This window comes from Sturnus vulgaris, chromosome 1 (genome assembly GCF_052056855.1).
Source record: "Sturnus vulgaris isolate bStuVul1 chromosome 1, bStuVul1.hap1, whole genome shotgun sequence".
Taxonomy (NCBI): domain Eukaryota; kingdom Metazoa; phylum Chordata; class Aves; order Passeriformes; family Sturnidae; genus Sturnus; species Sturnus vulgaris.
Window position 1 is genome coordinate 98,224,425 of NC_142243.1, and position 72,089 is coordinate 98,296,513.

A 72,089-nucleotide genomic window follows, 5' to 3' on the forward strand; every position below is an offset into this window, starting at 1 on the left:
GAGGTGGTTAGATTGTGTGGTTTCTGTGCAGTTTTTGTTTGGAAGAAAAGGAGTGAGTCTGCATGTAACAGGCTCCTGACAGTGAGCTGTATTTGCCTTGACAGATGTGTGCTGGGCAGAGCAATGCTCAGGGTGAAGTTGTCTGCTCTCTAATGGAAGGATCAGCCAGTAGGAAGGATTTGCAGGAGTTTTGTTTGCCGGGTTGGCCAGGGAGTTATTTCCAGCCTGGAAGCAGCAGTAGGCACTCCTTTAGGACAAGTTTCCTACTGGGGTCTCGTTTTTGTCCCCTCTGTTTCTTATTAAGGACTTCACATCCGGGCCCCTCAGGGCACATGTTGCATATGAACCCTTCAGCCCAGGGCTGTGTGCAAGCCTGGTTGCTCCTTGTGCAGGGTGGTCATCTTTCTGCAGAGGGTGAGCCCTTCTTGTCCTCCCCTGCACAGGCAAGCTGGTCACTCTGCTGGCCAGGGAGGTGGCTTTTGTGGACTATTAAGGAAGGACTATTTATACAGTGCTGTTCTATTCGTGTGTAGCTGGGAGAGGAGAAGGGGTCATGAAGAAGAACTGGGGTGATCTGACCACCCACAGCCATTTCTCTTTTCCTCCCAGTGAACGAGAGCCTGATGATCACCTTTTTTTTTTTTTTTTTAAAAAAAAGGGAAAAAGAGTGATGGCTTCATTATGTTCAGGCGATTTTTGTAGCCCTTGTCTCTAGTTCAGGATGTGAACCAGAACAATAGGTGTTTTGGAACCTGAGGAGAAAACCAGCTGGATGACGTGGCTCAAAATGTAATTTTGTAGGGGCGCGCATCAATAAGGGGCCTCGGACGCCGTGCGGATATTACGCAGGCAGCCTTAATCCGCTCGTATGGCATCCGGATTGACAAAACAGACCATGATGGCTCCAAAGGGTCAATAAAACATGCGCCATGAAGGACTTACACAATAGACAGTAATGGCTTCTTTGGAGCTGTTACGGTCTATTGGGTCAATAATAATCCACTTTTTAAAGAGTGCCAAAATATGAATTTACACAACAGGCTGTAATGGCTCCTGATCTATCAGATAAATGATATGAATTATCAGCATTAGAGCCCACACTGCAGTGCACGTTTACCTATTAGGGTGGATAGAATAAATATTATATGCTTCAAAATATACTTTCATATTCAAAGGTCTGCTTTCTTAAAAACATCTGTGGGGGGAAGAAAAGGGGAAAACCCAAACTCCAGTCATTAAACCTGTAAAATAAATAGCATAGATCAGGAAATTTAAACCTGAGACTCTCTCTAGAAGGTTATTGTAAGTTTTCACTCTATGTTATTTTAAATTAAATCTTGCATCAGCATCTGCCATGTATATTTAATTTTTTAGTTTTTTATTTTTCTGCTCAGGTTTGTCTGTGAGCATTTTCCCACACTGATAAACTTTTCTATGAAATTACATATTTTCTCCTGTATTAAGAGCTAGTTTGTTACCTGACTGATGGTTTGCAGGATCTAGACCCCACGTTATATAAACAGGCTTAGTCTGAATATATACATTCAAGACCAAAAATCTGTTTAAATAACATATGTTCTATTTGTGGCCACCTATCTGTTTCTATCAAGGAAGATAAAAGTCCTTGTCTACACCGTTTTAGTTGCACAATCAAGACAGAAACCCTCAACTGATGTTTGCCAGCAGGTGGTGACACACAGCAACAAGCTCCAATGGTAGCAACATTTCCCTGCAAAACTTGGAGAAAATCCAGGCTTCAGGAAAATGAAATATGCCTTCAGTTTGGGAAGAAATAATGATGAATGTCCATCAGCAACACATGCGATGATTTAGTCTTGTTGCATGGCAAGAAGAAGTATGTTCAGTCCACAGCAGGTCAAAAGTTTTCCTTGCTGTTTCTCTGCATTTCCTTCTTGTTATTATGAAACATTTGGCTTGGCTGTGAAATATACTTTTAATTAAAAGATAGGAAAATCATAGTAAGACAGCAGCAGCAGAGAGCTGCTACAAAGCCTGCTGTCTTAGCTCTCGTAATAAACATAACGCAAAGGATTGGTGCACGCAAAGTCTGAAGTGTTGTAGTGAGAATATGTATACAGTGACTTGTCCAAGTCCTTTCAAAGAGAAGTGTAAATAGTGTTTTCTGCTTGTGTGTGATTACCCCATGCTTTTTAAAACTTCATGTGTTTTCCTTCCTGGCCTCACACCCAGGTGAACTTGTTTGAAAAACCAGCTTCTTATACTGAACGCCACCACTGAGTTTGTAGTAGCTTAGTGGGCAAAAAACTCTTCGGTAATAGACAAGATTAAAAATTAGCACAGAATAGTGGCTGGATCTGTCACCTTTGGTTTCTATCGTCCTGTTCTTTCCAGTCATTTAGGATTCCTTGGATTTCATGCATACATTTTGTACATGTTACTCTATCTTAAACAACATGCCCTTGAAAAGAAATTGGGGTGCTCACAGCATTTGAAGTGCAATAATTTAACAGAGGAAAATACAAGTCTCATCCTGCATAGCAGGGAGCTGAGAACAGGAGAAAAATGTAAAAATACTGAGAATTTTCCTCCTTTGCAGTGTCTGTTTCCTGCAAGTATCTACCGTCTACAATATTGACTGGTTTATCAGGCAGCAGGTATCTCTATCGGTCTATCTTGGATTGTCATCCAACAGGAGATTAAACGCTGCCTGCCTCCTTCTTGTGATTTTCAGTCTTCACATCACAAAGTTTTCAATCAAATTTCAGCGGTGTACATTTAGCTTAGAGAACTCGTGGTACTTATCTTCCCAAAGCAGGTGATTTAGACCATGTTTACCTTGTATAGTTCCAAGATATCTTTCGGCAAACCTGTCCACATCTCAGGCCTTGAAATGATTCCTAAGTTAGGGTTTTGGGTTTTTTTTGCTTTTCTCTGTTTCTCTTTCTCCTTCCCTCCACAGGCAGGCTACAAGCCAAACAACACAATTACAGCACAGGTCCTGAAGAACAGACACGTGCCAATTTTTGGCAGAGTTATATCAATGTGGCAACTTTCTGTTATTAGATTTTTTTTAAGACAAAAGCAATGTGGTGCGTTACAACCCTGTTCTAAGAAGCTTCCTCCTTAGGAATCTCTTCAGTGCACTTATCACAGTGTGTTTTCACCCTACAAATCAGCTTGAGCCCAGGAGGATGTCAGCTGGGTGCTCATCTTGATTTGCATCAGATACCTGAGGAAGTTCTGGTCTGGGAAGTAACCTGTACAATAAACTGCAGCTCCATTTGTAAGGAATCCAGTGTGAGCAAGCTGACACTGAAAAAAAAGGGCTTCTCTGCCAATTAGCATATTTTATGCATAGGATTTTGATAAACAGACTAACTAGAATTTGAATAAGCATAAACTTGAGACTAAAAAATGCTGGAAAGGCAATTCAAAACAATCACAAATGCCAGACTGGATTTTTGTGGTTTGTTCTCCATTCAAAGGAGCTAGAATATAGTATAACTAAGAGTGATTCTGTTAAGGTGAAGGAATGAATATTGGAAATTATAGTTAGAGTCCTAATTGGTCTCTCACCACCAAATACCTTGAAAAACCTGGCATACAGCAGTCAGGGCAAGGTCTGGGAGCAAGATCTGGTCACTTAGAACTGCATAAAAAGACTGTAGGGGGATAAAATGGTCCACAGGCCAGTATAGACCATGTTTGTGCCTGCCAAAGCAATTGAGAGTGCAGGTATAGTTCCAGAGGGTCAGATGTTGCCTTTCAAGGGCTTTCTGCTAGGAGCGAGAGGAACATGTTCACATTTTTTGGTGTAGGGCTGCTCAGCTAGGTGCTCCCAGACACTCAGGCAGCACCATGAGCCGGGGGCTGGAATTTGGGATGGATGAATCTCCACAGCATGACACGGCCTGGCTCCATCTGAGCTCACCCTAGGGGTGGGATGAATAAATATGAGAAATTCAATTCTGGATATAGCCTTTACAAACAGGAAGGGAGTTTAATCCTGGACTCCTTCTTATTCTAGAAGACCCGAGAGGCTGTTACAGTAATTTGATGCCAGCTGGGAAGAGGCAAACACCTCCCAAGTCAGTGCTTTGGCCAACAGCCTGATGACAACAGAGGGTTCCCATCAGGCAAGAGAAATATTCCAGAGGGTGATACCCACTAGAGTTCATCTGCTTCATGCTGTCAGGGCAGCGTGAAAGAGAGTGAAGTGACAGGCGAGTTGGCCCAGCTGCTTCTTCATGAATATCTGAGATTCTTGCCTAGTGTAAGTGGAAACTATATGAACACATCAAAGAGGAAAAGACACTGAAAATTGAAAGGCAGTGCCTAGATGATTTTTAAAAGAGTGAATTTGGCTCAATATAATTCACTTCCTCCATATGCGAAATGGACTAGATTGAGATGGTAGGAGTGAAAGAAAATTGCTTTATTGTCGAATGTGGAAATTAATTTTTTTTAACCTTTTGCCTGCGTTTTTTGCTTCTTCTTTCCCTTTCCACAAGTACAAGCAAGCAAAAGTGCCTGGGTCAGGCTGCAGGGAGAGAATTACAGTACAGTCCCACTTAGGCATCAGCTTGGCTGAACTCTGCTCAGGGGTACCTTGTTGGCAGGGGTCCATGGGCGGGGTGAATGAGTGTTAAATGCTGATGTTTATGGTCTCATCATCTCAAAAGAGAGGAGACGTGTGAGCTGATACACAAGATGTAGATTGCCACCACTTTTAAAAGTACTTCCTTCTTGTCTGAAAGCTTCTTCTTACTGAACCAAAGTTCCTGCTGGCAGGATTGTAATCTCAGAGTTTGGGAAGTGGTGCAGATGGTTTTGGTTCCAAAAGCCCAAAATATACGACTGTGGCAAAACAAAACCGATTCCTTGTCACCCAGTGCTCTCACCTGTTAATGTTAGAGAAGCAGAGTCCAGGGCAGTTGAGATTCTTCCTCCATCAGATGAGATGGATAGGTTGTGCAAGACAGAGTTGGGGGAAGCAATGGGGCACTGGAAAAGGCTTGGGAGGGGAAATGAGAGAGCAGATTCTGTGAGTTGGGAAAAGTCTGCTGTGGACTGGCACAAAAGAAAAAGGTGACTGATATCAAGAGAGGAGTAATAGTGTATGATATGCATGAGAGGCAAATTTGGACATTTTTGAGTGTTTAATGTGCAGCCTTGACTTATTTTACTATTTGTGTATATGTATGAATGGAATGAAGAGAAAGTAAATTGTTAGGTAGGTTGATATTCTAGCACTATCATTGGCAGAGGAGTATTGGATATACGACCCCTTTAGTATACTTCGACCAGGAGATGAATATGATTTCTATTGTTAGGATGTATCTGAGAGCAAAAGGTTTTAGAAATCTGTGATTTGGGCCACTGGGTTTTTTTTCCTTTCCTTCTTATTCTCTGTGTTAAAGCAAAGAGGACGTTTCTCATATAAACGGCGATTTTTGTGGTTCCAAATTTAACACTCAATCATAGCATTATTACCAAAGTCCTTAAGCTCAAACCATGGAAATCCCAGAATTATTTCCATTTCAAGTCCCATCAAAATGCTAACAGCAAAGTTTTCCAGCACCCGCTGTAACTGAGCACACTGGGCAGCTGAGTGACACAGGGATTGCACTGATTCCTTGGAACTACAAACCCTCAGCTCAAATGCAAGCACCAAAGAGAAATGCTGAGAGAGGAAGAGAGGGACGGAAGGAAGGGCATGAGCCCTAATGTGCAGAGTCAGCAGTAAGGACCAACAGTTTGTAGCAGCTTTCCTAAATTTTGAATGAAATGAACATAAGTAGCAGGCTATGTTTTATTCGTGTTGAATCCTGCGCTCGAGTCTTCAGAAAATGCATTTGAAGGTGGCTGAGGTATTTCAGTTTGACAAATAAACTAAGCTGTGGTTACTTTCTCAGTATGTTTTGTGTCATGGTGCTAATTTCCCATTCACTTGATTGGGATGCAATGATTTCACGACAATGTCAGTGCAGGTCTATGGAAAAGACATTATGGTGTCAAAATGAAATGAAACAATGTTAATTTGTCTATGGAAACGGTGTTCCACTGCCAAATTGAAACATAACCCTCAGCTCAGCCACCTTGAGACTTGGCACTCCTGCAGCATCGAAGGACCCCGCCACACTGGGTGATTTTACAGCGGCGCACTGGGAAACTACAAATCTGGATTAAATATTAGTGGAGGTAAGACAATTTGTTTTGTTCTGTGGAACTACAACTGTATAGCATTTCCTAGTGTTACAAGGGCCTTCCACATGTGCTGCAGTATCTAAAGCCCAGGGAGAGGGTGGTAATTGAGGGGAGAAAAAGAACTTTGCAACATTTGCGCAGATTTCTTTTGACTTGCAGTGGCTCTCAGCATATCTCACTCCTAGCATTATATTAAAGGATCTTTTTTAGGCGAAAAATAATTTTACAGTGTTCAGAGCACCTAACCCACATCTGGGACACCAGAGCTCAAATTAAGCAGTACTCTAAATCCAGTCTGGGTTTTAATTCGACCAGGATGTTGCATTTCTGGTAAAACAAAAATTTGAACCTAAACCAGAATCCAAAGTGTAAGGAATACAATAGTGAAAAACAATAATAAGCAAGACGAAATCAAAAGATGGGCTGAGAGAGGAAAGAAGCAATATGTAAAGGGATATACAAAATATAAATAAATATTTTCTCTGTTGTTAAGGCTCTATGGAGTGATAGAATCTACTTATCAATCACAGTTTGTCTTTTGTTTTGTGTTCCTGGACAGTATGACCATCTTTGAAAAAAGGGTGATCTTTGATCTCCTGCCCTGGGGCGAGCACCAGCAGATGTTCTTTTGTTCTTTTCTCCATATTCAGTGTCCCTCACCTCCTAAAGCTGAAGTGTGCTCCCCAAAACTGACAGGTGTTTCTCTGTTTGATTGCAAAAAGATGGATTTAGGCTAAATGTGACCTGAAACCTTCAAAGTGGAAGGGCCTCCCAGCATGCTTGCGAACTGGTGGGAGGGAAGGCTGTTGTAACATCTGCACTTCTGAGAACATTAGCAAATCATACACAGATGTCAAGAAGAAATAGGCTTGGCCATTCTGTTAGGAGGGACTCTAGCACACTCTTTCATCCTGGGTGAATTTCTGGGGTGATTCTGTCTGCTGAGCTTCTCAGTGATTTTTTTTCCTTATTTGTGAGATGGGTGTAATGGCACTTCTCTGCCTTTCAGAGACATTAGGGAGAAGAAATAAATTATGGGTTTTGTGGTGTCTGAGCAGTACTATAAGACAGGCATGTGAGTACATATGGCATCATGAGCTGGGCTGAGAGGAAAGGCTAATCACATGAGCACTATATCTTAAGGAGGCCAATCCTTTCTTTACCTGTGCCTCAGCTGGCATAAAAATCTGACACTAGCTAATGAAAGCAATAAAGCTATCCAATCTTATTGATGGCTATGGAGATTTCTTGGACATGAGGAGCTCTGTGTTCTACTCTTGTATATTGATAAAGTTGTCTCTGGGCTGTGCACAGCATTTCTGGATGTTCAGTGAAGTCCCAGAGCTACACGCCCTCCTGAGACACCAATTAATGCTTCAATCTTACTATGTGAGTGGTGCACATTCCTTTTTTTGCATAAAGGTCCTTCTGCCTTTCATCATTCCTCAGGTAAGAAGCATGAATTTGTTGAATGTGGTGGATGTGTCATGCCAGTCCTTTCCTGGAAGATGCCAGATCCTCTCCTCCACTTTGAGAGGCAACTGAGCATGGGCATTAGTATTCCTACAAATATTTAATGCTCAGTTGTCTTGCATAGGCTTTCATGCACCAAACTCTGACTGGTATTGCTGCCCCAGGGCAGGATGGCATGAGAATCTTCCCTCGTCCTACATTCATTGGACCCCCTTCTCTCTCCAAGTGTTATCCATCAAATCACTGTTGAGAACTCCCTGTAACTTCTCCATGAGTTGAATGCTGCTCCAGTCACGATTTTTCATAGAGATTCCCAGGCTGTCTGAATTTCTAAGAGGAAGCTTTTGGCTCTTCAGGCACCATTTACACATTGTTTTGAAGTAGTTCATACTGCACTAGTTATAATTGTTAAGATGTAACACCCAGCTGCAATGTGCAATCCAACTTCAAATTTATTGGGAAGAACTTCAACATGAAATATTGCAGACCTCCCAGCTTGTTTCAAACAGCTAAGAAAAGTCATTGAAATATCCTACTATACAGGTTGGGATTAAAGTACAGGAATCATTTATGATAAATGAGGAAGGCAAATTCATCATATATTAAGCATGCTTTATTCAATGTGAGGCACACCCTCAAAATTATATTTTTTTGTTAAAGGACAGGAAGATTTCTTGCTTTCTAAGGTTTTCTCTCTCCCTCTCTCTCCCCCTCCCCACACATACATGCTTGGGCAAACACACGCACAAGCACAAGCCTTCTCTTTCTCTGGGTGTAAAGCATGATGGACATCTGGTTTCCAGGCTCAGTCTTCACCCCCAGAGACAAAGAACAACGTCATTGTTTGAATATGTTCTTTAGAGGTTGACATTTGGGGAATTTATCTGCTATCCTCCAACAAGTGAGACCATTCCAACATTTTTGTGCACTGTGTAAACCACAGATTAATTGCACAAATTATATGAATTATCCTAAAATTTTTGGGTAATGTTTGCCCTGTCAACACTGTAATTGAGACGACTGGGCACGTGGAAAACCTGCATGTGGCAAGCTTGACAATCCATGATGCAGATGCAGAGGCAATTTGCATCTACCTCTGCTTAGAATAAGTCCTGCAAGGACTGTATTCTGCAAGTAGAATAGGTAATGTGAGACTTTGATCAAAACAAAAAAGCAGTGGTCTTCCATAATACTATGTAATATGGAGGGTGTGTAGCTGTCTTCCAAATGCCAGGTTGACTTCCAAGTGTGTGTATGGTGGTGGGGGGAAATATTGAAGTCGTAGATTTTATTGTTTCAGCAAATAAAACTCTTTCTTGCTTGGGAAATCAGACACAGTAGTGAAGGGAAAAAAAAAAACAAACAATTTTTAATGATTTGTGTCCACATCAGCTGAACTCTACTGTCTGTGGTTTGGGCCAAGTGGTGGTGCCTCACAGGGTGTATCCCACTGGTCATGTCCAACCTGCCTTGTCATTTTGAAGAGGTGTTAGTGCAATATCTGGATTTGTGATGGAAGACATGAGATCAATGACCCAGAGTATTCCTTTATATCAACGAATAGAAGCAAAATATCTGTAACAGTCAAATAATTTCTTAGAGGTTATGTTCAAAGTGCTGAGAACTACAAACATTTAGGATTCGCAGGCAATCACATCCCTTCTCCTTTCACTGAGATGGAAACCAGAACAGAGGATGGTGAAGGCTGACACCTACTTGAGCTCAGAGGCTTCTGAGGAAGCTGCAGTTCTCACTTTAAATATGGAAAGAGGATTTTAACATAGGTTTATTTCTGGACCTCCCAAAAATTTCATTCAGAATTTCCCAAGTCTGTATAAGTTCTCAGAGTCACTGGAATGGGCTTGTTACCAAAGGTAGAGGGGTGTTGATAGTTATTCAATGCAATTTGTATAAATTAGGTGTTTGGGGAATCAGTACAGTCTCTGACTTAGGGCAAGAATTCCCTTCTCTGAGATACTTGAGACTGAAGGAACTCAGGCTTGGAGCTCGGGAAGACATGGAGCAGAGTGCAGGACAGGAAAGGAGTGCGAATATCTAAACCAGACAAGGTATGTGTCCAAAGGAGAAATTCCAGTGTGCCTTCACATGCCTTGAAAGTGAAGGGCAAGTGAAAACTTGATTTTGCTACAGTGAAGAGAAAAATTCCCATTGTGTTCAACGGGGCTGGGATTTCATCCAAGACCTCCAAATTATTCTAAGACACTCATGTAGCCCACATTTAATCTTTTAGAAAGAGTATTATGTTTCCAGAAATTATCAGTTTTCTAATTTTCTGACTTCATCATCTGCAATGCCCCTGTCATGACTTCTTTTTATACAACACATTTTTTTTCTTTTTTTTTTTATTCAGTCTTGCACACATCATCATTATACCACCAAAGATCAAAGATCCATAGCATAAGGTAAAAATAACTGCTTGCAAATAATAGATACATGTTTTTTAATAAACTTTTAGTACTTAATAAAGTAAAATACCCGGATAAAACCTGGAAGATGAAGAAATACCAGGTATGTTCTTGATTTGACTTGGGACAGGATTTCACCCCACATTTTTATGAGAAATATTTAGCACACAGACATTCCACCCCCTCGTAGCTCCACCCCCGTATATTTCAAAGCAAGAACAGAAGGCAACGCAAAAGTAGCTGCCACCATCCACAAGATAATTCTTTCAAACGTCTCTCAGCATTCTAAACCATAATCTAAACTTATGTCCACATAACAAATAACAGCCCTTTGAAATGAACTGAGAAACTGTAAAGCCATTAAGAAAATGTGCCATTAAGAAAAGGATTTCAGCATTTCCTATGAAAAAGGTTCCCAATGTATGTATTTCCACATGTTCAGAGAAATGATTAAAGTGTTTATAGCTTTTGTAATTGGTCTCTCTCAATTTAAAAATATAGGCTTTTTTTAACGTTACATTTCTCTGCCGCTCTTTGTCTAGAATAGCATTAATGAAGTCCCATTTTCCAAGTTGCCGAAGGTAGGAGATAGGGAAGCGATGTGTTTAAGGGAGCAGGCTCGGGAAGCACGCCGTCTGTCTGCCCGTGTTCCAGCCAGCACGGGCTCCCGTTAATGTGTCCATTAGCCACGGCGCGCTCCCGGGGCTCTGGGGCTGCCGTGCTCCCCGCGACGCTGCAGCGCATATGGCAGCAGGGAACGGGGCTCCTTCTCTCTCTCAGAGCACCCTCTGCATGCTGCTGACCAAGACAGCACAGCGTGTTTGGAGGAAGACACCTAATCATTTTCCTTGGGTCCAGTCGGGGGTGGTCAGCACCCTGAGAAAGCCAAACTCCATCACCAAATCCCCAAAAAGCAGTGAAAAGAAGGAGGGCACTGCTAAAGCAGTCCCTTTCCAAAGCGTATCTGGCCCTTTCTAAGAGAGCTTTTGGTCTGCTCTGGTAAATGCTATAAACATACTGGCTGCAGTGATAGAAACCACATGTATGGCCTGGTGTTCAGTGAGTGAGTGAATCAGTAACAGCTTGGTCCTGGAGGCCAAAGCCACTTTCATCACCTACAGATCATGGCTTTTGGAGTGGTTTGTGGCTCCTTTAGGCCAGTCCAGAAGAGACAGTGAAAGATTTTCATCCAGATTCCAGATGAATAAATCTGTTTTATAGATAAGAATATATGCATAGATATGCTTTTTTTTTCATAGGAACTGTCAATCAGGTCACATGTAAATTTTTTTTTCATTCTATTATTTTCTTTTATCTGTTAATATAAAGCTTTAGGTTTTGTTCCATTTGTAAAAGCATATATCAAATGTTTCGTTATTTCTTTTTATAATACCCCAGGAGAGGGTGTTTTACCTTTCCTTTTGTAAATTATCTTAAGTAGAAATTGTCAATCTGGAATTGACAGGTATTTGTTATAGAAAACAAGGCATTGTTCCCATTTTGCTTCATCCACCAACACAGGTGCTGCTGTCATATGTCACAACAATGGAGAAACTTATTAAACTATATAGAGCAATAATACTATAATATAAAGATATGAGGGTGAAAAAATCTTAGTATGTGTTTGCTGGCTGGAGGTATGAAATCCTATCCTTCATGTAGTTGATCTGACAATGCTCTGACACTCCCACAAATCTCTTCCTTCTTGGCTTCTTCTTCCAAGAATGCCCTTATAAACTATTGACGTTCCCCCTCTCCCCCTCTCCCCCTCTCCCCCTCTCCAAAGCTATCAAATAACAGTAGGACAGAGGCATAACTCTATCAGTGAGGTTGTTCCTCACCTGTTGAGTTGCTGAAGGAAAAAAGACATGGATTTTGTGGGAGCCAGGATTACTCTGGTATAATTACAGAAAGTCTGGGCCAGTCGCTGGATTACATTGTGGAATGTGTCGTGACTGATGCAAATATCCACAGGCAATTCTTCTGTCAAAGGCTGGCCTAGATACAGGGAAATTCCTAAGTAACTTGCTAAAGAGTCCCTGTTTTGTGAGCCTGTCAAAGGAGGCGACAGTGGTCTTTGCTGGGCTGGTGGTGCTACTGACCCTGGGCTGTGGCACTGTTGGCTGGAGAGAGTGTTAGTCTAGAAAAGGCCTGAGCTGCAGAATCTGGGACAGGATTCAACTCACATCACTCGAATTTCGGGTTGAATGTGATAAATTAGAGCATTGCCATCCTCTGACTGGCAGCAAATCAAATGAGTTCTTTGGGCTTTTTTTCCTTCACCACAAAGAACAAGAACAGGAACAAATGCTGGGAGAGGAGAGAAAGAAGTGACATCATCTGTGGAAAAGTTTTACTTTTTTTTCCTGCCTGAAGGACTGTTTTGATTTCCAACTGCATCTCAGGTAAGAATGAAACATGATATTAGATTGAATGCACCAGCTGAGTGTAAATGGAAATACTTGCAGTTGAAGAGAGGGAGAGACAACATTGTGCTGCGTTTTCGATATCTTTCTGATATTTGTAGAGACCAAGCAGCTTCTGGCCTAGCTTCAAATAGCTGAAACCTTGGTCAAGTAATTTTAATTGTCTCAGTCTCAGTGGGATCATGGCAGTGGCTGGGGTTATATGGAATACTCCGTAAGCTTTCACTACTCCCACCCCTGTGTACTCTAGCCCTTTTCCTAAACCCCATCTTTCCTTTGCTGTGGTATGGGAGAGCTGGTGATTTGGAGCCAGCTACATATGCTTTATGTTTCCTGAAGATTAAAACCCATGTGTAATGCTCCATAGTCTGTCAACAGCCAGCTTGGGAAAGAGACCAAGGACTAGAAAGCCAAAACCAGACTGTTAGATCAATCATGGCCAAGATGTGCTTCTCACTTATAAAAGCTAAAATAAAACCAGCCAGGCAATAAGTTTGTCCTTTGCAATGTTGGAAGACTGCTGCCCCCCATCCTGGGTCTGATTCTCTGTGTGTCAGACTATACACAAATCTGCAAGAGAAGATATTGCTTGTGTGTTTAAAGTACTTCTGCCATCAGACAGGGAGAAGACAGCTGTCTACAGTAAGTATCCAGCCTTGGGATAAGTAGCCAATGATTTGTGTTCCCTTTTTTTTTTTTTTTTTTTTTTTTGCGTTAGTGTAGTATTAAATAGTAGTCTGAAACTATCTGCTTGTATAGAACTGAACAAAGTGGTATGTGTTCCCAAACACTAAAACCAAATTGTCAAGACACATCCTCAGAGACAGAGGGTCTTTTTTGTTTTTGCCCAAGAATGTCTTATTTAAAATGGCATTCCTTGTAAAGATGCAAATGCTATTTCTTTTAAAATGGCCCAGTACTGAGAATAAAGCAAGCAAAAGAGGAAATTAAAACTGTGACAAGAGAAGGAGGTCTGGAAAGTTGGCTTTCAACCAAATGACCTCTTGATAGATCAGTTGGGAACCAGGAATGCATGAGATTACCATGAGCTAGAAAGATTTATAGTTCTTTGTTTGGTCTCTTGGTAAGTTTTCATGTGTAGTCAGCTATATGATGGGCAATGATAGGGGAGAATGGTGGGCAAAAGCAATCCGGAGCCCCAAATATTTATTGTGATTCCCCAAAAACCATGAAATGAAGGAACTAATTAAAGATATAAAGCATTTTTTTATTTTAATTAACAACAAGCACTCTTATAAAGGAAAAACTTTGCATAGCCCTCCCCAGATCTAGCTCTCTCAGAAGAAGCTATTTGCAGGCTGTAAATTTAGCTCCAACTGCATTAGGCATGCACATGACACTCTCTGTCGTGGGAATGGGTATCTGGGTTTCTGCAATTACTACACAACCTTTTCTGAGCTGACCACCTGCAGAGGGAACATCCCTCTGTAGGGATGCATGGTAGACTGCACTACCTAAACACATCCTCAGATTGTGCCAGAGCTTCTCAGAAACTTGCGACTCTTGCAATTTCATCTCCAGAAATTTGAATGAGTATTTCTATTTTCTCATCATCCAGGTGATCAGGAACATCTGAGCATTTGTAGTTTATGTTATCCAGATTAAAAACTAAATATGATGGTCCATTAGATGCCAAGGACATTAAAATGTAAAAGCAAACAGATTACAAAATCTAATTTATGAAGCACTCTAAAATTAATAGGTAGTGCTATCAAATGGTTTTTATGTACTGGTTGTTACACCCAGGTGTATCCTGAAAGTCTGACCAGTAGAGTGAATCCAGGAAGATGGAGTGACCTCAGATATGTAAACCTTGTTAAACAGCAAAGCACACAATTTTATATTGGGTTGCAAATCTTTTTTGCCAATAATAGGACCCTAGAATTTTGAAACAAAAAAAAAACCTTTAAGCACAATTAGCAAAGTCAAGATTCTTGCAACACTTTGGTTTTAAAATGTAATTATTTACTTCTTTTCCCTCTGCAGTGTATATACCATAAATGCATGTGATATATTCACTGCATTAGTTCATTATTATTACCTATTTATTTCTTTTTTACCAATGAAGTTGTGTCCTTGTCTCTTTTCTAGGTAAAAATATATAAATAATCTTCTGCCCCAGGACAATATCATGTGAGCATCTCAGTGATGGTGCCTGTAATGTATCATTTACTAGTGTCTTTACATGGTAACTTATTCTCCCTTTCTGTTAAACCAATGAATAATATTCTCTTAGTAATTTATTCACTTGTCAAAATTGAATGTTAAGAAACCCGGAGGTTTGCCTTAAACTTATAATAGAATTTAAAGGGCAAATATTCAAAATTCAGCTTCAAGGTGTGGACCTTTTGCATAACCTTACAAGTGCTTTCTGAGTGTTATCATTTTGTCAGTACAGTTCTGACCTGATTTGCATTCTTCACATGTCTCTCTTTAACAGGCTGGATTTTGCACATTTAAGTTGCAAGTTACTACAGGCAACAGTTGATTTGAAGATACCTTGCAAATGCAAAATAGACACCTTTTGCTGAACGTTCAGCTTTGAAACAAGAGGAGAACCAATAAGACAGCAAGGCTTTGCAAACAGAAATGTCATGACCTATGGCTTGGGGAAAAGTTTTCAAAAAAAATACGACTAATGTCTGATACTGTCAGTTATTGAGAGTCCTAATTGTGGCTGGGAGATGCCAAATTAAAAAAAAAAAGTTGAGAAATCCAAAAGGAGAGCTTTGAAAATACTAATTTGTGGGAACTGAATGACTCAATGAGTTAGGCAGTATTGGTTCTCTTCACAGATTTCTGGAGAATTCTGGCTAGTATGAACAGAACTATTCTATTCTAAGGAATTTGAAAATAAAAGAAATTAGAAGTTTGGAGAATAGTGAAGGCCTTCCCACTCAGGAGAGTGCAGCCATAAATATTTAGGAATATGAAGCTCGTCTTAAAGCTCATTACATAATTCCAAGCCAGAAAGAAAACTAACTTCTGTATTTTTAGTCTGACACTGTGTACAACCACATACTGTATTTTTATCTAGCAAGAACGAGTCCATCAAATACAAATGTAACATGTACAATGATCCTTCATTCTAGCTCTAACACAGATGGTTATCCCTATAACAAATAAATAGGAAGGCTCAGAATAGAGAAAGGATAAGAAAAATTATGACCAAGAGAAAAAAGGCCTAGTGCAGATGATCTTGTGAGACACTACTTGATCCAACTCCCCTTAAGATCTCATATCTCAAAATCACAGTGGGATAGCAGAGCCTAGGAGCACTTACTGGGGAATACAAATATGGATAACTGCAACTCCAAACTACCTGTTAAACACAGTCATATAGTATTCTGTCAGGCAGTTTGGAGCATTTTGCTCTGCTATATACTCTCCAATTTCCTCTGGAGCCCTCAAAGTCCATCTCTTCCAGTTCCTTGAAAACCTAGGCACCCTTGAGCATTTTTTTTTTAATAAAATTGCTCTTTATGGTAATATTTGTATTAGGAATAAAAGTAAGCAAATAAGAACAGCGTCCCCACTTCGATCAACTAGGACATTTTACTATTTGTTTTCCTTCTCCACTGAAGTATTTCTGTAAGGCAGTTTTATGTTGGACCTGCCAATGCTGGCAAGCCTGTGCTGTTGGTGCAGCATGGAGAATACAGAGGTTAAAGTCTACACCCTGTCACTGTTCCTTCATGTGCTTCTAATTCTTCTTCCCCATTCATCCCATGACTTCTTAGTGTTCTCATCACCTGAGTCATTAGAGTCATTAGTGTTTATTCCTACTTGTTCATGAATGTTGTAAGAAAAAATGAGATGAAGATATAAACATCTTTTTGGATTGTGTTGGGGGAATCAGATAAATGTAAAGGAATGCTGCATGAGAAGTCCTGTATTCTAAGCCAGGTCTATAAGCTCACAGATTCACCACAATCCCTGCCTCGACTTCAATGTATTTAAGGCAAATCCAGAAATCTTGTCAGCTCCTACAGATTATCACAGTGGGCTACAAGACAGGTGCATAGTTAAAGCATTTCCTGAGCTTCTGGACAAGCCAGTCTTGTCCTTTGTTGCCAACTTGTGGGGTGCCCTTACACAGATTATTTAAAATATACTTTTCAAAGGTTTGCCTGGAAACATGGTGACAGGGAAAGGTATTCATCCGGGAATGCTTAGAATAAGTCAACTGGAGTCAAGATTATTAAATTCTCCTGCTGTCAGTGGCTTGCAATGCACAACTTGCACTTATTTGAGTAAGCTGCTCTGTTGTGGCCTCTGTTTATATTCTGGTCTTCTGAACCTATAAGACTTTTATTATGCAAGTTTCATAACATTTAAAAGGTAAATTAGTGATAAATATGTCCACACTTAATAATGTTGAAGTAATATCTTCACCAAACTGCAAAGATTGCAGGGATAATTCAATCTATAGATTTACAAATAATTTATTCAGTTTTTATTTTAACTAGTTTTGCTGTATGAATGAATTAAACAGCTGGCAGCTTGCCTGTCTGTTCATTGCTCTGCTCCTTTCACTCCCATTTCTAATGTTTTGCTCTTGCCCTAGCTGCTAATATGGCATCCTTTTTGCTTCACAGACATCCTCTCCAAACAAGTTAGACAAGGAAGATGCTGGAGTGTGAGGTGATGTTTTAGGGAAATTCAAAGGCATGCTTTCTTATATGATTTACTAAGTGTTCTCAGAAATATTGTTTCATTTCATAACATTTCCACTTGGGTTTTGGTTTGGGGATTGTTTTTTTTCTGGTTTTTTTTTTTTTTTTTTTTTTTTGGCAATCTTCTTCCCTAGTACAGTGGAGCAGATTTCTGAATGAGGCTGATGATATTTGTAATATATCCCAAGTTAATTTAGACAGCAGGTTAGCCCCTCAACAAAACTGTGGCCCATATACAAGTCAAATCTGCTTTTTTCCTTGGGCAATGATTTATTTCCCTCTTAAATTGGCTGGACCAGTTAGTTTTTTATTTTTATTAAGTCACACTATTCTTAAATGAAACTATTGATTTAAAGTCAGCTTAGTGAGGATTTAATTTGTTTTCAGGGGATTAGAGCAGGTAACATGGGATAATTTTACAATAAAGTGGAATAGAAGCATTCCTTCACATTACCCTCACCTTTTTTTCTTGCCAGGCTGCACAGACATTACAAATTTTCAAGTGAATTGTGGAAATACATTCATAAATCAGGCCTAATTCCTCTGCCTGCTTAAAGGCTATTCTAAAGAATATTTTCCTTTGACCTTGTCCATGTTTGTCCTTCCATGGGCTGGTGCATCTGATAATTCCACACAAACACAGATTCACACAAAATATTTTTGTGTCCATGGCAGGAATTGTAAACAGGGACATTTGTTGAGAAATACAAGACCAGACATGTCTTTTAATACAGTGGCTACAGACTTCTTTAAAACACCACTGTATTGCTCACAAACAGGGATAGTTACTGTTGGTATTCCTTGATAGCATATATACTGGGTTTGTTGGGTTTTCTCTATATAGTACAGTGATTTTAATCTCTGCTCCATGTAGCTTCATGGAAACTCTTCCTTCTTTGTCATTCTGTTTTTCAATCACGTCTAACACATGATTTAACAGTTTCTGGGATTTCACCCGGTGCTGTGCAGTCTGCTTTTGCCACTTTGCAGTCAGTGACTTGAGTAGGGGCAGGTTCTACAGCTCTGAGTAGCATTACCCCAAGATCAGACACTCCCCTTTTCTGTGTTTCTTCTTTTTGGTGGCCAAGATTGTTTTTATTAGCAGTCCTCTGCTTCTGGCAACAAATCCTCGCTAGGAAATATTTCAAAGTTCTACATAGCATGTTTCCCACTGCTCACACATATGGATGACGTTCCTCCCATCTCTTCTTTTTAACTTATGTGAAGCACATACATGTGAGAGAATGCAAACAAGCCCTTACTGCAGCACTGAATATAATTTCCCTACCTGACCTCTGTAATTTGTGTTCTGCCTCAGCTTCCCAACCCTTGGGAAGTTGGATAGAAGGATAGAAGCAGAAGGATATCACTACTGGCTGCATATCTTCCTCTTCCATCCTTTTCTATGGTCCGCATCTCCCCATCTCTGTCTTGTGAAGCATGAGGACTATTTCCCTCTGCTACTACTGAGTGAAGTGGGGAAAAAAAGGCTCAGATTTTGTTATTATGTCCTTACTGAGTGGAAACTGTCCCACTGTTACTTGGGTCTTGGGAATAGAGATATTTTTTCCTTCGTCTCCCTGGAAATGCCTAGATTCCTGATAGAAATGCAGATGGATGTAGATGGACTTACTTCAAATATTTATATGGGCAAAAGAGAACAGAAAGAAGAATTGGAAGAGCCAGCACAAATACCTAGTTACAGAAGGGCAGCCATCCTCCTTTCCCCGAGGCAAGACAGACCCAGCAAGAACAGGAAACACCCTCTCCCTGATGATGGCATCATGTGGTTTCCAGGTCTCAGGGTTTGATTTTTTTTTTGGAGTGCGAAAACTCTCTTCCTTTCCTCTCTTCTCCCTTTATTTATCACACCAAGTCCTTTGCAAAGGAGGGCTTCTTTTGCTCTATTCCTCTTACAATGCCTGGCTTTTTAGGTTATTTTTCAGTCTCTGTTAACACAGTTGGCTTCTGATTAGACTTTCTGTTGTAGGTGTTGCTGATAAAATTTCAGCAGGCACACAGACTGAGCTCTACATGTATATTAAACCAGATGCCACTCACTGGCTGGGTTTTTTGGTTGTTGTTTTAGTTTTTCCTCTTTGCTATATAAATGTGAGATCATAAGTAATAGAGAAAGAAGATAGAGGTATTTCTTGGAAGACAGAGGAGAAAAAAAGCATGTACTCTCTATTGCATTGCTTACAAGGACTGTGTTTTATTATTGTTTATTTAATGGGGGGGAAAAAAGGAAAAAAAAAAAAAAAAAAAAAAAGCTTTGCACATACCACACTCTACAAACCACACTCTACAATTTTATGAGATCCACATCTGGAATCCAGAGCATCTCAGGAATCAATCTATCAGACCCTAGTCAATTGTAATAATGCACCTGGGGTGAAATTCTGGCTCCATTAAAGTCAGCTGGAACTTTGCCATTGCAATGCAAAAAGTGATGGCTGATGTAGGCTACTCCACATTAACTCTCAGGCAGAGTGAGATGGTCTATAAGTTGCCAATATTTCCAGATTTGGCATAACATTCAGGAAAAAAACACCGTCAATCCCATGCCTCTGTACAGAGAGAAAAAGTAAGAGTTACAATGAGGTCATAGTGCTTGTACATTTGGCTGCTACTAAAATAAATAGCCTAAGTGTTCATGAACTTTTTTTCATAGGTAGAGGCTTTTAGGATTAAACAGAAATATTATTTGTTGTGCCTCAAGGTCAACATATATATTTTTTTGTGTGTGTGTGTATGTAAGCCATCCAAAATCCTGCTTATAAATATCTATTTTGTTGTGCTTTTTCTCATCCTTCCACTGGAAATGCATTTCCAACTGTAAATAGTATATTCCCATTACCTACCCATCAGTCAAATCAACTCATTTCTGAAATTCAATTAAAAGGGTCTCATTGCCATAAATCGAAAAAGATATTTTATTGTTACTTTGTAATTTGGAAGAATGAAAATTAAAACAGTAGCTCTGATGGAAAGAAATGGCTACTAAATCATAATGATATTTTGCAGTTTATCTGCTCATTGCTATTTTATTTCAGCTATTTCAGAATAGAAGGACGATGAAGTGACTTGCACACTCTATACCAGTTTTATTTATTTTTTTGGCTACTCTAAGCACTTGTCTAAATCTTTTTTATGATTGTTTATCTAAGTTTCTCCCAAATGTTTCATCAATTGCTATCCCTGTTCTTTTATTCCATATGTTAACTGCTTCCTGTGTATAAAAGACAGTTTGCTTAAATTCCTTTGGCTCTTGACCTGTTCTTACCCTTGGCAGAGACGCTCTGTAATTTTGGGGATTTTTTTAATGCTGAGCGTCAATTGAATTGTCTTAGTGTCAGATAAAATGAACAGAAAGGCCACATATGTGTCATTTAACTTGTGAACTTGGCTACAGATACAATAGATTTCACGAAATGGGTGCAAGGTGGGGGACAACCAGAGGTTGAAATTGAAGTTCCCATGCTCTGACTACCGATGAAAATTGAAAAGAATAAGCATGTTAATTTATAATTTAGCCACAGTGATTAGTAGTAAATAATGAAAATACTGCTGCTCTGAGGAATATGCAATGCCAAACCTGTGAACTCTCTTTAAGATTTAGCAGGAGTTTTACTAGCTGGGGGGGAAAAAAAAGATCCATTTCAGTTCTGTGTTGCTTGAGTATAGATATTATGAGGGGCCAAACTCGTTCTGTCTCACTCCCCTATTCCAACCCTGCTCAAAAACCATAATGCTGAATGTTTTACTTTGTCTGGACTGTTATGCATTCTGCCTAAAAACATCTGTGGAAAAAGAAGAAGAAAAGAACCTCTGGAAACATGGAGTAGAAATGAATTTAGCAGATGGCAAAGTGAAAAATCACACATACCAAGGAGATTTTGTGCAAGGAGAAGAGATGAGAGCAGAGCATATTTATTAAAGCAAAAAGAAAAGAAAAAGAAATGAAACCACATATACAATATGCATATACATATGCCATATACAGTATATATAGAAGAAAGACCTCATCCTATTCGGTAGAAGATGTTAACCAGAATACTAGAAGTAATTAAGTTTTCATTTGAGTTGAATACAAATATTTGCAAGCGTACACATGTATAATATCTCTAGGCAATGAAAATCTAGTTTTTAATTTACCCTGGAAGAACGATTTATACGGCCATGTCTCATAGGTAAAAACTGGTGCAGAACCATGTTAAAACCACCATAAAGTTTGGTTATGTAGAGATACCACCCCTCATGAAAGCAAGATCTTTGGCAGTCAGGCAGAGTGTGAGACACCTCTCTGTTTGAACAATTCCTGTTGACTTCAATGGAAGCTGTGCCTAAATTAGGGCTTCTGTCCAGCCCCTAATACGGAGAGTGCTGTAACTTGGGTCACTTGCAGTGCTTGGCACCACAGCTGAAGACTGTGCCTCCTTTCCTTTCCCTACCCCTCCAGAGTCCCCACAGCAGGTCAGGCTTTTCCCTTCCTTTGCTCTGAAGATTAAACACAACAAAGGATGTTTTCTGTAAAGCGAGGTGCACAGTGCAGTTTTGCCTTCTCTCTAGTTGATGTTCTAATGTGTAACTGTAGGGTTTAATTTTACTTTACATTAATCAAAGAACAATAACGGCCATAAAAACCCCACTAAGAAGCATTTCAAGTTAAGATCCAAAGCTAAATGCCATGGGATTTTGCCTATTGTCTTGTTTAGTCCCTCTGTAAAAAGAGCTAGATAGCAGGAGAAAGAAAGAAAAATTGAGCCCATGTTTTTTTGCATAGAGATGGAGAAAACACATAATAAATTAGGGGGAGAGAGGAGTGAAATAAAGGCCAGAGGTAAACGACGTTTAATTGTGTGAGCTGCTCTTCCTCTTGTGGTTCCTGCCAGCTGCTGCTGCTATTGCTACCTTCCTGTTTTAAGATGAAAGCAATGATGGTAGACACGTGCAGACACACAAAAGAACCTATTTGGACTGGTGTGTCAGCTCATCTTTATCAAATGTTGCACAGGTATATTTTGTTGCCATGCTTCATTACCCCAGAATGGCGTGCCTGAAATGTTTGTCTCTTCTATAAACCCAATAGCTTTCCCAGCGAGTCACATTTGACAGAGCAATAGACAGGTATTCGCTTGCTGGCATCCGTTTGTAAAGCCCGGGCAATTATGTATGTATTATCCATATATATATATATATATATATATATATATATATACACGCACATACATATATACACACAGGGGAACACACACATACACATAAAGATACGTATATAAACATGCATACATATGTATATATATGTCTAGAGACACAAAGAACATGAGAGGGTGATGTACTGTGATATTATTTGTATATAGAGGGAGACTATACATCTATATACACCACATAAAAGGGATGCTCAGTACAATAATACATTTGTACTGAAATTAACATATCCATTCGGACAAAATTAATAACAGAGAACAGGAATTTTAATGCTAATTTCTTATTCAAATACAAACAACAGTGAAGAATACAATATTGGAAAAATAGGTGGATGGTCTCTTATGAATATTTTATTTCTAAGGTTTTCCACTGAGGGGAAAAACCCCAACAAAATATGAGGCACGTCACTTTAGCCTGGAACTAGTGGAGCAGTAACTGTTCAAAACGAGGAGGAAATGAGAGCAAAAGGAAGAATAAAACGAAGTTGGGTTTTTTGTTGTTGTTGATGTTGTTGATTGGGTGGGTTTTTTTTGTTTCTTTGTTTTTGGGTTTGTTTTATTTTTTCCCCCCCTGGAGAAAAGGCATTATTTGGAGGAAAAAGCTTTGAGGGGAGAAGTCAGCCCCAGTATGTGCCTCGGGGCCCTTCTGCACAAACAGCCAGCCACGGAGGGTTTGCAGGCACATCTGCAGAGTGAGAGAAAGATTCAATAACAGTGTGGCTACCTTCATTAATTTTAAACTAATTCACATGCTAGAGCTTGGTGTATTGCTTAAATGTGTCTGATTGTTCACCTGTAACATGATAATATTTTCTCCCTCATAGGAGGGTGAAGCTGAGGGCTCATGAGCTTCTCCCTGACAGCTCCTGCTCCAGCTGTGCTGAAGATGTGCACGCACCAAAATGCACGTGTTCTTATAGCCAAGGAGGGAGGACTAACTACGCCACCAAATACTCTTTTAGATGGAAAGAAATCTTCAAGCCTGGGAATTGCAAGGTGGGTGCTGCTTGCCCTGCCATCCAGAACAGAGGGTTAATGGCAAGGGGGCGGATGGAGCCCGGGTGTAACCACGCAGGATTTGCAGGATAGTTCCATCCCAGGGTGGTAACAGCATTGAAATTACTTGATGGATACTATTTTCATTATTATTACTTTAATGCACCATTGTGGACACGGTCCTGTACCATAAAAGAATAATGCAAGCAAAACACAGGCCTTATATATGCAATTACATCCACTGCAGCTCAAAAAGAAGACAATTAGTGGAGTGCATTCCCCAGAAAGCCATCCACGAAGGTCAGAGTTCGGGAGTAACATTTCCTTTCCCATCTCTCCCCCCAGAAAACTAGACATTACCAGCATCAAATCATCCACAGAGCACTCTAACTAAAAGGAGAACATTACGGGTAAGTAGCAGGCACTGTAATTGCCTAAACAAACAGAGTTTAGACGGAAAAACTGTAATTCTAGTGTTTCTAACGTGTGGTTGTGTTTGGGGATTTTTTTTGATCGGTTTGTTGGTTGTGTGTTTTTTGTGATTGGTTTGTTGCATTTTTTTTGTAAGTTTTGGGTTGGATTTTTGTGTTGTTTATTTTTCTGTATCTAATGCTAATAAATAGCATAATGCAGAAAATGCTGCTTTGAGTTATTGACAAAATTAAAATATGAAACTGCTCCTTTTAGTAAAATTGCAGTTCATGCCTGCTAACAAGAAAGTGAGAAATAAATATCATCGGGACTCCCAAATTTGAAATTAATTTCTTATTTTGAGTACTGAAAGCATTTATGGTGCTATCTTTTCCCCCATTTTAGCATATGTGAGTAATGCCCAGCTGGAACTGGAAGTGATTCAGCCTGCAAGATGTTGTCCTTCCTGCTGGAGTGGAAAGGGGACCAGAAATACCAGCACTTCTGTATCTCAGCTAAATTTTCCATCCATTTGAGCAGACAGACGTGGTTGTGATGTGTTGGGGCACTCAAAGTCAGTGATTACCCCCTCCTCTCCAGGTGCCATACTGCAGAACTCCTCCAGAGACACATGGAGGAAGCACTGGCTGTTACTAATCACTGCTAAGCAGCTGCTGCCTTTTACTTCTTGGTCTGTTCACCAAAGCCTGGCTTGTGTGAGGAAGGTGGCTTGTCCACACCTGGTTTTGGTACAGGAGACCCCACAGAGCTGGGGATAAATCTCCTTTTTATAAGCACATCCTGCAGAAGGACACTGTGGCTCTCATGAAGTATTGGCAGCAAATGCATTGTTTGCTGTGCTTGGAAGTTCCCTCCATCATTTTGTTTCTCATGTCCATTTTCATTGCAAGATTTTCAGGATACAGAGTCAACCCCAGCCAGCTTATTCCCAACACCAAGGCTTCTCATTTTGGCTGGTGCTCAGGCATTGTTGTACTTTATATGATTAGTAATAGTTTAATAAGCCTGAGAAACTTGAACCTCCCCTTGACCACTGTGATGTTCAGTATCATTTCAGGAACTGCATCACACAAATTCTAGGTTTGAAAAAGGTGCTACAGCATCCACCACAGATAATACAATGCCTCTTAGGACTCCTGCACTGTGTAATCTTTTCATACAAATTGCACAAAATCAACAGCAGGGCAGGTACAGGAATAAAGGGGGACAAGATAATAGGCTGAGGGGCCAGGGGGAGCTGCTGAAAAGCAGCAGCAGATTATGTGGAGCTGAAAGCTGGGTAGGACCTTTGGGTAAAATAATAGTACCCACTGTGTTTATATCAAATACCATGGGGTTTTTCTTTAATGAAATGCCTCATAGGTCCTCATTTTCTTGTTTGAGTAGATTTTAAAGAGTATGAAGTAACTGATGCACTGGAATCAAAGACAGGGGAGCAGGAAATACATCTGTAGATGCCTTGCAGCTTTTTGGTCCAGTGTATTATACTGGATGTAACTGTGCAACTGTATATTGTCTTCCCTTTAAAGACATATCTTGTGGTCAGATTTCTGGGAGGTGTGATGGAAATTGGTATGAGCCCCTTCCTAGACAAAGAAAATGGCATAACCAGGTCTGCCTGTTGTTAGTCATCAGCCCTGTATCTGACCTCCATGCATATGTGCATCTAATAACAAAAATGTGTGTTGATAAGCAGCATTTTATGAAAGAATGATTTGCTTAATATATTATTCTGGCTTAACATCTGCATGTGGATTGGAAACTGTCAGAGCGAAACAGAGTAATTTTAAAAGGTATATGACAATATAAAGATGGTGTGAGATAACCTGCTGGGACATTAGTGGTGAAATCAGATTGGCAAAAATAAGGGTTGACCTGTTACTTGGAAGAAAGAGGACGATTTATAACTGTGGTATGTTACAGTGTTAAATAACTCAATTTACTTTTATTTTAATCTGAACATTTGAAGGTCTTAGAAAATTAGTTAGAAGTCATTCGGTCTCTCTGGTTTGCACTAGTTTAGTAGTTTTTTGTTCCTTTCCTTTTCTTTTTTCTTTCTTTTTTCTTTTTTTTTTCCCTTTTTTGTAAGGCAATGTTGGTTGAGTATCTCCAAGAAAATGAAGCACCGGCAAGGGGGAAGAAAATCGTGCCTGTTATTTCATGTAGCCAGAGAAAGAAGCAACACCTTGGAGGTGAATGATAGATATTATTATAAAAGAGTTGTAGCTCAGGGCAGGTGAGCAGTGTGTTAATGAGGAGCCACCTCCTGCTTTCTGACAGATGACTGTCATTGTTCAAATGCTGCCATCAGATTGATTAATAACTGGGTCATCCTGCCCTGCAGTTGGAGTAGACTGTCTTCATTCTTTTGCTGATTTCTCTAATATGCTGACCTGGAGGTGACCCAATGGAGGTGGAGCTGAGATTAGCATTTCATTTCTTGTAGAACAACAAGAAAAAATTCACGAGGAGGCGATGGGTGCAGGGGGAGCACTAACCAAAAACTCAAAGAATGTTCTTATCCCCAGAGCAGCCCCCAAACTTATTCATCATTTATGAACAGGCAGTTTTAGCATTTGATGCATTTATATTTTTAATAAAGATTTAAATTAGTCAGGTTCTTTTTCTGCAGTGTCAGCTAAACGTAAATGAAAAGATGTATAAGGTCTTTTCAGAACACGCAAAGAAATGTAAAGACCTGTGTACTGAGGGGCAGGGGAGTGAGCTGATATAACATCAGAATTCCTGCTTTGCCCTAATGTCTCTTAATGTTCACTAAATTCACTATTAAAAGACCAAATAGTAAACAGCATGCTTTGACAAGTGAAATACAGGCGTATTATCCCAGATGACTGTTATTATGTGGAAAGAATGGCAATTCTCCTGCAAGATTTGTGTAATTTTCTCTCTTTTCTTGATTTAAACTCTTCTGAAAGCAATGGCATGGTGAGTTTACCTTTCTCCTTGTCATATGTTGGCAAGGTGTGATGGCTCTCATCTGCTTCGGGAGCATGGAGCACAATATAATAGTCAACTTGAGCCAGAGGGATACTTGCAACTAATTAGGATTCAATTTTCAGACTTTTTGGAACATTGCTTTGGCTAAAAGTTACATGAAAATATCCTTCAAATAGCTTGTGAAATTGGCTCATTTCTGGCACTCTTTTAAAATTACCGATCCCTCTATTACGTGGACCAGCTCCGCAATTTGAGACTTTTCTATTTAAATGCAACATTTGAAACATTTTGCAAGAATACCTACTATTCTATCCATCTTCCTAGAGTCCCCTCACTCCTCCTTTCTCATTACCCACAAAAGCAAACGAGCCCTTCTCTGCTGGGACTCCACAGCAGAGCAGAACGCCCCTATGGGTGAACAGACCCAGAAGTGCTCCCACGCGGTCACGCGTGCTCTGTCCATGTGCACGCGCCATGCAGAGCACCTTCAGCTCAGTTAAAGCATTAGGCCACTTCTGAGTTAGCTGCTTTGCTTCTTCAAAGGACAGCCTTCCCTTTTTAACTGAGGTGTATGTTTTCAGATATAAGCGGTGAGGAGCCAAAGCCAATAATTATCAGCTTCAAAAACAACTTCAAATCTCCTCACTGAGTCATGATTTGTGTTTTAAACGCATTCGGCCTTACAGCATGTGAGATTGCTTTATGCTCACAAAATACATAACTAGAGGCTAGGAAAAAACAAAACCCAGTAGAAAAAGAAACAGGAGGTTTGTCAAATGCAAAACATAGCCAGCAGTTTGTTTTTAGTACTTAATGTATGTAGCACCATAGTTCAAGCCACTTCTGTACTGTGGAGCCATTTTTGAACAGTTATCTCTGCCTGCAGAATATTCCTTAAAACAAGAAAGAAAACCTTAATGCAGGTCATACCTCTGCAATAATTAAGGGGTTTTGGGTATGGAAGGTTCCAAATAGAAATGTTAAATCAGTTCCCCTTTACCTAAAGCTGCATGTGTGTATCCACCACATCCTGTGCAATGCATACAACCTGGTTCTTCATTCAATGCTGTGAGACCACCCCATGTCCCAGCAAGCAGTTTTGGTGGTCTGGTGTTACTTTTGAAGTAGCTTCAACTTGGAAATGTTGGATCTGCTCATTAACAACCAAAGGGATGCAAACTTTCAGGCAGGTGTTGCTGTCCTCTTGTGCAAAACAGTGGGTGCCAAATAATTTTCAGTTTGTGTGAAACAACAACCAGGGCAGTTATTTTGCTGTTATAAGAATAATACTTAACATATATTCTCCATGAAAGTGGCTGCCCCTGGAGTCCAGGAATAAGTACATTATTAGGAGGCACATTTGACAGGGTGCTTTGGAGCTCTGTGAGGGGAGGTGAGCTTCTGAGCCTCTTGAAGTAACTGCTATGGAGATTCTCCGTTTTGCTTTCACCCACTGTTACATCTATTCAGCATATTTGGGCTCTGATTTAGTAACATTAAAAGTTGACTTTAGACCCATAAAAGCCAGGAACCTCAGGGTTAAGTCTGAAAATCCTGGCTGCAGCTCTGGCTTTGACACAAGGCCTTATACCAAAATAATAACAATAATGCAAAAATTTGCCTTAAGGCTGAAGCTGCACACTAGATTTCAGATTCCACTGTGGCCTTCTTTCTTGACTGCACCCTTCTCTTCAGTCACTTTTTAAACTCTTTTTCATTACAGCAAACATTTCTCAAACACTGCTTCAGACACCTAGGGTAACCAATACCTTTCTTTAGGTGGAAATGGTGATATCAAAGTAATGTAATCACTGTGAAATGGCAAATATCTTCTCAGCAATGCCCACTAAAAGACCTTTAAGATTCCTATCTTGGGATGTGTGTTGACAAACTAGTGTGCCATGGTAACTGAAGTGACAAACTGGTGTGCTGTTATATCTGCAAAATGCTTTTTTATGTTATCTAGTTTTGCTCCTTCTACTTAAACCGTAATTCAGAAAGGAAAGAGATCATTTAAGAGTTCTAGAAGACAGCAGAGAAACAAAGAAGTTTTCAGGGAGATGACTGAGTTATGGGTTGCTGGTAAATAGGAGGCCTGTTTGATTTCAGTAGTGGGAGTAGAAAGTCAGCACTGGGTGAAGAGCAGAGGTGAAAAGATGTAGGCTATGGAGGATTCAGAATAATCTTAGGTGCCATTTACACCTAGGGCAGAATCCCTATTGACTTCATGTGGGTAAAAATTTCAGCTTCAGACTGACAAGTTCCCGAACAAGATGGTCAGTGTGGATTTTATGTACAGGCACTCTTGCCGTCCCTCTCAGCTTGTTTCAGCTTCTCTTACTGGAAATATTATTATTCTAAGAAATATGGGGAAAAAACTTTACAGATGATTCTATTCTCACGTCTTCCAAGATGGTTTGTTTAACCTGACACTTTCTATATAGGCATTGCAAGCACAAGCTAAAATGGTGTAAAGGGACAGTGTGTGGAACCTGACCTCAACATTGAGTCTCTTGTAGTAACTAGCTAAATATTTGTTGCTGGTTTCATGAGGAAATTGATCTGGCATGTTTAATGTTGTTTCTTTATTTTATAGGTAATGGACTATTCCCATAGCTCTGTTAAAAAATAGTGTGCATATATATATATCTATCTCTCAGATTTACAGCTCTGCTGTTTCACTAGGGATACACTTAATGTGACATAAGTCTCTGGATATGACAATTAAATTCACATGACCCACGGACTACCTCACAACCCAAAATTGCCCTTTGCATATTATGAGAGAATAGTGATTACCCTCTAATCACATATTAAATCTGCTTTTCCAACAAAACTTTGTCTTTCCATGGCCTAAAAAGATGGAAGGGGAAAAAATATCTGGTGTTTGTAACAAAACTCAGTAATGTCACAGTGTCCATTATATGTACTTCTGCTAAATATGCTCAAAAGAATAGTATCATGTTTCTTCTCACAAACTTATTGAAACAAGAGAATCTTTTGTTTAGAAGAATCTTATATGCAGGTAAGTGCTTAAGTAACTTCACAAATGGATGATTTGGTGTGGAGAATACCACTGCATTGGAATAGCATTGAATTAGCAGGTTTGCTATGTGTATGGATATCTTGTCCCAGATAAATGTGAGTCTCTGTCCCACTGCTGATGAAAACGATCTTTTTGGTTTTTTAAACTGTTGATAAGGTGTGGATGAGTAATAGAAAAAAGTAATAGAAAGACTCTAAGCTCTGAATTTACCATCACCTTGTAGTTTTGGAGAGCTCAAGTTCTTGAGAAATTCAAAGTCCTGCTTGGTCATTGTATTGTTATAACTTTTTAATATTATTGCTTTAAGCTGGAAGTGCAAGAGCATGGTCTTTTCTGCATTGTGCTTAAAATGCCCAGAGCCTCTAAAATGAGAGATTGAGGCTTGGCTGAGTCAACTCAACATTTCATTTTGCTGAAGCAGATAAATACACGTTCATTTAATTTACTATGGGAAAATCTTTCAAAGCTAGGTCCCATGGCACTTTCAGTGGTAGCAGATTTCTGCACAAGAGTTTTTGGCCAAGGTCACTGTGTACTAGCTGTCCCCTTGACTGCCATTCTTCATCCCAGAGGTGACTGAATTTCAGTGATGGCTAAATTAATTTTTCTGCTTTAACTTAAGATATCTTTGGACACAAAGTCTAAAATAAATGTGAGATATAATTAAACACACAGTTCAGAATTCTGTACATGGGGGAAGGGATAGATAACCTGTCTATATCAATCTAACTTATAAAGGAAATATGTTAAGCCATGCTTTCTTTCTTCCTTTGTGTTTTTTCAAACAAACCCCACTATTTTTCTGAGGGACAAGTTAACTATCCCTGCCTTAGCAGATCTTAAAATTAGTAGGGAGATCTCCTGATCTGGCATGTAAATAAAGCTATTTTGTTGTCCTTCCTATTTCAGGGTCAACTATCATACACTCCAGTTTGCCCAAACACGACTAATTCATGACTAAATTAAGGTCATCACCTGTGTTCAAAGGTCCAGACTGACACCTGCTAACAAAGTCAGAGAGGTACAGCACTAAATCCCTCACTAACCTCTTAACTTTGTTTTCCTCTTTTACCCGGAAGTTAGATCAGCACTGCAGCCTTTACAAACAGCAGTGGGGAAGAAGATTCAGTGTTAAAAGTAAAGGCAAAAATGCAAGTTATCATTGGGTGAAACTACTGTGTTTTGCAGGCTTGTTTGCAAATGAACCAAGGGTGTGAAATCTGAATATGGTTTTTGACCCTTCTCATAACTACAGGGGAGAAATGGTCTAGTAAATAAACATAAACCCCAGGAGAGCTCCTTTTCCTATTGCAAACTACCTGTGTTACTGGATAAATTCTCTGTGGAGGCATGCACCAACTCCCTGCTTGGAAAAAAGAAATGAAATAGCATTTCACTTTAGTATAGAGCTGAGGAAAACCACACTAAATACACTGCACCTTTAGACTCTGATGAGGAGGGACAAGTGAAAGCCTATATTTAGAATCTTAATGCTAATGTGACTAAGATTAACCTCTACTGGGGTTTTAAATTGGGATCAGCTACAGCTGCAACACCTGGATCACACTTTCACTGGAGTTCAGGGCTTAAGGGAATCAGACTGCTTTGGCTTGGGCCCCCTACTCTAGCAGAGGGTTTTTTCACTAACCTGACTCAGAGTATTTCAGGCTGGACCCTCTGTCACTCTGATTTCATGCTGTGGCAGATGTTGTGATGATGCAAAGCTGGACAACACAAGCACATCTCGAAAGAAGAAAGTTCCCTAAACAAAACGTGCTTATGCCTGCATACATTCATGGTAAATCAGGGACTCACGGCAGTACCTATTTCGAAACAGTGCTAAGAGCATATATTTTACATTGATACCATTAACAGCAAATATGAATGAGGAAAAAATAGGGGCACTGAGAATACAACCCTTCTATCAACTCACAAACCTCAATTTTCCTTTCCTTGAGCCTGAATTCAGCTTGAAACGTTATTTTGAAAACTTTTGAATTTAACCCCAAACTTGCCCTTTCTATATCCTATTGTTGGCTCATGGTAACAATTCAGACATAACCAGTGATCCCTCGGGTGGGGCCTGTTCAGCACAAAAGTTCATTTTCACACATCAGTCTGCAGGGCAGGGTGTCTTGGTTTAAAAGACAGGTATCTTCCTTGTCACACAACTTCCCAGCACCTCTGTTAAGTATTTTTACCTGTGTCTACCCACACTCAGCAAATGTTTGTGGGGACCCATTCAACACGGGAATGAACTATGCCGGTGCTGAGCCTTTACTGCTGGTGGGAGTGTCCTATTTCTCTCTTCCCAGGAAGAAGGAAAGAAGTTCCCTCAGGGAAGAACCGTAGGCTTTGTTGTGTCTGAAATGTGTCCTGCCTTACTAACTTTCCATGTTTAACGTCCACTAATAGAATCCTGTTAGTACTCTTCCCTATTTCCCACTTCCATGCTGCAGCACAGACAATACTGTGCTGCCAACTCTACTTCCTGAGACAGCAAATGCAGTGGAGGCAGGCAAGGAACATGAGATGACATTCTCCACAGCAGAGCTCTGCCTGCCCACCCTTGCCCTCTGACAAATTGATTGGGCATTGCCAACCTGCTCAAAAGACTGGATTTGGGCTGAAGAATGAAGACACAACTCAGCCTGAGCCCTCAAAACAAAGCTTTGGTTTTTCAGCCCGGAAGATGAGGCTGGCACCACATGAATGAGTGGAACAGAGGCATTCATGTGAAGCCATGCATGCTGTCATCAGGCTGGGGTTATCCAGGGGAAAGATGCACTAAGGGCCCATGCCTCAAGTAGCTTGCAATCCAGACCCACTCTTTCGATGTCCATAAAATCCTCCTCAGCCTTTTAAAAGTGTTCAGATGGATCTCTTCTCCAGGACATGGGAGTTCCTCAGTGCAAGACCCCTCTAATATCAGGAAATACTCTATTTATCCCACTCCGTGGTGGGGAAGCCAAGACAGGAAGACACCAGGGCCAGGAGCCATGCTGGAGGGCTGTGAGAGTGCAGCAGTCCTATTGCTCACCCAGCCACCTCCACCTGGCTCTGTCTGCACCCCAGCAGCTCCCAGAGGCTGATCTCAGCCTGGCCCCTGTCCCACTGTGCGTGGCCAGTGTGCCCTGTCCATGGCCACTGTGTCTGAGCCCATGGCAGCAGCTGGCAGCAGCCACTGGTTATGGGATCTGGATCTCGTGCTCTACCCAAACACAGCACAGATTCATTTGCAAGAATCAAGCAGGAATATTTCAGCATTGGCACCAGTTACTGATAGGCTTTCAGAAAAGAAATTTTTCCCACCTGCATGTTATAAAACCATACTAAATGGAGACTGTAATCTCTCGACATTAAACAAATGAGGAAGCTGCATTCTGAAACTCATAAGTCACCACCAGTCTTTACCAAATAATAACAATTGCACTGCTGATGGCCCTGTCTCTTGCTGTTAGCATGCTGAATGGCAGGGAGTAGTGTGTGCTAGTGAGAGTATCTCATTTGTTCCAAGTACTGCAAGCATTCCTGCAAATCCACAGAGGCTCTTCATAATCTTTTGCAGGTGGTCAGATTTTAAATATTAGAAAAAAGTGAACTAACATATTAAAACAGGAAGATAAGCATTTCCTTTGTTTGTTTTCTATTCATTTGCTAAAGCAATGCATCTTATTTGTGTCACCTATTAGCTGGTTTCGTAATATCCTGATGGACTGATGAATTTTATTTTTTTTTAAATTCTCATTTGCAACTTCAAAGAGCATAGACTGGAAAAGCAAGATAACTACTTCCCCAACAAAGCCTGATAGCTTCTAGAAACAGTGACAGTAAGATTTAATCTAAATAAGTAGCAAGATTTTAAAATGTGGGATAGAGGTTATACAGATAAATACTATTTTTCCCAGCAGGTATGCACAAAGGGACAGGCTGCCTATTGGTAATTACTCGAAAATTGCAATCCAATTGATATGGCTTACGGACTTCTACCTGATTCACATACAAAGGAAACACACAGGCATTACATGTCCAGGGGCCCATGCTGAAATCTTGTTTAAAGGGCTGGGACTTGGGTACAAAGACATCTCTTAATCTCTACTTTATCTCTGCAGCAAACTGCTTAAAAAATCTACCTAGGACAGATGATCCAATATAAGGCCAGCATGGATGGAAAATATACATGGCAGTGGTCAAATTTTCCCTTTGAAAATGGTTAAAATATAATCCTTTAAAAATATCCACCTCACCTTCATGGAATGGACCTACTAGAAAGAATTGTCAGGATTTCAGGTTAGTTTGTACTTATTTTCATTCAGCTGCTAGCTATGATGTCAAATATCTTCTCTGTTTTTCTGTGAGCATGTTTTTCTCCATAACTAGGGCTACCATTGGGAAGGAGTGATTGGGTGTGGATTTTGCATGTTATAGTCACAGGTGTCTTTTCCATTACCCCCTTGCTGTATTCTTTAACTTGATCAGACATAAATGATGCATTCATCTCTTTAGTCTTTCATCTGACATGTGATACACCCAAAGAAAAGCTCATTAGCTAAAGTTTATTCCAGAAGTTGGTAAGGAATAAAGTGTCTGGGCTAGCCAGACTGCAAATGGCAAGCTGAAAAAAGATGGTGCATAAATAATAATAATAATAATAATAGTAATAATAATAGTAGAAATAATAATAATATAAAAAATAATAATAGCAACAACAACCAGGATTAGTTCTCTATTGACACAGAAAGTGGAAAATGTCTTCTCCTTTAACTAATGATTTTGTATAAACCCGTGCCATATTTTTCTTACAATTTAACTATGAAGGGAAGGATGGAGATGCTCATTGTTTGCAATACTGATTTTTCCAGAGATTTGAGTGACATTCCAGAGTCCTGAGAATGGTTATCTTCTCTGAGATTTACCTGGGTGTTTGCATGCTGAGGCCAATGCAGTATATTGAATTGTTTTTAAGCAGATGCTGGCAACGTACGTGTGAGAAGCCCTTTTCTGAAACCCTCTGGGCACTTGGGGCCTGTTAAGATCTTTCTTGTTTCTTTCTGTTCTCATGTATCATCATTTGGGGTTATACAGGATGCTCTGGGAAGGCAAACCTCGGGCTGAAGGTCAGGCCCTCCCTGGTGAAGCAAAATTGTTGCTGCTGCAGAGGTGTTTGCAGGAAATCAATATGGCTGCTAAAGTGCCTTTGCTTAGGAAGGCTGCCTAAGTAGCCTTTCCCTCATCTCTAATGGCAAGTAACCTTCACTTTATTAATCTACAGAGCCATCAATATGTCTCTCTATGTCCCTGTGATTGATCTATATACCTGATGGTGTGTGTGCTATTAAAATCCATGTTTTCCAGCTTTCCTAGTCACCTGGAATGAGTAAAGCCAGTTTGGAAATCCTTACTGTGGAGCTGGAAACGGAAAGCAGGGGACCATGCTTCTTTTTTTATCTACCATTACTAATTTGTCTTTAGGACTGGATTATTCAGATTAGGCCTTCCCCTCCTCCTACCTCCCCACCTAAATGCCAGTTCCATCTTGATTTTGTTGGCAGATATGGATAATAAAGATCACCTTAAAAGCTGGACCTTTGAGGAAGTGGTTTATTTCTTGGTCATCCCCTAGGTAAGCCATTTAATTGTTCTGTGTCTTTCTTCTCACTATCAAACGGAGACACTACTTCACTCCTGGCTTTAGTCTACCCTGCCTGCCAGGGACCCATTTGGATTATGACTTTACTTTTCACTGTGTCTGGTAAAAGAGGAGTTGATTTTCAGATTGAGCTGTGAGGGAAATCTGGTCTTAAAAAGTCTCAAATGGAAAGAATGAAAAGCAGTCGTTCCATCTTTGTTCCTTGGTCTGCGATGAGCACAAGCTCTGTGCCCTGCAAAGCAGGATTTGAAACCCTCCTGTTTGGAAAAGCAGCTACCTACATTATGATCTGAAACACAGGTTGGAAAAGTATCAAGTCCACTAGTGCCTCTGGAGCAGGCATATGCATATGGGGGCACAAAGTGGGGGAGGGAAGAGTGAGAAAGATTATTTAGGATGTTGAACGTATTAAGCATGTACCTTTTAATATGTGCTGTAGCATTTCAACAGATGTGGAGAAAATTTTGAGGTCAGGAAGGAGAAGCCACCTCCTACTCTAACTAGTGTTTTAGAATTGATTAGACAGCACACATTGTCTGGAGGGATAAGGTGAAGGATAGTGCAGCTCTGCCAATCCTCTGGCTTTCTAACACAGTCTCTCACCTACAAGGAGACTTCTGCATTCTCTGGAATAAAGGAGATAATGCTGTTTCAGCCATTTTGTTTTGTCCCTAATCTAGTCTCTTATGAGTGCTATTGAGGGCAGTTTTTAAAAAATGGGCTTTAAAAATGTTTCTTTTCATGATATCTCATAATTAAACTTCAGCAAATGAGTTGAGCAATAACAGGGGAGTTCTGGTCTGTTTTATGAGGCAATACTCTAGTTCCTAAGTGGGTGAACTAGGAGACCTTTCTCTCTTGCATGGGAATTGAGTAATTGCTGGGAAAACCAGACTTGTGCTCCTCTTGTTAGTGTACTACAAACTCTTTAAAATAAAATAGCTGAGCCCTCTCTAAATAATGAATTTCATGGAAATGCTGATTTCTAAAGTTGTGACCTTCAGACAACCGAAATCTGTGTCCAGATCCAGCTTCCACAGCTGGTCAGCCTGGCTGTGGCTGCCCAAATGCTCTGGATCCAAATGCTCATGAGGTTAGAAAGGTTAGAGAATTTTTGCTACTCAGACTTTACTTCTAATTAGAAATGAAATACCATAAATAGTTTTTAGGGAAGGAAATGGAAGCCTAAAAGCAAAATGAAATTAAAGGTCAATCTTCAACTTAGCAGGCTGATGCGGAACGTGGATTTAATAACAAGAAAATCCATTCTGAGAAGTAAAGAAAAAAACCTCAAAATTACTAGACAGGTAAAAGACAGAATGGTTTAATATGTAACCTCATCCTCTGAAATATAAGGCAGGTGGAAAGCGTGAGCAAGTTCAATAACAAAAAATATAAATAGACCTAATAGTTGAGAGGCACTGAGAGAGAAACTGGCTACACTTGGAGGCATCTAGAGTGAGGTAAAACAGCAATGGAAAATTAAATATAATATAGAATCAAATTTTGACAATATAGTGGCTTTTAAAAGAACAAAGAAACAAACCTGCTCTCCAGAATTTAATTTGAATCCTTCTTGCTTCCTTATAGCATTTAAGCAAACCCAGTACAATTTCCCATGCACAGTTCAAACTCATCAGAAGAAGATTTATTAGGTATTTAAAATATTTCTAGCTTCTTTCAACATTTTGATAATATTGTTTTCCATACTGATACGGCTTTTAGTCCAGAGGGCTTTTAGGTACCAAACCTCTAAGCAGGCTTTAAGTAAGTGTGAAGCCAAAAGAACGTAATTATTTACCTTTATTTTCCTTTAAGGACAATTCAATCTCCCTTTCACAGTTGGTGAAGCAGCATTAATAAATTCTGAATTCTCTGCATTTGAGACAAGCTGTCATTGCTGCCCTATATTTTGGGGGATAGGAATTTCCCAGCTCTCATGCTAAGCCACATGCTACAGCCTCATGAACATTTTTTGGTGCAGACTGTTAAACTTCCCTCCCTGTTCCTAGGCAGGGCAGAGAGCCAGTGAGAAGTGATGAGTGCTTTTCATGGTAAGGAACAATACATGAAGACTTTCCAAATTAATTTAACATTCACAAGGAATGCTGTTGGCTGCATCAATTTCAGATACGCTGGCAAGCAGGAAATTATTTTCCATGTAGATGATGTTTCTATCCCTTCCCCCCCTCAGGACCCCTACAGTGAGAAGGAGGAAGAGAGGTTTTGTCTTTTAATGAAATCTAATTGTGGAGCACGGTCGGGGAGGGGAAGGGTCAGGGGAAGGCCAGCCACATGAGCCTCTGCAGCAAGACATCTCCTGGAAAGAACAGATCCTCTAGTAGCTCCGTTGGGCACCCTTGGTCCCTGTTCTCCCCTCGGAGACAGGATCACCTTGTGGAAGGAGGTGGGAGCTGAGCTGGTGGAAAAATGCTGTTCCCTGCTGCAGTCTCTGGAGAGGAGCCTTGGATCTCATCCTCTGTTCAGGCTAAACTCACTAAAAGCTTACTGGTACAGATGGCTTAATTTCCTTTACCTCCCCAAAGGGTTCCTCAGGCTTTGTTAACTGAACATACATAGAAGAATAGAATGGATTGGGCTGTAAGAATCTTAAAGACCATCCTGTTCCAACACTCCTGCCATAGACAGGGATACCTGCCACTGGACTGGGTTCCTCAGAGCGCCATCCAACTTAGACTTGAACACTGGCAGGGATGGCACATCCACAGTTTCTCTGGGCAACCTCTGCCAGTGCCTCAGCTCCCTCACATAAGGTATCTAATCTAAATCTACTCTTTTTCAGTTTAAAGCCCTTCCTGCTTGTCCTATCGTTGTGTCCTACAGTACTGCTAAGTTTTGCCAGAGTTTGTGAGATTTCCACTCCTGAGCAAAGTGAACTTCTGCATGCACCAGAAAGCCACCATGGACACGGCTGACATCTGTACAAGAAGTCTGGAGCTCTTCTGGTGGCCAGGGTCTTCTGTATAGGATGCAGTGACTAAAAGGAAAATGGAAAGCAGGGTTTGCAAGATGAAAATAGCAGATGATCACAGAAGAAGAGACTTGTGCAGAAGGTCCAAAATGTGGAAATTGTGAAGACTGAGTATGAAGTGTCCCAAGATTTCTAGGGGCTGTTTTATGATGGATTTTATCTCCAAACTGTGTGGAAGAAATCCCATATTAGAGCATTAGGGCTGACATAAAAAACTTGGTAAATTGGAACAAGAGTATTTACAAAATTTTGAGGAAATCTGATATGGAAGTAATTAGGAAAAGAAATAATAATCAGGAAATGATTTAATGCTTATAAGGATGTAGGATGTATATATCTGTATATACCTGGTGTTCTTTATAAGGTAGAACATACAGATCTCAAGACACCTATGTTCTTCCTAGTCATCCAGTCCATGAAAATATAAAAAAATACTACATAACGAGTCAGAAAATATTCAGTTTCTAGATCTTAGCCCTTAATCTTATTTTCCCCTTTCTTCCCACCATTCCTGTAATTCTTGTCCTTGCAATGGTGCAATTGCTGTTCAACTTTAAATCCATTCTGTGCTGTCTCAAAAGCTTAGCATTTATTTCTTGGAGTCCTGCAGACCATGAAAGTTTCTTAAATTGGCAGTGCAAGCATTTCAATCATAAGGGAAGAAGACATAAAAACTTCAAGTTTAATTCGAATGTGCAATCCGGTGCAGGCATTTCCACACCTGGTTAAGTCAGACTTCACTGAAACCTTGGGGCAGGACTTGCGCTCATGCTGTGGACACTTGGAGTTGTTAAAATAGTGAAAAAAACCTACTGAAAAGTGACATGCTTCATGTCAAGCAGTTCAGCCCCTCTGAATGACTGCAGGTGGGGGCTCAGGCCTGCAATTGAGTTACTGCAGTTTAACAGGTTACCATGCATCAGCTAAGCTGCAGAAACAGCCGCGTGTGTCCTCCTCGCCTTTGACAAATGTAAGGTGATTTGACTTAGCTTAATCTATTTTCATTGCAGGCTAAATTGAATTACCTCATATTTATGATGGGCTATAAGGGCACTCAGAGAGAGTTATTTGGGTTCAACTGATCTCTGGTAACTTGCTTAGCCATGGTAGCTGGACTGTGGGTATAAACCCTACACAGCCTTGTGCTCATAGGAGAGAGGTGATGTGAACTTCAGCAGACACAGACTTGTAACTCACAAAGAAGTAGTCTGGGATGTGGTAAGCCATTGACAGAATGGCTGGAATTGGCTTTTAAAGGAATAGAGTAGCTGGCAGGGCATTTTCTTAAGGGGTTTCTGATTCGGGAATGTAGTTCCTTTCCCCTTTCAGAGTCTGTATTGGTTTGAGCTACAGCAGCACAGAGCCTTGCTTGCCTTTCTTCCTCAGTTTTTTTCCAGGCAAACATGTGGGATGGAGCTGGGATGATAGCTTTAACTCCCTGTGGGTTTTCTGTGAGGGTGCTTCGGTAGAGTAAATTAGTTTTAAATTTGGTTGTTCTACCATAACCTGAGTATTCTTAACTGAATTGTAAATTTAAATGTTAAGTGTTGCACTGAATGTTTAAATAATTCTAAAAGCACTTGGAGCATGGGATAAGTGCTGTAAAAATCTAAATAAATGAGTAAATTGTTTAACAGCATATGTGGTAATGCAAAATACTACATGTGTGCAAAGAGTAAGAGCTGTGCTCGAAATGGTTGCCAGAGCTTAAAATTCCTCGCTACATGCAAAACCTTTTCACATTAACAGGGCTCTTTTTTTCATGTTTAGCCTACTGTATAACTGGGAGAAGAAGATGAAGTTGGCAGTTTAGACTGTCAAACAGAGGTTTCAGCTCAGCAGTGAGGTTCAAAGAGATTAATTTGAACTCGACTGTTTATGTTACTGATCTCGTACCAGCTGGGTTTGTGGCATTAAGATGTCAATAGTACAACAGAATTTAACTAACAGTTTCATCATTGACATCATCTTTTGAAGGTACAGATGATTGCCTCCTTATGTACTAGGACATATTTCTTTAGGACAGGACTCTTTGTATGCTTTCATCTGGGAGGGCAAAGAATGAGAGGGAGGTGGGGAGAGAGCCTTGAAATGAAGCTAATTAGAAAATATCCTAGTACATTAGTGATTTATTTAAGCAAGTTCCAGCAAAAAGGTTCCCATTTCCATATGGTATAAAAAACTTTATTTTTTCCTTCAGTCCAAATTCCCCTTCTTTCAACTGGCACCAAAACAGAGCCGCTAAGGTAATAACAAACTGTCCTATGTGAAGTGGAATTATTATTTTTAGTAGTTCAACCTTGAATGGAGGAGAGAAGCCTCTTGGAAGGGCAAGAAGAGTTGATAATGGAGTTTCTTTCACACACCCTCTGCTCCCCCCAGCCCCATACAATAATTATTAATCAAAGGTAGCTGCAATGTCTTTCACTGAGGCTCTTTTGGTAAATCTCTTGGTCAACCATAGGCTGTACAAGGTTCAAATTCAGTTAAGATGTCATTGAGCTGGCTGATCACTGGTGTTCTTAAAAGGACAGGAAAAGACAGGGCAGAAATGCTACCAAAAAAAAAAAAAAGAAAAAAAAAAGTAAAATGCATCTGACTTAAGGACTTGAGAAGTGTTTTTTTTGGGCCAGATAATAAATAATAAAGCTTATTCATTAATAAAGCTTACAGGATTGGTTCCTTGTTGAACAGCTTTTTTACTGTCCCTTGGTACTGTGGGTCATGGTGGGAGATGCAGATGAAGTGGGGATGATAACATTTTGGGGAAAATAAGTAAAGAATCATTAAATGTGAAATGGTTTTGTTTCACAAAATAATGATACAGCTAAATTTGACTTAAGTGTTCTCTAAATGCCTTTCCTCCTGTGCTGTAGTGGCTGCTGCACCCCCTTGAAACCCTGTGCCTTTGAAGGAAATCACAATGTAATCCTTTGGTTTGGCACGTATTGTCCCTTAATGACAGGCATTACATTTGCACAGTACCATAAATCAAAGCTAGGGGCTGTTTTAAATAGGCTGCAGATGCATGTGGACGTTTGCTAAGTGGCACTTCACTGGAGAGGGGAGGGGGAACTATCCCACCACTGCAGCTCAGGGCCAGCAGAGGGGCTTCCCATGTCCACAGTATTTTTGCTTCACCTGGGATTTAGCTCTACATGAAGACCTGTTTAGCAGAAGGAAATGTTTTTTGACTATGACCTCTGAAGGGTTTAATTGGGATTTAACTATTCCTATATTTTCACTCCATGTGGGAGTCTGGAGCTCTGTTTACAAGGTGTGTCATATCCTCTCAACCCCAGAGTCCTTCTCCCCCTCCTTTCTTTTTATGTTCCAGACAAATAGGGAGAAAGATACTTTTAAAGCAAATGCGCATAGAAAAGCCCACAATTACTGTCCCTGATTTCGCTGTGAAAACTTTACAACAGCAGTACTGAAAAATCTTCCCCTACTCCTCCTACTTCTTCTAAGAGAACGAAAAAATCCATCAAATTAACACATCAATGAGTTGATTGTAATCTCCAGGGTTCAGTGTAGCACTTTCTAGCCTCTCAGACAGGAGGCCAGCATGATTTATCAATGCAAACCTAATAGCATCAATATGAATCTAACTAAAAATCAATATTTCATTACCAAATTGTTAGTGAGAATGAAGAAAAATTGCCAGAGTCAGAGCATTCTCTAGGGTAGGAGCATCTGGAGTTCAATGTGACAAGATGAGTGATGCATGACTTGGGGCCTGGGGAAGGACACTGGGAGGACAGGCCACTACGTAAGGCCGAAGATTCACGAAGAAAGCACTTTTTTTTTTTTTTTTAAAGCTTTCTCTAGGAAGAAAGAAAATGTCTGAGAAAATAAAAATGGAAGGCACGCTGCTATTTACCTAAACTGATGCAAAGTAGCTCAAACAACTGAATCTGAACAGATTAGTCTCTGCTATGGACACCTACACAGAACTGGTTTTCACAAGAGACAAATGGGGAAAATAAATTCAGTGGTCCAGATCCTGATTTCACCTACAAAGGACAGAAATTTATAATAGCCTTCACAGTGGAAATACTTCATTTTCATATCCCATGTACCTGAAATTGGATTTGGTAGACTTTGGATTTTCTGAAATTTCAGATTTATGGTGGATTTCTGTAGATTGCAATGGAAATGTGGACTGAAATCTTATATCAAGAAGGCAGCAGTACTCAAAATAGTGTGTTTGCTTGAAATGCATCCTAGTAATTAATGTGCTTCTTATTTAAAGAAACAGAGCAAGAAGTGCATGGAAGAGTGCCAAAAATATATTCAAAGCATAACTTTACAGTACGTTAAGTCATAGGTCTATTCTGGCAGCATGGTAAGAGCTTGCATACTTAGAGCTGTGGAAAAATAAGAACAAAAGCACTGAAATATAACTGTGATTTGAAATCCTCAGAGACCCTTGTTATTACTCAGGTTAAACATATATTGGAGGATGATGGTTGGAGTTTTTGTGTCCCTATACCTTTTGTTCACTTGGGATATCAGAAAGTTATTTGAATGTGCAACAGCTGCTGTGGAGTTTAACACCTGCATCTCTTTGGGTTTGGGACGACCATGTCATGGGACTTATGGAGTCCTCATTATCTGGGGTTTTGTAGTCTTCTGAGAGGAAAAGTAGCACCCTTTGTGCAACCCTTAACTCTACAGCTTCTGGAATCAGATTATGGGTGACCCTCTCAGCTTTCAGATTTCAAAGAAAAGCATTTTAGTTCTTGCACTGAGAAAGAATGATCAAAAAGTGAATTACAAAGATTCGGAAACTGGGAAAAAAACCATAATCTCTCAAAAATTACTGTGAAAAGAAAACAAAGTGCTAGCTATTTTTTACTCTTTTTTCGTTTTTTTTAAATTTTTTTTTTTATTTAATGGAGACCTGCAATGAATTGTCCTGAGGTTTCTCTAGTTCTTTTGTGTCCTTATTTGGCTAAGTCTGCTCCATATGGCTCCAGTCAACATTTTTTTTAAGAGGGAGAGAAGGAGAATTTCCAGATTAGTTGAACTTATTGCTTAGAATAAAAGAATAAAATTTCTCCTAGCCCCTGTGTTTCTAATTCTGGCAGCCTGTGATACATCACTAATCTCTAATTCCCTTACTCCCTAGGAACTGTCATTATTTTATGTATTGACTAATACAGTTGTCTCAGGGTAAATTTCCCCTGAAATCGAAGTTTACTTCTTGCTGTAGAAGTGGAGCCTACTCCCGTTTATAAATGACAGACTCCTTTTATAACTTTGCATGTACTGGAAGAAGTCACACTAGAAATGTATGGGATTTTGTTTTTTAGGTTTATGTTTTTGTTTTTGATGAGATATTACCTGTACTTAAGACTGAGAAAATTGGAAGGCTAAATACCTATGTCATGATTCCAAGCTTTTTTTCTGAAAAAGATTCTGATGAAACCTGAAGGTTTTAGTAAACAGCAAAGTTAGTGTCTCTGTTATCAGGAATTCTTTAAAGGAATTAACATCAAATAAAAGGTTCTTTGTTTCCATTATAAATTTATGTAGGCTCAAGCACTGAATGAAAACAGCATTTTATTTAAATATAGAGAAATTACAACAAATATGTTGCAATACAATAAGTGAACTCATTGTTTAAAGAGCCATGCCATGTTAATTGAAAATACTCTTAAAATACATTTTAAATGTAAAGATGTAAGTAATACCACCCATTCAGCACTCCAAGCAGCTCGACAAAATTTTGAGAGTAAATCAGTTTCTAATATCTATTGATTCTTCTCAAATGGTTTCCACTTCGCAGATCTCTTCCTTTATAACATTTGTGCATGCCTCTTCTGCAATAATCACAGTAAGTTTTCATTTGTATTGTAGTTTAGAATTTGGTAATGGAGCCATTTGGCTCCTGTGCTGGTTTGGACTGGGGTAGAGTAAGTTTTTGTCACAGTAGCTGGTATAGGACTGTGGTTTGGATTTGAGCTGAAAATGGTGTTGATGACCAAGGGATGTTTTCATTATTATTGAGGAGAAGTCACAGCCTTTTCTGCTCTTCACCCCACCCCACCAGAGAGGAGACTGGCAGTGCACAAGGAGTTGAGAGGGGACACAGGTGGGACAGGTGACCCTAGTTGACATAAGGGACATCCTATACCAGTGGTGTGATGCTCAACATATAGATGTAGAGGAAGAAGGAGGAAGGGAGGGATGTTCAGAGTGCTGGCCTTTGTCTTCCCAAGGCACCAGTATGGGTGATGGAGTCCTGCTTTCCTGGACATGGCTGAACACCTGCCTGCCCATGGGAAGTGGTGAATGAATTTCTTGTGTTTGTTTGCTCTCATGCAGAGAATTTGCTTTATGGAGTTTTCTCACTTTTACACTTTCAATTCTCTCTCCCATCCCACCAGAGAGAAGTGAGTGATCAGCTGAGGGGGGCTGAGTTGCCACAACACCTCCAAAACTACAAATTAATTATTGTTGGAAAAATTGAGACAGTAACTTTACTTCCATGTAGACAGTAAATGGGGGCAAACATAAGTCAGAAATAAAACAGGAATCTTATATTTATTTATTAAGAATTGACATCTTTATTAATTTGTATGTCTCACTTTCTGTTGGTACTATTCTTTCTCATACATGGTGAAATTTTTCTTTGACTTGATGCCAGTCTGGAACTGAGTGACACCTTTGCTGCTAGTGAAAAGCTTAAAAACGGAAGACAAGATCCAATCAGACAGACTAATTAGGGTATCCAGTGAGGATAGAGCCTGAATATTCACTGCACTTTTTTTGGAAATACAGAACTGTGCAAATCCTTGCTCAGGCTGATTGAGACAGTCTGCCAGCCAATCATTCTCAGTGATCAGTGAAAGAGAAAGAAAAATATTAGAAAAGTAACATCCATAAAAGTTTTGGGAATTGCTTAACTTAAAAAACTAACACTCTTAAATAAATGCTCTAGCATTAGCAACTTTCTTGATTGAAAGACTGAATTTATAGCAGTACCTTGCATAATCATTTGCTGCAGTTTTGCAAGGGGAAACTTCATTTAAAGGTCAATCACAGAGGCTGAGCAACAATATAGAATGATAGAGGACAGCCATGAGAATGCAAGACAAACACACTCAGTGGAAAGAAATCTCTTCTGTTTTTTTTTTTTGTGTGTCTGAAAACTTCAAAGCAAACCCAGCTTTTACTATTTGAATGTTATTTGTCTGTGGTTAGCAGGTGCATTGATTTGCAGGTGCAAACCCGGTGCCCCTGTGGGTGTGTCCCAGTCCGATGTTGACGGGGAATCAGAGGGGCACCTTACTCTTGTGTCCTGCCTGGTTTCTTCATTTGCATGGTCTGGGTAGGTAGAAGAATATGTGCTGGGCTTGAATTCAAATGTTAATATCAAAGATGTGTGATGACAGCATGACCAATTGAACTGTTGGCATTTTATTTCTCATTGTGTCAGCAGTGCATCTTCTGCCTACCTTCAATCCATCCTTTTTTTTGGACACCACCATATAGACCAAGCAAGTATGGAAGAATAATTTCTTATGCTTGCATTGGCTTCAAACCAGTCGAGTTATGACTGCAGTCACCCTTTTCAGAGGCATTTGAACACTCGATGTTTCTGTTCCTGTGGATGTGCACAGAAAATAAATACAGGGCCCGAAGCAGGATTGAACTGAAAGGTGGATTGATCTTCCTGTTATAACTATTTGAAACTTGGGGGGATGGAAAAGTTTCAGATTTTTCCTTTAGATGAAGGAAGAAGAGCTAATATTGGAAAATGTATGGAAGCACATACTCAGCAGTAATGGCTAATCATAGATATTGAAAGCTATAATGTGACTCACAGACATGCCATGCAAGGTGTAACTCGTAGCCACTCTGCTCATTTAACGCTTCTTATCTGCTTTCATATCCACAAACAAAAGCAGGGTTTTAACCAGCAATATCTGTGCTTCTCTGACCTGCCTTTCAGTGTTGCTTGTGCAATGAGTAAGCAAAAGGCCAGCTGAGAAGTTTATTCTCTATAATGAGTACACTTCATGATATGATAGAGTCCTTGACAAGAGTGCTTTACAGAAGGAGTAGCTAAGTAGTAGCTAAAACATTTTGTTCTCTAAAGAGTAAATGCGTTGCCACACTGCCAAGTTTCTGTTTGATTACAAGGAAATTGGAAAGGGACATCCATCCAGGTCTAATAAAGCTATTGTTCATTTCTTTTAGAAAATAATGAGCAGAAAAACTTTATTACAATAGCTAAAACATTTGGCAATTTATGTATTTATTTGCATATTTGCAAGGCTTGTGGGTAAAATAGACACCTGCTAAATGTATGGTGTGACTGATGGTAAAAATGGGTTCTTTTCACAGGTTTGTTCTTTACAACCAAACTGGCTTAAGAATTTTGCCATTTACATAACACAGCGTAAATTGTTTCACAGTAAATCTGCTTAGCAACTTTATTTATGGAAGAATGACATGTGCATTTTCTATGACACCTAATACTTTGGGTTTTTATTTTGTCAAAATTGTTGTTTTACTCCCTTCTCCCCCAATTATTTATAGTTAAGATCTGTTTAGGCACTTTGTCTGAAAGGTAAGTTTCAATAGGATCCTGTTATAGTGTAGAATTTTGTGTTTGAAGTATTAATGTGTGGCACTTCTATGCAATGCTTTTTATTTATTCTTTTCCTCCAGGCTTTCAGATGCAAAATAACATGAGATTTGGCCTTTTTAAAGTATTTAATTGCTGGGATGGTGAATCTGTCACGAAAAATCAGGAGACTTATATTATGCATAGCTTTCTTGCCAGTTTAGACATACAACAATGCTTCCAGCTCTCCTTTCCATTGGTGCATAATAGATTTATTATTTTTATTGTGGCAAGACTCAGGGTTTGCATTTAGGGTCTGGTCGGGGTAAAAATGGAAAAAAAAACAGTGAAAAGACATTAATTCTCAATCTCTCCAGTCTCTGGCCTGGGGAAAATGTTGCCTTTTCTTCCTATATCTGCTTGCAGTAAAGTTAGGGGATGTGCTTTGGATACTTCCTTGCACAAAACCCACTTGGCAGAACAAAATAACCCTAGCAGGAACTTTTCTAGCACCCTTGAGCTTTCTCCCTGCCCCCTCCATGGGCAATTGGCTGATGTACATGTACATAGCAGTGTATATGAGCTGTCACCCACCCGTCCCCACATGCACATTCTCCCTAACTTGTCGTAGCCCACAAATGTCTGAGGTTTTGTTGGATACCTATTTGCCTCTTTTTTTTTCTCTCTACTTCTGTGCTTTCTATCAAGTTCCTCTCTGTTTGTGGCAGGTTACTGAATAAATTAACAGTGAGGCTCTTTGGCAGTTGTGAGTTATGTCCCCAAGTTCTTGGTTTTGTTGGTTGTTCTTTTCATATGACATGGCCTTTTCCAAGGGTTTCTGAAAGTCTACAGTGAGTAGCCAGCTCCTCATTGGTACTTTGCATACCTGTCCTCGGGGATGGCTTATCCTCTGGAGTATTGGAGGAATTCAGTCCTGCATAAGAAATTATAGATAAAGATTTTGCCAACTGATCAGAGCTTCAGGTGGACTTTGTAGTGAAAATGTTGTGCTGAGAAAAGCCTCTGATCTCACTTAGCATGGAATAAAAGGGTTTTCCTTCTTTCCTTCAACAATATTCAAGTCTTTTAGCTATTTTTTATTCTAGTTTTTTTGGTTTCTTTTTTAAATATTTACTCACAAGCAGAGTCTCTTAAAAAACCCAAGGGCTTCTGTCAGAGGCTTCTTTTTCCTTGAGAGAGAGAATTAATCTGTGCTAAGGTCAGTGCTTCTCTGCCTGCATTGCCTCATGTAGCAAAACAATAAACTTAAAAAACAGACTGGTCCTTTGATCCTTCTAAACCACAGTCAGCTATAGGACTACTTGTTTTAAGCAGGTGAGACTGCATAGTTGCATGGATCCCAAGGAATGAGGACCTTGCTGCTTTGCTGCTTTTTGTAGCTAGTTTATACTGTTTGACTTCTTTGCTGCCACGTGAAATGTAGAATGGAAAAACAAAATCTACTCTTCTATGTTGGGATAAAACCACTGCTACCCATGGAAGTATGAGGGTGGAGCTTGCATAGATAAGACTAATTTCTGACTTCTACAGTTCAGGTAAGTGATTTAACCAACATCACTGTTTAGTGGACTGAAGGGAAAAGCTTGAGATTCCTGTGAAAGAGCAATATTTAATATTCTAGTCATTGTGGCATATAAGTGTACAGGGTAAAGAGGAATATACACTTTCAATTCTACAGATAAAATGTTTTAAGGGCAAAGTATTTTTAACAGTCCCTTTGACTAACAAGAGGATTGGATGGTTTGTTGCTCTGAACATAGGGTGTTAGTCTAAATTTCGGAGGTACTTGATGCACGTTACAATTTTTACTCCTATTTTCTTAGTTAATTTAGGCATGTCACTTTAACCATAGTGTTAATCACCTCAACAACTATTTTCTCCCTGTCAGGGCTGCATTGCCTGGAGCTACTTTCTTTATCAAAATATTTGTTCACCTTGTGGATAGCATTTGCTGGGAAAGACAAATATCTTTGCTTTGCTCCTAATGTATTGAATTCTACAAAACTCTGATTGGGAGTACAGTGGTATAGGAGCAGGAAGTCATGTGGATGGACACATTTTCTTTAGAAAGAGAATACCTATTGAAAACAAAATGGAAAAAATCCAATACTTGCTGTAACAGTAGGATGCTGCTGCAAGACGTGATTTTGTGGCATAAGCATTATGTCTAAAATATTTTCTATCCTTGAGGACGCAAGTTAAAGTTTAGGCAGAATCAGCTTAGACCTTCATTCCTGAATTGTTAATAAAATGCCATATATGTTCTTTGAAAGTTTCAAATGTGAAGCATTTTTGGACATGGCACATTTATACTGTTTAAGAGAAAATGTACAATGGCCAACAGAAGATAAGGCTTAGCACCAGATACTCCCCCTGCCGTGCTTTTTCTGGTAACTAGGCAGTTTTCTGGCCACAGAGTGTGCAAAGTGATTTGAACCGAAAGTCACTATTTAGGTACAGAAATATGGAAGCACTACTCCTGTGGAGAGTGGTAAGGAAGAAAGAGAAATTTCTAATCTACTGTGGTCTCTATCTACTTACCTCCGAATGCAAAATGAGGGAGGGGAAAAAATGCCCCTTCCAATTCATCTTAATAAGATGACATAAGTTGGCAAGTCTTTACTTTTATTACCCTGTCTACTCCAGTATCCTCAACTAGAAGTCAAATTGTTGGCACAGAAACATCCACTTTTCTTGGTCTTGTTCCACTCCTCTCCCAGCTTGAGGACTCTATACAGGATTAATCTAAAGGCAGAAAAAAAGCATTAAAAAAAGCAATAAAAATAATTAATCTAAGTTTGAAAGAGATATTTTCCCCTCCTTCTGCCATTCCTTTGCTACAAATGCATAAATGTTTTTCCCTACAGTGGGAGGCTGAGAGGTGCTATTTGCTTTACTGGAATATAGCTTCTCCTCTCCACTCTCTGTTTGCCCCAGTCTTAAGGGCTGTCATTAAGGGCTGCCTTAATGTTACTGGACTCCACTGTTTCAAGCTAATCTTGGGTATCAGCTGAAGCCATCAAATCAACCATCTGCAGCTGTGCACGAGTCTAGGGGACTCCAAGTTCTTCAGCCTTTTTAATTTTTATCTTTTGGTCTTGTTTTGTTCATGACATATTTATGACCAGTGGGATTGAGATGAAAAGTCTTTATGTACATACATGAAAAAAATCAGTGCTATACTATTTTTTCTTTTTTCTTTTAATGATATTTCATTCCAACAAGCTCTTTCTATCCAGACAGGGTTCTGCTTAATTAGATATTTAAATGATTGGAGCAATGCTGTTTCTTTAACTCCTAACTGCAACAAACACATACGAAACACACTGTTGGCGGCATTTAATCAACAGCAGTCAATTTATCATTTTCACAGTTTTAGTGAGTGGTTATGAATCACTAAAATCACAGGTATTGTAGATGCAGCGTTGTGGCACTATCATTAACAAATATACAGTGCACAGAGGGATGACTTGGTAATTGAGTGGGACTAATAAGAATACATCATTTAGCTGTATGTGACAAACTGTGCCTCAAAACACAACCATGGAAAATTCACGTTTTGCTTAATAAATAAATTACACAGCCAATGTATTATACATAATTTGTGTCCTCATGGATTTGAATGATATATAATGCATACTCCAAGTCATTTATTTATTAAGACTAACTATATATATTGTAGGTGGGGAATTTTAAACTCTAGAGTAAGACCTGCATAGGTAACTGTTACAACTACTGAGTTTGATTGGGCAGCAAATGAGGCTGTGCATTTGGGGAGCTGCAAAAACAGGCAAGTGTTTCTAATGTTACAAGCTCCAGTGTATTAATAAACTTCACTTTCCTTCATTAATTTGAGGGATAAGAGGGCTAGAGTTGAAGCTTCACTGGGGAAGTAACTTAGTCAGCAATGGAAAAACAAAGAATATTTTCAATAAAAGGAAAGTACTGATTGCAACAAGGAGGTTTGCTGCACTAGGGTAATAATAAATACTTCCTCTGTAATATTTTGGAAGAGGTAGTTTTACACTTGTGGGCATCTAGGCCCATTGGCCAATTCAAGGAAGATAGAAAATTAAAAAAAAAACATTTTCTTTACCATCTTCGATAGGCAGTAGATGAATATTTGACCCACAGATGCTTTCAAAATACTTTCCAATAGGTACTCTAAATTTTTCCAGCTAACATGCTTTCAAGCTGGCCTACAGCATTTTGTTTCAAGGCTTCTGCAATTCTCTACTGAAACTACTGTCGTATCCAGATTCCTCTGGGTGTCTTGTTTTTTTCTTTGTTTTTCATGGTGTCTAGAACCTCTGATTTAATTTCAGGAAATGTTTGTTTTCTTCTAGCAGATTGACTAAAGTGCAGCATTTTGTAGGACGCTTCCTATAGCATGTAAATTTGAACAAATTTTGGAAAAATAATCTTTTGAAATGAAGCTGGTTTTATTTTAAAATATCATTACTGCTGTGAATCTCCAACTAAAAAAGAAAGAATAAGAACTAAAAAAAATTACCTATTTTCAAGTTGCATTTAATAGGATTGATCAAACATCATTTCAGGTGCACATTGAACAGTGTATATATAGAGTCGACATTTTCCACCTTGAGTTTCCTCTGAAACATTACCTATAGACTGCATAAATCTGCATATAAACAGGTTTTTACAGGGAGACTAGAATGGCCCTTTTTCTGACACTGGTGGAAAAGTTGACTTGCTGAAAAAAACAAGCTATGTGAAACCACCAAGAGTAACCCAGGCTAATCTGCAAGAGGGGGGGAACACTAGCTCTGGGAATAGTGTCAAGGCTGACTTCTCAGCAGTTAATTATTAAACAAAACCCCAAAACCCCAGAAAAACAAAACAACCCTTTCTTTTCTTACTCCAGAACCAAGTGGTTTTGTTGCTTTTTTTTGCATCAGGTATTTGTTACAAATTCTGAAACCTTACTGTGATTTAAAATTGCTTTATCCAGGTCTGAATTTCTTTGATGCTGCAGAAGCGCCTGAGATTTCTGTTCTGCTTTTGGGGAAAAAAACCTCCAAACCAAACAAACTACCAGATTTAACTCTTTATATGATTCAGGTTTTGGCTTTAACTTAAAACAAAGCTCCCAAGAGGAAACCTTCTGTGAATTTGCTTCAATCAAGCCAAAGCTGAGTCACTCAACACATAACCTTGAGCTAGTACAGATCTGCAGGCAACGAACAGAAAAAAAAATATATTGTTTCTGGTGAATTATCCATCAGGTTTGGGATGTTATTATGCTTAGAATTTATAGTCAACTGAATAGCATAAGTTGGATAAAGGAAAAGTGCAATATTAAGAGAGTCAAGTTTCTTCACATAGTTTCCTCTTTGAAGCTACAAAGCAATGTGTATCAAGCTTTAAATCCTACCTGATAGGCAATATTCAACAGCATATGTAACATTGCCTTGGATGGTGCTTGCTTAGCTGCTGCTGCAGCCCAAACTTGGAGTATAACACTTCATATAAAGAGGTCAGGTAGCTGTCAATTCCCCATTACTTGTTTCATCCTTAAGTATTATCCTAGAAAGGTATTCAGTCTGAGTAATTTCTCCCTTTTTAAAAATTGGGGTTTGGTCACTAAACTGATTTCTTCAGCTGACTCCTTTCAGAGCAGAGACCTGGTAGCTTCCTACCATCTGCTTGCTCAAAGAGCACCAGACAAAGGGAAATACCTTAATATCTATGAGAACATCAGCTTTCACATCACAAGTGAAACCAATGTGAAGTTTAAACCTATTGATCCGTTGTAAAGTATGACTAAATGGATAACATGAATTTACTAGCTACCCAGAAAATAAGCACAAGGCCTTTGGAAATTTCACATATTGTATCAGCCCATAGGATCATTGATTTGCTTTCTTCAACAGAGTTGCATCTTACTTGAGAATGAGCTTTTAATCTTTTTTTTCTCTGAGATCAAGATGATCTTACAGTTGATTATGTAGCCGACAATTTAAATTCAAATTGAATCATGCCTTTATTTGTCAATAATTCAATACAGACTGTAGCCACTAACTCTTCCCGAATTTCTTTCATCAGTGCTTTGGTGTCTTTCCTTTGGCCCTACTGTACTCTTTCTTCCTCTTTGTTACAAAGCCACCAGAGCTGAAACTTCTAGAGAAATTCTACTAACTACTAGTTATCTTAAAATATCTTTCACTGATGAAAAAGAGCCAAAGTCCTACATTTTCACAGCTCCAAAACACATCAGTGTGAGTATTACACATACTGGCTCAGCCTGGTGAAACCAGCCTGGTGTTCACAAATAGTGGGATTGGGTTACAAAAACTCTGCACACCCTGGAACTAAATATGGTCTGGGGGTAAATGACTAGTCATCTTAACTGTCTGTGAAAGAAATGAGTGAAAGTGTGGCATGCTAGTGAACTTATTCACCTTCTTTTCCAGTATATTTTGGACAGCTTTCAGCTGCATCTGTCTGCTTCCTCCCAGCTCTTTTCAAAGAAAATAGCAAGACTCAGAGTAAGACATGGATTTAATTGCAAAGCATCGTCCGCTCTTTTAATGCTTGTAACAAGCCAATGAGCACTGAAAGGACCCTTGGTATAATAATGTGTAAAAAAAAATATATACTGATTAAGGCTGCTGGGTAATAAAATGTCCTTGGTATAATTTGAGTCATTTCTCTTTGTGGTTCTATCATTAACCCTACAAGAGTCAGTGCCTGCATTTTGGTACACTGTCTTGTTAGTCTAGCTTTTCTGTTCTCCCAGAATTAAACTTATGCTAAGAGGACTGCAAGATAAAAATGCAGGCACAGGGATGGTTAGGCCCCTGCAGTCACCAAGATGAATTAAATAATTTAAATTGACCTAGGGGCCTGTGTGTAGAATAATCCTCCACTTAGATGACCCAGTGATTCTTAACTCATTTCTAAGTCTGTATCCAGTCAATGTGAAAGTGTTAATGTTCCTGTATCACAGTACACTGATTACACTTATCTTTTTCATACCCAATAACCAGAGACAATGATTATATTATTCATAAGATATTTTTACCTGAAGTAATAAAGCATGCAGCTTTAGTTATTATTTCCTAATCTTTTTTTTTTAACTGTACTTTTTTCTCCAGCCCCAGGGATAACCCTACAATTTATATTAAAAAACATTCTTCCCTTGCACACCTTTCTTTTTTTATCTCTGTCTATGCAAAGCTGGTATAATTGTATCAGCAATGTGTTTATGTGAACATTCTTGTAGCTTTCAGGGGATACTACCCCTGCAGGCTGGCCAAAAAAAATACTTTCTTTTTAAATTGAAAAATAAAATTGGAGAGGGTTAATGTGGGAGAAAGAGGCTTATATCAGAGCATCTTTTCTTACCTTAATCAGGTAATACACAAGGCAAAAAAGTCTGACATGTCCACAAACAGTTACTGCGCTGCCCGCCATATGCTGCCCTAGTGTTCCAGATGGACGGAGAATCTGTGAAAGTCATGTTTCATGAGCATTCCCTTCAGGCTCCCAGGAACCTCCAGGACACAGCTGGAGAGATGTATGCACACACCAGTGTGGCAGTGTGGGGGGTTGTGTATGTGTGAGAGAGAGAGAGAAAGAGAGCATAGATATTTGGTAGGCAGTGAGGCTGGTTCTAAATAATTTTGAGAGAGCTAAAGGGCAGGGGGGAGTGATGTGGAAATCTTGCATTTGACTTCACATGGCATGCCAAGAAAATTTCCAAGTGGCATTTCTGGAACTCGTTTGCTCTCAAATTCACCAATATGTGAGACTTTATTTCATTTCCAAGAGTGACACCACATATTATGCTAGAGACAGATGGAACAAATGTACAGGGAAGCAATGAATGGGTCTAATCCCTGCCCCAAATAATCAGACAGGAAAATTGTTTTCATGCATGTTTCCTCTCTATTGTTCTTTATAGTAAAACACTTCTGACCCAAAAGTTGAATGAAGCTCCCAATCTTTCTGCAAGACCATTAGCAAAATTTGTATTTACATTTAAATAGCACCATCTCAGTGTTTCTTCTGGGACTTGCAATTGTATTATAATGTCCTAATTATTGTTCACGGCAGGAGGAATTTTATCAGGCCACAGGTATTTGAATATAAGTTGTATTTAACATGACTGCTAGGAATTGTTTATTGTACTAAAATCTATGCATGAATGAGTTGGAGTTAGCCAAAACATGGCTAGAAACCTGACCATTAAGCTGCTTAACCCTGGGAACATGTGGCAAAGAGCTTGAGCCAGGCTTTAAGGCACCTCCCACTTTTTAAATGCTATAACTGTCCTCTCTGATCACCCCTGCTCATGGGGTGGCCAAGGAAGTCTGCTTTTCACTTGTCCCTTCTCTTTTTCTTTTTCCTTCTTGTACATGAGCACTTGGAGTCCATCTTCACCTTCCAGCAGGAGAGCACACATCAGAGGAAGGTGTTCTCCTCCATCTGCCTTCCTCTTCCAGCTGTGCTGCAAGACAGTAAAGTGAAATCCCAGTGAAAAGAAACCTCAGTCTGATCCTAGATGGCCCCACACATCAGCAAGGAAGCACTCACTCACTCGCTGCTGTTCATAACCACATTTCTGTGTATTGGGCTACCTCCCTGTTTCACTGCAAGTTTAAAGTTATAGGTCAAGAACTACCTGTAGGAAACTGTTGATATGGTAGGTTTTCTGGAAAATAGTGAGCCCTTTTGATAGCCATGACCTTAAATTAAACTTGAGCTAACTGAAATTTTGTGGCAAAAATTAGCCTTTTTTCCACCAAAATTTCCCAGCTGCATTCTTCATCAGTACCATAATATAGCAAAACATGCAGTTGTTGACTGACTCAGTGTCAGCTCTTATCATTCTACACGTAGTCTAGTCTTTTCAAATGATAGTGTTTTTACAGGTGACGTTAACCTAAAGGCAAAGCACAACATAAGTTCTTTGTATTACGCAGATAATCAGTGATGTTTGTGGGGTTATGTCCTACATGGGTGGCCTGATTGACCACAGCAAGTTTTTGTATAAACTCCAAGAATAAAAAAGTGAAATCCTGCCTTGGAAAAGAGTTGTTGCTTTTCCAAATTAAGAGATAGAATAAATATCTTTAAATACATCACTTATAAAAACCACCTGCAATTTCTGTCATGCTGGGATATTCACAAAGCTCTTATTCATGGGGAGAAGGTGACTCTGGACTTTTTAGGTAAAAATGCTTCCTTGAACATGGAATTTATATATTTTTGCTTGGCAAAGAGTCCACACATCCAGATTTGCACCAGAAGTAATGAAGTTTTACTCAGTTTTTAGGCAGCACTGGGAAAGCCCTGTGCATCCTGAGACCTTCCTTCCTTTGCTGGGCATGTGGTGCTGGTGGCAATGGCAGCTCATGGATGGCTTCTCACTCTCCATGGGGGAAACAGCCCAAAGTGAGAACAAAAATCCACCCCACAAAAGCTCTAGTTCAGAGCTGGAGTAGCAGGTAGTAGAAAAAAGGTCAGACAATGGGGCAGAGGCTGGTGAGAAGGCACTGCATGTTTTGGTTGCCAGGGTCCCAAGAGCATGCACAGCCCTGCCTGTCCCTGCCCAAACTCTCACCTGCCCATAGTCCAGGACCCCATCTCAACCCTCAGGAATGTCATCTCCTTCTCCTGGGATGCTATACCAGGGCTGATCTCCACCTCCCCATAGCCTGATCCTGCCCAGCTATGGACCTTAAGCCTGATCTGGACCTGCATTTTCTCAGTCTCCAGGGAATAGGACTGCCCTGGTGTCTCTGGCTTTCCAGTTCCTTTATGGGGGTAGGATGGGTCCTGGCTGCTAGGACCTACCCTGACAGACCCCCATGGGGATCCCCCACCATCCTGAACCCAGGGAGCCCTGATCTCCTCCTATGCACATGCCTGGGTTGTTTTGTCTTTAATTCTGTACAAAATCAACGCATGCACTTGTGCAGATATTACCAGCTGACACAGGAATGGAAAGGTAATATCCTGGCCGCTTATTTCTGTAACTTGATCATATTAACAGGGATATTATTTTAAGACTAGAAGAAAGGCGTCACCAAGGAAAAAAAAAAGAAAGTCTCAATGCAATCTTCCATTCATTCTCATCAGAGAAGAAAAGGCCTTGGCCTCATCCCCAGCAAGCTTTGCCCCCATAAGGCACCGAAGCCTCTTTCCTTCCAGGGCTATAAATTAATATCTCATCATTGACCATAATATGCCCTGTAACTCTGTTTATTATTACTGCGTATTTTAGACAGGTGGTAAGTATTGGCACTTTTTATTATGCTGATAAACAATGTCGGACTGCCAGGTGAAATGTGTCGTTGGGGTGATTTCTCACTTCCCTGTAGCCTCCCATGGGTTTCTGCTGTGGGAGAAGGGAGTGCAGAGCTCCAGTGAGTCTGTCTTTTGCAGCACCCCTCTCCCCTCTCCTCTGGGGATCAGCCAACAGCTGCCACTCCTTTCCACTGCATGCTTTCAAGGGACCTGATGCCACAGACGTACACAGCTCTTAGGAAACCAAGCACAAATACAAGTGTCTTCCCTCATGATTGTTGCTGCTCTTTCAGATCCATTCCTTGTTGCTGTGCAGCAGCACTGGAGGTCCTGCCCTCCTGAACTGCTGTTGTTTCCAAGATCTGGAGTGGGAGCTTGGCGTGGGCTGACCAAGAGACGTGGATATATTTGGCTATTTGTTGAAAAATCCTTAGGCACACATACCCACTGCTACTTATGTGATGCTGCCTGGCACGTATCAGGTTCACACATAGTGCTCACACGTACGTGATATTGCCTCAGATGTATCAGAGCCTTTCTCGAATGCCTTTCAATCTCTCCCCGTGCAGCATTGCATCTACTTACCAGCTTTGCTTGTCAGACACCTCGCAGCGTGTCACAGAAGGTGTGTGCGTGTCTGTGCACTGCATCTCCCTGGAGTGCTGTGGGGAGGTACCTGGGAGAGGTGCAGACACCTGGGAGAAAATTCACCTTGATGTTGCTGGCGGCACTAACACTCTTGCTCCCAGTACATAAATTAGCTTGACTGTGTTTTCAAGGCATGCATTGTATATACAAGTATACAGTGTCCTGTCTGGCACAAACAGCAGCCATTTTTCCTCTGCAACCCTCTTGTCCAACTCAGACATTAATGTAAAGAATTTTATGCAGTTTATTTATAGATACTTTTTTTTCCTAGGCACTAAGTGAAAAACACATAAAAACAGTATTGGTTTTCAACTTTACTTAAATACTCAAATGTTAACAAAATTCAAGGATCTTGGTTGTTGATACCTCTGTTAATATGATGTCTTTGTGCATATGCAGCCACTCATTACTGAAATGTGCCCTTTTCCCTGCAGACGTATTACAGACTGAATCCAAGTCCTCTAATCAAAAGGGAGGGATATAGTCAGTAAGTTAAAAGGTCACAGGAAGGAAATGCTGGGATATAACTGACTTTTGTTTTGAATTATTTTAACAAGACTAATTTTGATTTTTGAGAAACATCTGTTTTTCTCCTCTCCTCTCCTCTCCTCTCCTCTCCTCTCCTCTCCTCTCCTCTCCTCTCCTCTCCTCTCCTCTCCTCTCCTCTCCTCTCCTCTCCTCTCCTCTCCTCTCCTCTCCTCTCCTCTCCTCTCCTCTCCTCTCCTCTCCTCTCCTCTCCTCTCCTCTCCTCTCCTCTCCTCTCCTCTCCTCTCCTCTCCTCTCCTCTCCTCTCCTCTCCTCTCCTCTCCTCTCCTCTCCTCTCCTCTCCTCTCCCCACAAATAAGTGTCTGATAAAGAATTGTCAGGTATTGAAAAACTTCCTCATTAGAGGAAGCGGAAGGGCAGGTACTGATCTCTTTTCTCTTGTGACCAGTAATAGAACCCAAGGGAATGGCCTGAAGTTGTGTCAGGGGAGGGTTAGGCTGGATATTAGAAAAAGATTCTTCCCCCAGCGGATGGTTGGGTGGTGGGTGGTGGAACAGGCTCCTCAGACAACTGGTCAGCAAGCCTTACAGCTCAAGAAGCATTTGGACTATTCTCTCAGGAATGTGGTATGATTCTTGGGGATGGTCTTGTGGAGAACTAAGACTTGATGATCCTTGTGGGTCCCTTCCAACTCAGAATATTCTGTGATTCTGAGTTAAAAATTGTTGTAGATGGAATTTAATGTTGATTTTATCTGCTTTGTGTATTTTTGTGGCATTTCAGATTTCTTTTCTTTGGTTAAATACACCATCTACTGTCACTGTTCAGGTGGGTAAAGGAGAAGGTACTCCAAATAAAACAGGACTTAGGATCTAAAGTCACAGTTCCTTTTCCTTTCCCCATAGGCTGCAGCTGTGAAGACTGTGGGGTGTCACAGAGCCAGTTGTACGGGACACTTAATTCTCAGGTCACCTTGCCTTGCTGGAAGAGAGAGTACTCCCTTTACTAGTCACCCATACCATTCACTTCTGTTTCAGTGACTACGGATGTGATAGCTATTGAGTTCATAAGAGCCAGTACTTTGGATAATAAAAGTTAGCAAGTTATCAAATGAAATACTGAGTAAGGGTTACCACAGTACAGTGACTCATGTGGTTTCCTGTCCTAGGTGCACCTCCATTATTTGTGCTGCACAAGTGACTCTGAACAAAATGAGGGAACAAAGGGATGGCAACAGATTTGGAGTAGAATATACTGTGTATGAATCATATAGTCTTTTAGTCAAGATTTGCTGGGTATGAAAGCCTTTGTCCAGAAATGAAGCTCCATACTGTTTTCCTGAGACAATGAAGTACAGTAGTAATCTCAATAGATTACAAAAAAATGGTGAGACCTCTATGTCATATGATATGCTAATAAAAAACCTAGAAATAAGATCCCATCCTAACTCTTAGATCTTTTAATTACTGGGGGAGTTCTGCATTGTGCTCCACCTGGACATGCTGTATGCTTTGGGGAGAAGGATGAACTGATCTGGGCTACAATTATTTCAGCTCCTAGCACTTGTCCATTGGTATTATGGAGACATTTTGGTGAGGGATGCAGTACCCTGAATGTGAAATTCTCTGATAACTGGGTGGCTAAAAGCTAGATCTGGATTTTTATGCCAGCGGCCATCTCTATTTAAAATGCAAGATAAATTAATCTCCTCCCCCAACATTATCAGAATCCCGCAGATGGTGTTATTATAAATAAGTTCTGTTTATCTAAAAGTATTAGCATTTAACTCTAGGAGGAATGGTTGTTGTCATGTGTGGTTCAAATCTTTATAGATGTTAGGGGTTTCTTTTGCCCCCAGCAAGATGAATATACAAAAAATAAAAAAAAAAAAAAAAAAAAAGAAAAAAAAAAGGCATAAACTTCTTTTACTGGTTTTACTGGAATATATACCCATATACCCTCTGGTGGGCTTTTATTTGTGAATATTTAGCTGAGCAACTGAAGTCAAGGGAGGAAAAAGTGAAAAAGTGTTAATCGCAAGTGTGCAAATAACATCCATGGGAGTAATTTTAGCTAAAGCTACCATAGTGATGCTCATTATCATAGGTAGATAATTAAAACTGGAGAAAAAGAATGATCTTGTTGCCTAGGAACATAAGGGTTAAGAAAAAATTTTGAGGATGGTAAGTTAGGATAGGTAGTTTGGGTGAAGATGGGGTTGATAATGAAAAACCTCTTGAAAAAACCAAGCAACAATCAATTTTTAGACACTTCTGTAAAGAAAATGAGGTAATCCAATCAAGGAATGCAAACAGAGCCATTTGGTTAGATGACCAATTACACTGGGGCAATGGTGACTCATTAATATTTGTGCCATATGTTTATGAAGAATCCAAGGGCTACATTAAGCAAACTTGAAGTAACTGGGACTTAACAGGTAACTCATGGAGAAAAAAAAAGTAGGCCTAGAGAATTGATTAACTTTATTCACTGGGAATGATATTCCCCTTTTTTTGAACAAAGTCATACTCAATGTCTTTGCCCTACTGTATTACTGATGGACTTTGTGTCTATATTTTGCTCTGAATCATTTTGGATAACTGAGGTTGGTGAGCTTTCTGTTTTCCCTGAAACATCATCTGCATTCCCTAAATGAAAAGAAATGTAAAGCTCTTTACATTTATGCAGTCATTAATTAACCTGCAACAACTTAGTGGCACCGAGGGACTGAGTGTGTTAAAAATAGACATCAAAGTCAATGACAACTTTGACTAACTTTTCTGGTTTTTTGTCACTTAAGCACTTAACTGTATTTAACTGAACTGGCTACCTGAAATCATAATGATGTAGTATCATATATTAGGACTGTCAAGGTTTTCATTGGTCACATACTTCTTGCTCTCTTAGTCCACTTCATATCTAATGGCCTGTGCTGTTCTTCTACTCCAGGTCTCAAATAAAATTCTGAGAATCCATTGTTTCCTGTGTTGGCCAGTGATTCAGAGATAGGAAAACTGGTTTCTTTTCTATTTATTGAAAATGGTAGTTTCCTTCCCCTTTGGAAATGAAAGTGCTGAACTGGAGAAACTGAAGTTCAAACCATGCTCAGGGTCATGATATTTGACATAGTCAGATAGTCTGGTGTTCAGAGGGACAGAGTCGTGGGTGACTCGTGGGTGTAGAGATCTTTTTAGCAAAAGAAAATTTCCTAGTAGTGATAATCCAAGGTCAACTGTTGGAAATTGAAACCACAAGCTGGAAAGTAATTCTGTTTCAGGGTTTTATACTTTCTTTTTGCTACCATCATAACTTGGGGAGAGGGAGAACCTGTGTGACTAGCAATTTTGGAGATACTCATATATGAATTGTTAAACCTAAAAGCTCTTCTTTGACGCTAGAGAGACTCTCATTAATTATGTAGATTCTTGGCTATTTTTGTATTGTATGCAAAATCGGCTGTTTTGATAATGTGAAAGCACTTTAGTCTGTGCTTAAGACCTAGTAGGACTCACATGCCATATTCTGTAACTAGGATTTAATAGGGATTCTTTTAATAGATTATACTGCTCAGAAATGATAATATGGAGGTAATTATTCTCTTATCTTAATTAATATAACTTATTTAGAGTGGCCAGCTAGGATGTAGGAGAATCAAACTGTGCTTTGATGAAGAAAGTACTTGAGGCTTGGTTTCCTACTTGCTTCTTTGAAATCCAGGGAATGCTACATGGCTCCAAAACTCCAGGGGAGAGAAATGCTAAGCTTCAATTATAGAGTCAAGCCCCTAAATTTGTCTGAGGCACAGATCTTTTGCCAGCTCTTTCACTTGTGAGCACATTTCACCTGAGCTGTCTTAGGCTTTTTTTGGGGGGACCATGCTATTTTCTTTGAATTCCACCTGTAGCTGACTGCTGGTACCTGATCCATAGCTGGCATTTCCATTAGATGCCAAGGTTAATGGCAAAAATAGGAAAGACAAAGTTTACAGTGCCAAGTCTAACTCCTTTTGTGAATCTAGTTCATTTGGGGTTTTGCCTAGAATTAATAAATACAACAGATGTCTTCAATGAGCTTCATAGTTTTTTTGACTACTTCCCCCCCCCCCCCCCCCTTCTTCTACAGACTGTCTCTGTTCTAAAAAAATTCACAGTCTAACAGACTTTACTCAAAGGAAAAGTTTTCAGGGGATCAATCCACATTTTAACTTCTTCTTAAAGTGAAATAATGCATCACCATACTTAGAGTCCTGTGTCCTCATTCCAGCCTCATGACTATAATGTTTTTCCTACCATAAAGAATAATGCTTTAGTGTTGACACACTTCAATCCACAAGATGTCAGCTGTTAGGACTTTCTACAAAGTGAGATCGTGCTCTTCCAGGCCTGTTTATGAGTCAGCTGAAAGGACTCTGCAGTGCTGGTGGGAAGGGCCTTATTTTCATTCTCTGACAAAGTTGCTTTCTTCTTAATTAAGGCAGTGGAAAATTTTACTTTGTCTTCATTGTTGCAAAGAAGAGGACAGGAAAAGAGAAACTTGATTAGAACCTCCTATGTGCAATGTTTTGTCCCTGACTAATCTGCCAAGTAAGAAGCAAATGGTAAATTTTTTCTTTTACATGGGTCTTAATTTCTTTCATGTTCCTGTAAAAGTGTAAGCTGAAGGAAAAAATATGAGCCACCAACAAATAATGGAATTTTACCACTGTCCATAAAGAACAATATATTGATTGATTATTTTTGGTTTGTATAAAGGCACTTGACTGAAACTTCAGACACAACAGCACATCATTATTAGGTAGAGAGACTTTAATAGCTAAATGTCTGAAAAAGTACTCCAACACAAAGTTCCATAGTTCCTTGGTCTGCCTCCACAGCCTCCTTGAGAAAAGCCAAGAAAAACAGCAAGGTTTTGTGGCATGGCTTGAAGGTCAATAAATCTTGGCTCTGCTAAACCAAGGATGAAAATAAAAAGTCTGGAACCAAGCACCCCTCACATGAACTGTCTTGTAGCCGAGCTTACTCCCAGGTAATTTGGGGCTCTGTCAGTCAAGAGAATACCACAGGAAGGATCTCTAGGAAGAGGTGGATCCAAATTATTTAGGGATTCGAAGCTCAAAGTCCGTACTTAGGCCAGTGCTGCTAAGTGGAAGGTGGCTCTGAAAGGCAGGCAGGAGGCATGAATGTGGCTGAGCAGAGAGGCAGAGTGACCACATGGTGACCACAGGGACAGTGACCAAGCAAGCCGTGGTACTGCCTCAGGGTGGAGCTGCCCCAGGAGTTAATGCTAGCTGTGATCAGCACGGTGGATTGGGAACCAAGGGGTTTTGGTCAGCAAATCTCTGGCTCCCCAAGGGTTTCTGAGCAGTGAGACAGGCACTGCTGGTCAGGAGGCTTCTCAGGCTGCATAACAGATAGCAAAAGCTGTATAAAGTGTGTTGGGTCGCCTGTGTGCTCTCTGCATCACTCACACATGCAGCCCAAATCATCTCTCTCAGACAGGATTCCCATTTACACAGCATGTAAAAGTGGAGACAGTAGAAATCTCTGTAGGACAGGGCAAAATGTGACTTCTCGGGGTAGGAGAGGGCTCATCATTTTTTAGTGATTTACTGGTGCTGTTGGAGCAGTGGTAGGCAGAACTGCTTGAGCAGTTCTATCTGCCTTCATAAAGGTTTTAAGATCCGTCCACTTCTGAGCTCCAGGCTGGTGGCAAGGTCTGTTCTGCTGTGTTTACAACAAACTCTTTTTTGCACATGTGGTATTTTCTCCCCAACCAACACGTCAACTCAGATGGGATCAGTTTTTTGTGAGACCTGTTGGGGAAGAGTGCACATTTAGAACAGCTGCAAATGAACTAAATGCTAGCTGGAAATGGTCAGGCAGCAGTCCAAGCTAACATTAGAACAACAGAGAGGGTGAAGCAAAGTGCTTATTTTTTTGCTGAATCAATAACTCTGTCCAGGTTAATTTCAAGGTGTTGTTTACTTCATTGCTGTGCATCACATAATTAATTTTTTTCTACATTTAGAGATCCAATTTGTGCAGCAGGCTTCCCACTGAGGCTTCACCTAGGTTTTAGTTTAATTTAACTAGAGGGTTAGTGTTTTTTCTGTGTGTTTGCTTCTCCTCCCTGTGTTTCTAAATCTAACTCCTCATTGGGAAAATAAGGAAGCATTGCAGTTAAAAGCCTAATGGAGAAGCTGGCTCTGGAAAGCTGTATTCTCACCCCCGGAGAAATCTTGGAAATGGTGCAAGCCTATGGTAACTGTGAACACTTTGCAATGATAAATTTATTCCTTCATTTGCAAGCAAAATTATTGCACATTGCTACGTCTTGGTAACCTCCGGGTTGTTTTTTATTTTTGTTTGGGGTTTTTTTGTGGTTTTTTTTGTTTGTTTGTTTTTGTTTTTGTTTTGTTTTGTTTCGTTTCTGTCAGTTTCCCCCGTTTGCATAACACTGTGTGAGTTTGGAAAGAACTTAGGGCTTTTCAGACTAAAGGAATCATGCAGTCACATCTCCAGCTTTTCTATTTGACACAAACAAACAAGAAAGAGAAATCTATTATACACTGCTCTGTATGGGAATGATTTGTGCTACTCAGCAGTCTTTCTTTAAAACTCTGTCCTTAAAAAGGTAAGTAACTCCTTCTCCACTCCGTCTCAAATTTCTAGCATAAAATCTGGATTGGAATGCCAAGGCACTGGAAAATAAGGCAGATACATGTGGCCAATACATTTAGCTGGAAGAAACTTTGCTAGCTATCATGCCCATGCTCTTGTATATGATTATTACTTGCAAAATAGCATAGCTTGAAATATTAAATATTATCTTGAATATTAAAGAACATTTCACTTCTAATTCTGGAATGAGGAGAAGAGCTTGCAACTTACCTACCAAACATTTGCTTTGCACTCGAGTTTCCATTTTTAAAATCTTCTTCATTTAAAAACCCCTGCAAACAGGCTATTTTCTTTTGCAGCTTCCTAGTACCTTGAAAGTGCCAGTGAGGAAAGAAAAAACCTTCACACCCTAAAGTCTACATTTAATTAAAATGCATTACACTATTTTGACTAAAATACTGAAATTGAGCAAAGGGTCAAAATATTTTTCAGCTTAGTTAGAGACTTGGTGATTGAGGACCTGAAAAGAGGACACCCCTGAAAAAGTATAGGGAGGAAGTTCCTCAGGTAAGTGGACTTACCTTCTTTCTGTTGGAAGCAATTGCACCAAAAAAAATTCCACCAGTCTCACATGAAAGCTGGTCTTGATTTTTTTCCCCCACTACTTCTATTGCAAGAGTTTTTCAAGCCTTATTCTGCTTTTTTAAAAGCATGAGTGCAATTAATGGCAGTTCTGCAAATTGAATGACTTCAATCTTTGGCACAGAGAATATTGCATAAGGATGGTGAGTTATTAATGATAATATTAGCCTGTTACCTAAGACATCTTTACTAGTAGATCTTCAAGTTCTTTAAAAATGAAGCAACTGTCAGGGTCTCCATTTTCATATGGGGAATTAAATCTTTGCAGTGTGAGATGATGTACTCAAGGTCATCTCAGTTAACTAATAGCATAGCTGGCATTAGAAAGCAAATCCCTACAGTTCCAGGCCACTCTGTTATCCAGCAGATCACACTGACTTCCCCTAGGGTTAGAAAGGATCGCTTGATTGGTGATAAAACAGTGTTAACTGTGGAGGCCTGGATTTTTGAAAGAACCTTGGGGCTTAAAATGCATGTCTCCCACACACAGCAATGCAGGGGTGTCATGAGCTGACCCTGAAAATCCTGAAATATCCCATTGTGTTTCATTTTTCTCTGAAAGATGCAAGCTGTAACAGCTCTGTCTCACAGTACCATTTTTATTAAATGTATGTGCATAGGAGATGATGCTCTGCCCTGTTTTTGAGGCCATTCAATTAAGCTTATAATTAGAGATTTGCTGCTGCAGCAGAGAAACAGATAGTTACAATACTGCTTCAGCTGAGCTCCACTGAACTCCAAGCAGTACAGACACAATCAGGGAGGATTCCTTCTGGAAACTGTTTACTGCCTGAGCAGAGTAGTCCAAAGGTGGCACTGAGGCACAGAAAAATGATATGACTTGTGTCATATGTAAGGGACTTGGAACAGACACTAGGGCAGTTTCTGCTTCATGATACAGCTACAAGCCTTCCTCAAGGAAGATATTTCTGTGTGGTTCTACACTTGCAGTTTCAGTGATGTGTAAGGCCAGACACTTAAAACTACTTTTCTGCTCATCATCTGCAAACAAAAGACAATGCCAGGCTTAACTCTGCTGCCTGAAGTCCATGTGGGTGTAGATTGGGGCATTTAGTTATCTAGCACTTATTTACAACTTCAGGTTGAATGCCAAAACTGCTGTAGGAGCAACTTCCCAGCAGAGGCAGAGCTCTTGTCCATTGCTGAGCGTCTTGCTGTTGGATGGTGCAATCCTCCCGAGTGAGAGGAGTGGGCAGGAGGGGATGGCAAACACAGGGGGAAGCTGGCAGCTGTCTGGTTGCTGCTGTAGGAAGTCTGGGGCTTGCTCAGCATCTGAGCTGACTTCCAGCTACAGCCACACCTGAGCCAGTCCCTCTCTGCCTACACGAGGTTAGGTCCTGGTGTGGCAATCCTGATTCCCTGGGACAAAAAGCAGTCAGAAAAAAGGGAGCTCCTCAATTCGTAAAAGTCAAACACCTTCCCAAGAGCTCCTCTCCAGAGGTCAGGACTGTCCTCCTTTGCCCTGTGCCCTGTGGTAATGTCCACCCTTTTTTTGAAAGAGCAGATGGCAGACAGCACACACAATGTAATGACCTAATCACATGTCTTTGTCTGGATTTTGTCTGATGCATTTGATTGCTTGGGGTATTTTTGCCCATTTTTTCATAATTTTTAGCTGAAACGCTTACCATCAGTGGAGCTGAAAAGCTGAGTTGGGTGGCAGCTGTGCTACATAATTTGAAACTAGCAAGGAGCCATGGTTTCTAAGTAGCACAGTTCCAGTGCCCTCAGTATTGTGGCTTTCAGCAGACAAGTAACATGCCATTTATTCACAGTGTTTTGATGTGTTATGTGTCATAGTAATAGCCATTGAACTGCAGATAAGTGATCTGCTTTGAATACCAGGCTGAACGTAGAAACCAAGACATGCTTGTACACACACACGCCCCCTACTATGCACACATGTATTCCTTATAACTTCAAAGACATGAAATTTTCCTGTTTAAAAAGAAACAAACAAAAATAATTTGTCTTTGTCTTTGAAACCTTTTTCAGAAGCAGATATACCAGCTCCCAGCTTGCTTCTTTCCTAAGGTAATGTCAGAGCACAGAAAGAAAGATATCATTAGATTACTATTGTTCAACACCATAGTTTTAAAAAAGACATTGTCTTGAGGAAAAAGTTTCCAGATCCTTAGAAGGAGAATATCGTCAATAGACAATTAAATCTTTTTTGATTTAAATCTAAACTTTATTTTTCAAGTGTTTCCATCAAAATATTCCCTTTCAACTTCTTTTGATGTGGTGTTTCAAAATTGTGAGACAGGACTGAAATCTTCATTTGTAATAAAAATATTGCCCTACATATGGTTCTGTAGTTATAATTCTAGTCTGTCTTCCAATTTTAATTGCCTTTAGATCACCAAATCTCAATATTTTATGTAAGTCAATGTATAACATTCCCTAAATTATAAGATATGGTTACAACTGAGGAGAAACTTACCTTGAATTACGATAAAGCCATTTTTCTATTCAAAAACTATCCATGACCAAACAGTGATGGGCTAAAATGTAGTGATTGTTTTAGGAACCTCTAACACTGTGTGTATAGTACTTTTAAGTCTGATGTCCATTACCATCTTTACCAGCAGCATTCATCCAGTTATGTGGAAAGCTAAAAGGAAAGGACAACTAAAGGGACTGGAGCCAAATATCTTCAAAGAGAAAGTAATATTTTTGTTTTTTCAATATTCAACTAGCTGTATGTTTTAGTGATACATTCATCAATAATCTAGTGAGTGACAGAAATGTTATAATTAATATGCAGTTTCCAAAATTAAAAATAAATTTGGCTTATCTCTGTGACAGCAAATAACTCCTAATGTCATTTTCCAAGAAATATATGAAAGGAGAATTTATAGTAGAAAGTCCATCCTGTTTTGTAAGGAAAACAGATGTTCATTAATAAACAGGCTGACCACGGAGCACTGGAACTACCATCTGGATGGGATGTTGTTCAGGGCTCCCCCCCTCCCCTTTAACAATTTAGTCAGTGAAGTTCTGGTAGGGATCAGGTGATTTAAATTTTTTTTTATAGCATGTTTGGAAATATGTTAATCTTCTGTTCTTTCCTCCACATAATTTCTTCCTTCATGCTTTTAAACAAGTTAATAAAAGGAGCAAGCCATAAAGCATTCCAGAAAGTTCCAGAAATTGAAAAAAAAAAAAAAAAAAAAAAAAAGGAAAGGCGTTAGCTGTAGGAGAATCTCTTATTTGTCCTTGCAAATCTGCAGGTGGTGTATAAAGTCTTCTCCATTCGTGTGCCTCAGCCATTGTAGCTGGAGAATTTTCTGAGTGTGCTCATGCTCTTTGCTGGCTGGATTGCAGCAGCACCTAAAAATATCAGGCAAAATAAAATCCACCTCTTGTGCTCTGTTCTGCACCTGTGTGCAGGGAAAACATGTCATCATCTCTGAAGAATTTGCCCCTGAGACTGCAGTCCTGTAGGCAGTGATGTTCATGGCTAAGTACTAAACTGTGATAGTAGTGACATGGAAGTGCCCTTTAGGTGGGTGACGTGTTAATCGTCATCATGAGGGACCTATGTGCATATGATGAGATGTAGTGTCATCCTTATTTTAAGTAGGGAAAAGTGACGCTACAGACAAAGCCAAGAATTAAAAAACAGATATTCTTATTTCTGTGTGAGAGTCTTGGTGCATGATGATGCTTTTCTTTTTTACCTCAGTGTACTGTTTAAGACCTTCCAAGAGTCCCTACCTGTCCTTGCCCATTTGTAGAATGGTATGGAAAGGCTTATCTGACTGCTGGGATGCTGAGAGGCTTTCCCTGCTGTGGGAATTTCTGAGATACTGGGGTAAGAGACCAGGATATTTTATCACACAACATTTCCACAATGTTTCTTGCGGCTGGTGCAAGGGAGTAACGCTACATATGTCAGATCAAGCAAGGTGCTTCAGTTGTCAGATAATTACAAGCCCTTGTTAAGTAATTAATGTTGGTAGACTTCCCTTAATATTTGTGTGCCTTCTCCAGTCAGTTTTACTACATTCTATTGAGACTCCTAAATACTTTCTTAGCAACCAAAACAAGAAATGACTTGATATTAAGCGTGTTACCTATTCTGCAGTCACTATTGGCTGACAACTCTACACTGCTTATTAATTTCCTGCAATGTACTGTTTATTGATATTGCCTTTATTGTGGTACCTCACCTCAGCCATGAAGGGAGGACACGCACCTCCATCTCGAGCTAATGGCATTGCTGCCAATGCTGCAGGGAGGCTGAAGAGCAATGTGACTAATAAAACACAACCAATAAAAATTTGAAAGAAAAAATGTCCCTACTAGAAAGAAATGCATATTCCAAGCGCTTGCACAGCGCCTGGGGCTGTTAATCATCACTCCATGGGCACCCCTAAACAACTCTAAACAACAGTTAGGAAAGGATCAGATGGCTGTTTAGGGGACTCGGCAGAGTGGTATTTGTTTGACTGGCAGGTGGCCATGCTTGTAAGGCGCACTGTGAATAACAACAGTGGCTTAAACAGGAAGATGAAGGATTTTACTCATTTGCTGTCTTTAGGACTCTTTTCCACTTTGTGTGAGGAGATAAAGGAGGTGCTGGACTTAAAGGGCACTGGCTCATTGCAGAGAGTGCTGGGGCCTGCCGAGCAAACCTCTGTAAAGGGCAAGCTGGAAGTAACAGTTTCAAGCAGTTTACCTGCACTGGCTTGTCCTGGGGAAAAAAAAAATCTCTTTGTACCACTGATTAATAGCTCTTTCCTCCCTGTTTCTTGCCCACATTTGTCATGGAGGAAGCTTGTGAACATCCTTTCCTCCTCTCCAAGTGCATATGTAAACTCTCCTCTCATCTCCAATTCATTAATCATAAGCACTTTTGTTATGTGGGTATTTTCTCCTCTCCTTTCCTTTCTGAATGCATCCCCCTGCCATTCTTTTCCCTTGGCTGCTCCTGCCAAGGGGCCATGTTGCCCTCGGTGGTGGCCCAGGAGCTGCTGTGTGCAAGGTGCCCTGTGGGTGCCCAGGGCAGCTCACCTCCTGAAGCTGCACGCTCCACATATATTGTGGATGCAGAGGTCTGCTGCTGAGCTGGATTTCCAGCCTGGCTCTATGACAGTGGTGCTGTGGGGCTGACTTGGCCAGTATCTATCATTTTGCAGGAAGTAAAAAATTACACGTAATCATCATCAGTCATTCATTATCAGCCCCTCTCAGCCTGCTGCTGGGCAAAGCTTTCTCCTCTGTTTGTTTCCCTTGTGCTGATGGCTGCAGATAGTTATTTATATATTTATTTTTGCCAGAACTTTGCCACCCTTGGAAAGCAAAGTTGGCAAGTGATAATAGAGCATGGATTGCCAAGATCCGGTTCCCCTTGCCTCTCATTAAAAAAAAAAATATTTTACTGCTGGTGATCCACATTTTCTGAGTTACTTGGACAGGAAACTGTGGATTTTGCTGAGTTTTAGCAGGAGGCATGAAGGCACACTGGTACAGGCTTCAGAAGGGACTGGTGATCTGAGCACATATCTGAAAGTCCTATTGGGATCCCACAGCCTGATCTAAAGTCTTTGCCAAGAGTTCTGATATCACCCATGGCAGCCTGATCCTATCTGTGCTGTAAGCATGCCTTCAGTGACAGTGGGGAAATAAAGCTTGTTTGACTTTACCTAAGCACAAATGAGCAGCAAGAAGGGAGTTTCAAATGCTTCTGAGGGAAAACTGAATTTTTAAAAAAATCAGTGATTCCAATCCACATAATCATCCAGGGGCTTGGAGACTCAGCCAAACTTTTTGGAATTAAAAATACTGAGGGATTAGGCTTTCCTGAGACTTTTTCCTAATGCTTCCTGCTTTGAGAAGATTTTTGGCAGATATTTCTCCCTATTGCTTCACAGGTTCAAAACCACTGAGAGGTCTCATATAGGAAGACAAAGTATTTTTTAAATACTGTGTTTACTTTGTCTGTTCCAAGCGGGAATAAATAATATAGTTTATACAATGACAACCGGAAAGATCATTACCTCCGCATTAGGATTCTCAGTGTTGCTAGTGAAGCCAAGGCTCTAGACCTTGGCCCTTAGAAACTTTTCAGTGCCCGTGGCTATCTGATGAAACCTCACTGCCCTCCCCAGAACTGCAGCAGTTTTGTTGCCAAAATGTGGAGGCAGGAGTTTCCAAGTCATGTTTTTGGACACACACATTCCTTGCCCTGAAGTATCGAAGTTTTTCCTGATGGGCATTCATAAAGCTAAGTGGTATGTTTCATAAAGCTATCTGGCTGCAGCCGGTCTCAGAGAAGTTTCTTTCTTTACTAAC

The 72,089-nt window shown here is 40.0% G+C and overlaps 1 long non-coding RNA gene across 4 annotated transcripts; it reads left to right on the top strand.

Annotated features, from left to right (window-relative positions):
* Positions 1 to 12,242: 12,242 nt before the first annotated feature.
* On the top strand, positions 12,243 to 40,129 carry LOC106852493 (uncharacterized). Of its 4 annotated transcripts, XR_015806475.1 has the most exons (6): positions 12,243 to 12,493; positions 23,246 to 23,417; positions 23,763 to 23,827; positions 24,234 to 34,143; positions 35,406 to 35,476; positions 38,307 to 40,129. It is a non-coding gene; the product is annotated as an uncharacterized LOC106852493 (long non-coding RNA). The 4 variants fall into 4 exon arrangements; XR_015806463.1 differs by having other exon boundaries at positions 24,234 to 35,476; XR_015806467.1 differs by having other exon boundaries at positions 34,939 to 40,129.
* Positions 40,130 to 72,089: the final 31,960 nt, after the last annotated feature.